Here is a 72,089-nt window from a genome sequence, read left to right as displayed (position 1 = left end):
AAGATAATTTGTATTTGCGTTTATCTTTTAGTGTGTCAGAAAATATAAAGGAAAACAAAGGAAAAAGAAGCATGATACATTAAAAAGTATAACATTCTATGTTTGTTTTGTTGTTTTTATTCTTTTCATGAAAAGTAAAAAAAGAGAGAGAAAGAGAGGTTTAAGCAAAAACAAAAAGAGTCACGGTTTGGTTGTCCTTTGTGTTTCTTCTCACATGAAAACTTTAGAGTTTCAGTTTCATGTTTTTAATAATAATTTATTATTGTTGGTGTTTTTGTTTGGTTGATTTTTTAAGTTACTGTTGTTGTTTTGTTAAATTGTGTGGATTTTCACACTATGGGAATTGAAAAGACATTTTGCAAGTTAGTCACTGTTTTGGTGAAAAGAATTTATTCTTGCATTCATCATTTTCTGACACTTCTAGTTTCACATGTCTTCCTCTTGAATCATGCTTACTTGCAAAAATGGTTTTAATTTTCTGGAAATATCATATATTTTCTGATTATTATTATAAACAACAATACAATTTAGATTCATTGAATAATTTATTTTAATTGATGATTTACTCTAATCATCCATGAACCTAAATTTATGTCATTTATATATTTGTGATTTCCTATATAAAATTTGGAGTTGACTAGCATAAAGTAAGTTGTAGTATTCCCAAATAAGTTTCATAATAGTGTTATTTTAAAATAAATGTTTTTTTTTTTCACTTTTTGATATTCATATCAATTACTATTTCCTAATCACTATTATAAATAAATTTTTTTTCTATATTATATATTTATCTGGTAGTGTATTTAGTTCATATATGGATCAGACGCATCAACAGTTAAATATAAAAAAAATATTTATATTAATGACCAGAAAATATATTAATTATTCTTATTAAGAATAATTAAAATTAATTTATATTAATAATGTTGATTACATTATCCTATATGCACAACCAAAATAAACATTTAGTTTAATCTCATTAAACACGTACCGAAAATATAATTCTAAACCTTTTTTAAATTTGAGAAACATACTACTAATTATCAATAATGTTAATTTAATAAAAATGTCATATTTTATATTTTATGTATATAAAATACTATAAAAAGTAATAAAAATTACATCCATTTACGTAAGTTTTTGAAAAAATATAAGAAATTATTACTGCAAAAAATAATAAAAAGTTGGAATCATGTACCAATATTTTATATTTATCTACTTCAATAACAAATATATTACTCATCAAATAATCTAAATAATGTTATGCAAGAGTTTATGTAAGTCATTAAAATATAATTTTTTTTAGAGAATATGATTAATAAAAAACATCAATTATTAAAATCTTTAAATTAGTTTCTCATTTTAGAAAAGCATGATCTATAAAACTTATATAGATATACTTACTTTATATATGTTGACACACATGGAGTTGATTAAGTCATTTCTCAATCCAACCATAAATTAACTTTATTACTAACCTACTTTTTCAACACTCACCGTCACGTACCTTTTATTAAATTCACTTTTTTGACTAGAAGAAAATAAAATCTATCAACAAAGTTTGGCATAATTATTTTCTGCAAATACAAACAATATTTAATTAGTATTATTTTCATTAAATTTTATCTTACAAATTATATTATTTTTATATACAGAGAAGGATCGTCAACTTCTATAGTCAAGTTGAATACAGATGACCAACAACAGGTGACAAAAACTAAATATTAAAATAAAATAATTGATTAATTATATTTCTTTTGTTTTGTCTGAATTTAGTGTTTGGTATTTTAGCTCTTAAGAAATATTCTTTGACTTTGAATTTTTGTTTTCAGTTGGTTGTTGACAATGGCATTGTTTCTGTGACTTTGTCAAGACCTGAGGGGTACATCCTTGGAATATCATATAATGGAGTTGACAACATTCTTGAGTCTGAAAATAAAGATGATAGAGGGTAATGTTACTTACTACTTCATTTCAATATTAATAGCAAAATTTGATTAATGCATATAAATTGTTTTTGTTGATAAAGTAGATGTTATGTTTAGGGGTGGCAAACGGGCATGCCCGCCCCGCAAAAGCCCGAAAAAAAACGGGGCGGGACGGGGTGGTCATAGTTGAGGATGTGAGCCTAAAACTTATTCGTCTCGCAAAAAAGTGAGGGCGAGACGGGGAAAGTCCGCGGGCACTGCACTCTTTAAGTCTAAAAATGCAAAAAATGTAAATACACGTGCCTTGCAAAAGCCCGCGAAAACAACGGGGCGGGGCGGGATAGACACATTTGAGGGTGAGGGCCTAAATCCTTGGCCCGCCCCACACAAAAGTGCGGGCAAAACGGGCATGCCCAGCGGGCCGAGCCCGTTTTGCCACCCCTAGCTATGTTACCGACAAAATAGTACGATTCTATTTAATTATGGTTTAAGAAATTCTATTTATCTATAATTTTATTCTAAAATATTTGAAATTTTGTGTTGTAGTTCAATTTTATCATGAATTTAACGTGTTATTTAATCTTATGTCGTAGGTACTTTGATGTTGTTTGGAATAAACCAGGGAAAACTGGTAATTTCTCGAGGTATAACATTTTAACATTTAATTTGTATTGAATATTTATTTTTTACTTATATATTTGTATAGATATTTTAAAACAAAACCATTATTTTTTAGAGTATAAATTTATTGATCAAAAGCATGAGATTAATTCTTAATTGTAACCATGCTGCAGAATCCATGGAACAAACTTTTCAATTATTGCAGCTGATGAGAATATGGTGGAGATTTCATTTTTAAGAATATGGACACCTTCTATGAATGAAACAGATGCCCCTATTAACATAGACAAAAGGTGGATTATTTAATGTCCTTTTACTATTTTAGAACAAATTTTGTTAGAAAAAAAATATAAGTTAATTAATGAAATAAATTTATATATGCAGATACATTTTCAGAAGTGGTGATTCTGGATTTTATTCGTACGTGATATTCGATCGACCCGAAGGAATGCCAGCAGTTGAGGTCGATCAAATCAGATATGTTTATAAACTCAATAAAGACATGTAAGTAAAATTGTTTTCAAGATATACTTTTCAAAACATTTTTTTTTTATTAAAATTAATATGGATCTCATTAAATTTATAAAATTGAGTTTATATAATATTTAGTAATGGAAAATGAATGAGACAGGTTTAAGTACATGGCATTATCTGATACGAGACAAAGAAGCATGCCAGCAATGAAAGATCGACTAACAGGTCAAAATTTAGCTTATCCAGAAGCTGTTTTATTAACTAAACCGATTGATCCACAATTTAGAGGAGAAGTAAGTGAAAAACAACTTTTTTTTTTTTAATTTGGCTTTTTATGTTGATGCAATGCACGTGAATAAATATGTTCGTGGATGGATGATCAGGTGGATGATAAATATCAGTACTCATGCGAGAACACAGATAACAATGTTCATGGATGGATTAGTTTTGATTCGGATGAGCCCATGGGCTTTTGGTTGATCACACCAAGTAATGAGTTTCGAAATGGTGGGCCTATTAAACAAGATCTTACTTCTCATGTTGGGCCCATCACTCTTTCCGTATGTCCCAACTTCTATTCTTTATCTTTTTTATCCATATCCGAAGTGGTAATAATCACTAGAACACACACAATAATGATAACGTCCAATTTAATAATATCGATTTTTGTCTGGGCTAAATTTGTATTGTATAGATGTTTGTGAGCACACACTATGCTGGAAAGGAAGTGACAATGGCATTTGAAGATGGTGAAAGTTATAAAAAGGTTTTTGGTCCTGTTTTTGTATATCTTAACACTGATTCAAGTGAAAATGACAATTCAACCCTTTGGTCAGATGCTGTGCAACAGGTTCAACTTGTTAAACCTACCGCATTGTTTAACTGCTTATGTTAATGACAAATCAATTTTAATTAGTTTCTTTAAACATTTAATTAGTTATCTAAAGAAGTTCAAAGTTGGCCTTATGATTTTCCTCAATCAAAAGATTATTTTCCACCAAATCAAAGGGGAATGGTGTTTGGAAGATTACTAGTTCAAGATAGGTACATTTTATTTATTTATTTATTTATTTGATTTCGTAGAAGAAAGAAATATAAAAATTCATTTAATGTTCCTTCTTTTCATTTCTTGAATAGGTACTTCAAAGGAGGGAGATTTCAATACACTAATGCTTATATTGGTCTTGCTTTGCCTGGAGATGCAGGATCATGGCAGAGAGAAAGCAAAGTATGTATTTATATAACATTTTTTCGAATTTATGTATGAGTTTTTATGAGAAGTTTTGAGTTCAATTTTGAATTTCACACTAAATATCTTCGATGAAACCATTAGGATGTAATAACGAGAGTAAAACCAAAGAACCTCGTGTTTCCTTGATTTTGGATTGTGATGCATCTTAAATTATTTTATGCAATTCAAAGGGTTATCAATTTTGGACTCGAGCTAACGCGAAAGGATACTTCAAAATAGATAATATCGTGCCGGGTGACTATAATTTGTATGGTTGGGTTCCTGGATTCATTGGTGATTACAAATATAATGCTACAATCACCATCACTTCAGGTAAATTTTTTTTTACTCTTTTGTAGATGAAGTTAGCACAAAATTTAGTCGATTAAACAATTACTTGTTTGAATTTATAGGTGGAGTCTTAAACTTAGATTCACTTATATATAATCCTCCGAGAAACGGACCAACTATTTGGGAAATCGGGATCCCAGATCGATTGGCTTCCGAATTTCATGTTCCAGACCCTTACCCGACTCTCTTGAACAAATTATACTCCGAACAACGCAAAGACAAGTTAGTTCAAAAAACATGAATTTTACCGAGACTAAAAACATATCTTAAACGTAAATTCTATATTTAATTCATTTCAAATGTGTTTACATTTTACAGGTTTAGACAATATGGATTGTGGGAACGTTACAGTGATATATATTCAGATGCTGATCTTGTTTACACTGTTGGTGTTGACAAGAATAAAGATTGGTTTTATGCTCAAGTTACAAGGTAACAATAATAATAATAGTAATGATTATGTTTTTGTTTTCAACTATGTTGTTACTAAATTGTTTTGTAAACAGAATAACAGAAAACAAAACATATGAACCAACAACATGGCAGATTGTCTTTGAACATCAAAATGACATTATCACAGGAAACTATACATTACAACTAGCCTTGGCTAGTGCTTCTGATGCAAACTTAGAGGTACATTATTTCATTTTTTTTTGGTTAATTTCATTGCCTTAATAACTCTATATGCACGAAGTTATTTTGATTGGACTAAATTTTCAGGTTCGGTTCAATGATGCTGGTGTAGATCCGCCTCATTTTGCGACGGGGCGCATTGGAGGAGATAATGCCATAGCAAGACATGGAATTCATGGATTGTATTGGTTGTTTAGCATTGATGTTCCAAGTAATGTTCTTGTGAAAGGACAAAATGTCATCTATTTGAAGCAGTCAAGAGCTATTAATCCTTTTCAAGGAGTTATGTATGATTATATTCGGTTAGAACGACCACCAATAACTTGATTGTGTTCAACTTTTTTCGCAATATAATTATAATATACGATATAGCATGATTAGGTAGAAACTAGAAAGGGTTGATTTATAGAATAAGTTCTATGGTTTTTCTAAATCCTTAACTCATGACAAGCAAGAAGTAAAATAGTTTTTCATGTTTCAAATTTGGTTGTGTCTTGAGAAGATTCAGGGGTGTTGGGGTAATTTGCCAAGCGATGTGACAAAGAAAGTCAAATATTGTTATTTGGCTTACTTCTATTTAAATGTAGGAGATATGAAAAACATCCTATTATATATGAAAAATATCATATTATAAATTCTAGTTAACAGACTTTCGATGTCACACTGGATGTGATGACATCCAATTCTGCGCAGACAGGAATGTATACAGCAGGTAAATGTAAAATGCAGTAAATAACACAAAGAATTGTTTATCCAGTTCGGTGACAAACACACCTACGTTTGGGGGCTACCAAGCCAGAGAGGAAATCCACTATCAGCAGTATTAATTCAGGCCTTAAACCAACTGTTTAATCCTATCACTTAATACCTACCCAATGCAATTTCAATCTAAACTAAGACCAGAGTTCCTACTCACTCCCCCTCAATCACCACAGTGATTACACCCTTTAATTGGATTAAAGTTAATGGCGAAGTTACACTTCAAACAACTCTTGATTGTGCTTAACAGCTTTAATCAAGAAACACAGCACTCACGCTTAAAAGCTTAGAGTGACACAACACTTACAACTCAATGAACACCCTAGTCCAATGCAATCATCTAGGTGATAATTGCTTGGCTCATAAGTTAAACCTAATACAAGACACAAATAAAATACAGCAGTGAAGTATGATGGTACAATGAATGCTTCACGCTTAAAACCCCTGAGTTGCTGAAAGTATGATTGCCATCCTTTTATATTGCAGCACTTGGGCCTTGTACTTGTATTTCCTAAAAATAAGGTTAAGCAAGTTAACCTAATTTCCACATATTAGGGTGCTAACAAATAGGCTATTTGTTAGGTCCATTAATTGTAGCTCAGTTGTTAGTTTCCTGGATTTTAGCTTAGCTGTTAGATTCCTGAAAAACAGCCTGAGAAAAATACTGAAACATAAACTAACCATCCTACACTTTAGCATATGCTGTCAGGAATGAATGTCATAACATTCAGTTTGACGTCCAGAACATAGACCATATGCTAGGTCTGTTATTCTCCTGAAAACAGACTGTACTAAATGCTGAACTGTAGCAGACAGACCAACCAGTCTATAATTCAGTATCAGCTGTCAGAGATAAATGTCATAACATTCAGTTTGACATTTAGATAATAGGCCATATGCCAGGTCTGTTATTCTCCTGAAAAACAGACTGAAATAAATACTGAACTGTAGCAGAAAAACCAATCTGCCTATTATTCAGTATATGCTGTCAAGGATGAATGTCATAACATTCAGTTTGACATTCAGACAATAGGCTATGTGTCAGGTCTGTTATTCTCCTGAAAAACAAACTGAAATAAATACTGAGCTATAACAGAAAGACCAACTATTCTATAGTTCAGTATCTGCTGTCAGGGATGAATGTCATAACATCCAGTTTGACATTCAGTAAATCATGTATTAGCCAAACCTGCAGCATACTACTCAAGCATGTCATGACATCAGTCAAGACATCAGAGTACAATTAGTGTTTTAACACAAAATGCATTCAATCAAACATCTACATATTATATAAGAGAACTTGTGATACTATTATATCAATGGGACTGGTGGTTTAATGCATGTCTAAGAAAACTCTGGTTAAAAAAGACTTGGTGTTTAAGTGTGATTATTGATCATCTAACTCACCATGGACAATTTTATCACTCCTAGTGGAGGCATTTTTAATTTAATTATCGACAATTACGCATACTTGAAGTCGATGATGGAAAACCACTTATACTACAACGATTTGCGCAAGCTAATTACTCAAGAATAAAATCATGAGGCCCTAAATCGAAAGACAACAATTGTGATTAAAAAATGCATTGATCGAAACTTATTCGAACATGAGACAACTTATACCAATGCACATGAATTGTGAAAGAAGTTTAAATCCCTGATTTAAAGGAAGTCACCTAGATGTTGAACCCACTTCGTTAGACGACTCATCAAAAGTTGGAGTACCTAGACGATCAAAACCTTATTGAATGTTTAAATACCTTCAAATGTATTGTTAATAAGGAGAAATTGAAATCAAGATGTATGACGAGTTGAAAACACTTATACTTCTCAGTTCCTTGCTTAAGAGTGTAACACTCAAAATTTCACTATAATCAACTATGGGTACCCTTATGTATACAATGGTCGACACAACTATATATTACATATTCTTTTGAAGTTGTGAGTTGATTCCTATCAAGCTCATGAAATGAACATTGAAATTGGAATATTGTGAAATGAATATTAAGGTATAAGAGAGGATATGCCAAAAATAACTTGTGTTTCGCCAATGAAAATTAAATGTTTCTCACGTATGTAAATTCATATATAGTGGGCGATATAGATTCAAAAAGCTCCACGTCAAAATATCTAATTACTTTTTACATGAGGATTTGTTTCATGACTATAAAAATTTCGAAAGTGTATTATATTGTCAACTATTGAAGTTGAATATATTGTAAAATCAGAAGTTTGCAAAGAAATATCATGGATGACAAACATCTTATATGAGTTAAGACATGTCCAGAATGAATAAAGAGTGATTTATGAAAATAAAAAAAGTATCCATATAGCCAATAATCCCATGTTTCATTCATGTTCCAAACACTTTGTCATAGGCTATCATTGAATACGCGAAGTGTTGGATAAGAAAAAAATTGAAGTTTAGAAAAAAATTCATACATATCTTAATTGGTATGATGTAATGACATAATCAATACCAAACAAAAAGCTTAACATTGTTGCAAAGGCACCGGTGTAACAGTCCCCCTAATTAAGTTACAATGGAGGAGTTTGTTGTTATTCTCTAGTTAATCTGTGGTAGACCAGAACCAAATAATCATAATAATTTCAACAATATAAAAGGAGGAAGAACATTCCAAGATATTTGAATTCCTTCTTTCAACCTTGATACTTTACATTCAAACTTAATCAATATGAAGATGAGAGTTGATGGGAAAATAGCAAGTGTACTATTTTTCTCACTGTAGTAATAAAAGGGAAATTCCCCGTTTGTCGATCTCAAGGACTGCTTGACGATACAAAGTTTATAGATTGTTTCAATTAGACAAAAGCCTTTGGTTTTTGTGTTGTGAGTAATTATATTACCAATTGCAAATAAATAAAATAAGTAAAAAGGTTGAACGAGAGACAAATGAGAGAAGATTGCTAGGGTTCGGTGAATGAAACTTCCTGTAACAGATATAATTTATGAAGGCTTAGACAATAATTCTGTCCAATTAATTCCGGTCCTCAATGGTATCTATTCCTAATTCCTTAGTGAAAAGACCTTTGATTATGTAACCTAATTACTATGTCCATAAATAATTAAGTTCATACTCAAGCATTCGAATATCAAGAATTACCGGTCAGATAGAAAATCCCTAGTCCTAGGTTATTTTTACTATCCAAACTTCTTATACATATCAATGAATAATTGCTGTCCAGCTTAAACTATTCATATTAATCATCATTCGTTGGTCCGACGAATAAAGCATAAAGAACGGTAATAAGAACAAATCAATGGAAAAGAAGAAATAGTCAATGCACTCATAAACATAAAATCTGTCACATTCAGAATCAGGGTCACCCCCCTAGCAATGGGGGGTTTAGCTACTCATAATCGAAATAAAAACAAAGATTAACATTGTTGTCATTACAGAATTTCGTGAGGAATCAATCTTCAATCGTCGGAAAACTCTTGAACATATGAATCCTCTGATAATCGTAGAGTCTCCAGGTCTCAAACGCGTCTCTTTTTCTCTAAAAATTGTCCAACCCCCGGAAAATTGTGTTCTCCCCTCTAAATAGCTATGTAGTTGGGCTTTTCCTGATTTTGGGGGCCATACGCGTATTGCCCAGTCTGGTACGCGTATTGCCCAGTCTCAAACGCGTACTGCACGTAAGACAGCCTCTGATACGCGTATTGCCTAGTCTGGTACGCGTATTGCCCAGTCTGGTACACGTATCACCAAAAGCTTGTCTTTTTGCTAGATTTTCCATCCCTCTGGTCATATACGTATGCTACGCATACTGGGAAGGTCCATACGCGTATCATGTAAGGCCATACGCGTATGGACAGTAGGTTCTCCAAGAATTTGGTTTTTTTCTTCCGTTTTCTTGCTCGGGCTTACTTTCGCATCTGACGTTTGATTCCCTGAGCTTCCAGACTACTTTTTGACCTGCTAACATACCCAAACGTGTAAAATATCCTCAAGAAATTCATAAGTAACAACACACTTCATATTATAGAATTGAGCTTATATCTAACTAAAAATGCTTTAGTTTACGCAGTTTACCTGACTTATTTACGGTTAAATAGTGAAATACCTAGCATAAATGGTGATTGATCACAACCCCAAACTTAGCTTGTTGCTTGTCCTCAAGTAACATTTTATTACCATAAGATCATGTCACCCCAAACTTACTGTAAAACAGTTCTTGCCACAATACTGCTGAAATCTTTCGCACTGGACCTCTTGATGTTTTTTCAGGTTTTTTGATTTTTCCACATAGCCAACGAGCTAGAAACTCTTTCCCTCAGAGATATGACTTTACCTGTCAGCTTATATCACACTCTCACCAAGTCTCTCTGGGTTAAAATGTTATCACTCTCAAATCACAATATGCAATATCAAATCAGAAGTTTGAATAAATTCTCTCATCCTATCAACATGTACAATCACACACACTTTTTGAGGTCTTTTGGGTTGTAACGGGGCTTTGGTTTAGGTAGGGTATGAAATTGGAACAACGATTTTTTTTGGTCTTTTTTGGTCCAGAGTACATGAAATCATTCTCTCACTACGTTTCTTTCCTATTATTCATGTAGGATTTTGTAATCCTCTTTTCCTTTTTTCTATAGTGAATGTAGCATTTTTCAAAAGCTATTCTTATTGTTTTTCGCTTTTCTCTTTCTTTCTTTTCATGTTGTTGTTATTTTTTTTTTTTTTTACTACATTCACTTACTATTCACTTACTGCAAAGCTACCCCAAACTTAAAGGTTGCTATTCCAACAACAACCCCAAATTTAGATAGAAACGTGGAGATAAAATCAATCCTCACATACTCTGAACAGGGTAGGATAGTTACAAGGTCATGGGTTGAGAAAAAAAACGGGTATAGCAAAAATAAATGATTAACAGGCTCAACAGGGTGAAACAATGGATAATAATAATAATGGGATGGCTAGAAAGGCTCTAGGTGATAAACAAAAACATGCCTCAGTATGTGTAGTCGTACAGCTAATAATAACAAAAGAACATACGCAAACCAAGATTGATAAAGACATACCTGATATCTCTCATATGATGATAAGTGTTTGGCTTTTTCGGATCTCACCAGGACGGGTTAAGTTGACTTGTTCTATCATACCTCTGAGTTCAAAGCTCATGCTCGTGGTTCTGATGTTAATCTTGACCAGTGTGTCCAATCATAAACAACAGTATCTACAGTCAGGGGACTGAAAGAGAGGACGCCCAAGTATTTGGTGTAAGTGATCAAGATAACCAATAGCCAGACATAGTCACATATCTAACGAAATAAACAGGAAACTGGAGGTAAACAAAATCAAATTCATTAGATTAAGACAACCCATAATAGGTGATTACATCAAAGCAAAAGAAAATAAAAACTGAATCAACCTAAAAAAACAAAAACAATACACAGAGAAAACCAAAAGTACAAAAAACATAATCAATCACCCAGTCCACCGTCCTGCATATGAGTGTCAAAATCAATCTCATCTGTCGGATCCAATATAGTGTGCCCTCGTGCGAAGGTAGAGATAGGCGTCAACGTGTTTCACCAGAGGAGCGCAATATTGTGGTCCAATACGCGTATCATGAGGTCCATACGCGTATTGGCAGTTTTCTCATTTTTCATTTTCATTTTTTTTCCTATTTTTTTTTCTTCTTTTCTTTTAAAAAAAAACTGACTCGGCAAAGATAAAATAACAAAACCAATCAAACCTCCCTTGGGTTGCCTCCCAAGCAGCGCTTCGTTTAACGTCGCATGGCTCGACGGGACATCTCATACTCAGATGAGTTTAACTGTTTCAATTGGTCCCCCTTCACCGGGATTGTATGGTTTCAACCTCTGACCATTAACTTTGAAGGTGTCGCCATTCTTCTCATTTTTAAGCTCTATTGCTCCATGAGGAAGTACTTTGTTAATGACGAACGGTCCAGACCATCTTGACCTCAATTTCCCTTGGAACAGCTTCAACCTGGAATTAAACAACAGTACGAGTTGTCCCTCCCGAAATTCCCTCTTCTGGATCTTTTGATCATGCCATTTTTTTGTTTGTTCTTTGTAAATTTTGGCATTTTCATAAGCTTGATTCCTGAACTCTTCCAACTCATGAAGTTGAAGAATCCGGGACTCACCAGCTTTGAAAAGATCACAGTTAAGGAATTTGGAGGCCCAGAAGGCTCTGTGCTCGAGTTCGAGTGGTAAATGACAAGCCTTACCGTAAACTAGTTGATAAGGGGACATACCTATAGGTGTTTTAAATGCAGTCCTGTATGCCCACAATGCATCATCCAGCTTTACTGACCAATCTTTCCGAGAAGCACTTACCGTCTTTTCTAAGATCTGCTTTATTTGACGGTTGGACACTTCCACTTGCCCACTCGTCTGGGGGTGATATGGTGTGGCTATCTTATGTTTGACATTATACTTTTTCAACAAATTCTCCATGAGTTTATTTATAAAATGCGTACCTTGGTCACTAATTAAAGCTCGTGGTACCCCAAACCTGGAGAAGATGTTATGCCTCAAGAACTTCACCACCACTTTAGCATCATTTGTTGGTAATGCCACAGCCTCTACCCACTTTGACACATAGTCGACCGCAACCAATATGTAATTCTTACCAGATGATGGCGGAAACGGTCCCATAAAATTAATACCCCAAACATCAAACAGCTCCACTTCTAGCATGGAGTTTTGCGGCATCTGATTCCGCTTCGTAATGTTACCTATTCGTTGGCACCTATCACATTCTCGGACTATAGAATTTGCATCCTTGAATAGCGACGACCAATACAAACCCGATTGGAGGACTTTTGCTGCAGTTCTATCTCCACTGAAGTGTCCACCATACTCCGAATTATGACAAGCTTTCAGAATGTCAGTTTGCTCTCTTTCTGGAACACATCTTCTGATCAAACCATCCACTCCCTTTTTATAGAGGAATGGATCATCCCATAAGTATAACCTGCAATCATAAAGAAACTTTTTCTTTTGGTGAGAATTAAAGTCATCAGGTATAACCCCACCTACCACATAGTTCGCATAGTCAGCAAACCATGGTATCTCCTGAACAACAAGTATTTTCTCATCAGCGAATGTGTCCTGAAGAGGATGTTCCTCCTCAGTTTCTTTGATTGGGGACATGCTAGATAAGTGGTCCGCGACCGTGTTCTCGCACCCCTTTTTGTCTTTGATTTCCAAATCAAACTCCTGAAGGAGGAGGATCCATCTCAAAAGTCTCGGCTTTGATTCCTGCTTAGCAAACAAATACTTTAAAGCAGCATGATCAGTATACACAATGACTTTTGAACCAAGCAAATATGATCTAAATTTGTCAAAAGCATAAACCACGGCCAACAACTCCTTTTCGGTAGTTGCATAATTCATTTGGGCCGGGTTAAGGACATGACTAGCATAATAAATCACATGCAATAATTTGTCCTTTCTCTGTCCTAGGACAGCCCCCACAGCAAGGTCACTTGCATCACACATTATTTCGAAAGGTAAGGATCAATCGGGGGCGATTACAACAGGTGCACTGATCAACTTACTCTTTAAAGTCTCGAACGTTACCATGTAGTTTTTATCAAAATTAAATTGCTTGTCCTTGACTAGTAAATCAGTCAATGGTTTGGCAACTTTTGAGAAGTCTCTGATAAACCTGCGATAAAAACCTGCATGACCCAAAAAACTCCTTATCCCTTTTTCATTCACCGGAGGTGGGAGGTTAGCTATCACCTCCACTTTGGCTTTGTCCACTTCAATTCCTTTGTGGGAAATTTTGTGTCCTAGCACAATTCCTTCCTGCACCATGAAATGACATTTCTCCCAATTGAGAATAAGGTTAGTTTCCTGACATCTTTGCAAAACAAGAGACAAGTTAGCTAAACAATTATCAAAAGAAGAACCAAACACAGAGAAATCATCCATAAACACCTCCATATACTTTTCAAGCATGTCGGAGAATATAGACGTCATACACCTCTGAAAAGTAGTTGGGGCATTACATAGCCCAAATGGCATCCGTCTGTAAGCGAAAATACCATAAGGACATGTAAATGCAGTTTTCTCCTGATCTTCCGGGGCTACAGCAATTTGATTGTATCCCGAATATCCATCCAGAAAGCAATAATACTTATGACCTGCAAGTCTTTCTAACATTTGATCAATAAAAGGGAGAGGAAAATGATCCTTTCTTGTTGCAGTGTTCAGTCTTCTGTAATCGATGCATACTCGCCACCCTGTCACTGTGCGAGTTGGGATCAGTTCATTCTTTTCATTTAAAATTACTGTGGTTCCTCCTTTCTTTGGTACCACATGCACAGGACTCACCCACGAGCTGTCAGAGATGGGGTAAATCATTCCCGAATATAACAACTTTACAACCTCTTTCCTTACCACTTCTTTCATTGCCGGGTTTAACCTCCTTTGTGGTTGTACTACTGGTTTCTGATTATCCTCCATCAGTATCTTATGCATGCATACTGTGGGGCTAATCCCTTTTAAATCCTCAATAGTCCAACCAATAGCACTTTTATGTTTCTTCAGTACCTGTATCAACTTTTCTTCATCTATGGCATTTAGCTCAGAACTGATAATAGCAGGACAATTTGTTCCCGATCCTAGAAATACATATTTGAGGTTTACCGGTAATTGTTTTAATTCAAAATTTATACCTGGTTTACTTACCTTTTCATCTTCTAATTCCGGTGAAGCTCTCAGATCCTCCCACCTGCGTGGTTTGGATTTCATCCAAAGGGGTTGTGTATCCAGCATGTCAAGCACTTCTTTTTCTTTTTCATCATCATTCTCTTCACTCTCTCTGACCGACAGACTAAGAACTCTTTCCAACGGTAATTCAGGAAACTTTCTTTGCATTGTGCTAGTTACCATTTGATCAATTACTTCCACAGAGTGGTTTGTACACATATCCTCTTTATGTTTCATAGTATCTCAGACATCAATTCTGAGCTCTTCATCATATACCTTTAGGGTCAAGGTACCTCCCTCAATGTCTATCATGCATCTACCTGTTTCTAAGAAAGGTCTGCCCAGAATCAGAGGTATCTCTTCATCTTCTGGCATTTCCAAAATTACAAAATCAACAGGAAAAACAAATTTATCCACTTTTACCAGAACATCCTCAACTACCCCAAAAGGTCTCTTCACTGAGTGGTCAGCAAATTGAAGTGTCATTCTGGTATCTTGAACATTTCCAATTCCTAGCTTCCTGTAAATAGACAAAGGCATAAGGCTAACACTAGCCCCCAAATCAATCAGCGCCCTTTTAAAGGACCTATCTCCAATGGTACACGGGATGGTCACAGAACCTCTATCTGGCTTCTTCACTGGAATCTTCATACCCTGCAAAATAGCACTACAAGTTTCAGTTAGTATAACAGGGCCAGTGTCAGTGGTGCGCTTCTTGGAGATGATGTCTTTCATGAATTTCGCATAGATAGGAATCTGCTCGAGTGCCTCAGAGAATGGAATATTGATTTCTAATTTCCTGAACAACTCCATGAATTTCTGAAAATTTTTCTCATCTTGCTTCTTCTTTTTGTTTCTTTGTGGGAATGGAAGCTTAATGATGGGTTTTGGTTCAGATAGCTTTTCTTGCACCACCGGCAGTATCACACTTTCTTCCTCAGGTGGTGTCTTGTTTTCTAAGATTTCCAGGTCCACTTCAAGCAATTTATCTTCTTCTTCATCCTTCTTCTTAAGATCCTCAACAGATTTTCCGCTTCTTGTTGTTACCGCACTCACATTATTGTGCTCCCTCGGATTTGTCACTGTTGCACTAGGTAATGCGCCTGGTGTTTGGGATTTTGTTATCTGTTGTGCTATCTGACCCAATTGAATCTCCAGATTTTTAATAGATGCATTGGTGTTCTTCTGATTATTCCTGGTTTCTTCCTGAAATTGCATGCTCTGAGTTGCCATCTTCTCTATAGCAATCTCCCAATCCGCTTTCTTTGGTACTTGTTGCTGATAATGTTGTTGTTGCGGCTGATATTGTGGTTGGTAAGGTGGTTGTTGTTGTGGAGGTCCTTGCTTCTGAACATTACCCTGCTGATCTTTCCAAGAGAAATTAGGATGATTTTTCCACCCCGGATTATATGTATTTGAGTAGGGATTATTCTGCCTCAGGTAATTTATAGCTTGCACTTGTTCTGCGGTTGCTACACAATGCATGGCAAAGTGTGGTCCACTACAAATCTCACAAATCATGGTCGGAACCTGTTGAACTTGAGCAACAGTCTAGGTACCTAAATTCATAGCTTTCAATCTTCTTTCAACCTCAGCTGCAATCTGGTCTTCCATCTTCACTACCTGATTTGCTAATTTCAAGTCAATTTTTCCCTCCGGCTGATTTACAGTACGGTCATATAATTCCAAATGCTCATTCGCTGCAATAGCTTCGATGATTTTTTTTGATACCGGTTGCTGTTGAAAAATTAGACGAGCCACCAACAGCTGTATCAATGAGTTGCTTAGTTCTCATCTTCAGCCCGTTTACAAAATTCTGCATTTGTTCAGTTTCATCCAGATTATGTGTAGGACATGCAACTAAACATCTCTTGAATCTTTTGTATGCATCTCCAAGTGTCTCTCCGTCTTTCTGTTTAAAATTCACAATGTTATACCTCTTACAAATATACACAGAAGCAGAAAAATACTCGTTCAAGAATGCTGTTTCCATTTGTTGCCAAGTAGTAATGCTTCCTGCGGGTAGGGAATAGAACCATTCCTCAGCGTCCTCAGATAACGTGAATGGGAACATGACCAATCTCTTTGCCTCTTCAGAATGCCCATCAATTTTTAATGATGTAGTCATAGTCAGAAATCTCTGCAGATGCTTGTTTGCATCCTCATTGATCTTTCCTGCAAAAGGTTTGCTTTCTAACTGGCGGATAGTTGAGGGGTGTAACTGGAAGTGAGCAACATTAACAGGTTGGTTAACAATGGTCAACCGCACTGCTGGGTTATTCTGTCTGCCATAGTCACCTAAAAGTCTTTCCGCTGGGGGTGGGTCTGCAGCCATGTTTACAGTGTCTGGATGTGAAGCTGTGTCTGACTCAGATTTTTCGGAGTGAACAGAGACTGGTGTGACAGGTGTGGCCGGTTCTTCGGTGTCAGAGTTTTCCAGTTTCTTTCTTCTAGCTTCTCTGAGCTTTGCGCGCAATGTTCTCTCTGGTTCTGCGTCAAAATGAAAATCAGCTGAGGCCTTACCTCGCATACACAGATTAGACAGAAATTAGTTATAATAACAATAAAAATTAAAATTAGCAGTAAATAAAATTTTGGATGCAGAGCAACAAAATTCTAATTGAAAATAAATTAATAAACTCTATTATCTTTGGCAGTCCCCGGCAACAGCGCCAAAAACTTGATGGGAAAATAGCAAGTGTACTATTTTTCTCACTGTAGTAATAAAAGGGAAATTCCCCGTTTGTCGATCTCAAGGACTGCTTGACGATACAAAGTTTATAGATTGTTTCAATTAGACAAAAGCCTTTGGTTTTTGTGTTGTGAGTAATTATATTACCAATTGCAAATAAATAAAATAAGTAAAAAGGTTGAACGAGAGACAAATGAGAGAAGATTGCTAAGGTTCGGTGAATGAAACTCCCTGTAACAGATATAATTTATGAAGGCTTAGACAATAATTATGTCCAATTAATTCCGGTCCTCAAGGGTATCTATTCCTAATTCCTTAGTGAAAAGACCTTTGATTATGTAACCTAATTACTATGTCCATAAATAACTAAGTTCATACTCAAGCATTCGAATATCAAGAATTACCGGTCAGATAGAAAATCCCTAGTCCTAGGTTATTTTTACTATCCAAACTTCTTATACATATCAATGAATAATTGCTGTCCAGCTTAAACTATTCATATTAATCATCATTCGTTGGTCCGACGAATAAAGCATAAAGAACGGTAATAAGAACAAATCAATGGAAAAGAAGAAATAGTCAATGCACTCATAAACATAAAATCTGTCACATTCAGAATCAGGGTCACCCCCCTAGCAATGGGGGGTTTAGCTACTCATAATCGAAATAAAAACAAAGATTAACATTGTTGTCATTACAGAATTTCGTGAGGAATCAATCTTCAATCGTCGGAAAACTCTTGAACATATGAATCCTCTGATAATCGTAGAGTCTCCAGGTCTCAAACGCGTCTCTTTTTCTCTAAAAATTGTCCAACCCCCGGAAAATCGTGTTCTCCCCTCTAAATAGCTATGCAGTTGGGCTTTTCCTGATTTTGGGGGCCATACGCGTATTGCCCAGTCTCAAACGCGTACTGCACGTAAGACAGCCTCTGATACGCGTATTGCCTAGTCTGGTACGCGTATTGCCCAGTCTGGTACGCGTATCACTAGAAGCTTGTCTTTTTGCTAGATTTTCCATCCCTCTGGTCATATACGTATGCTACGCGTACTGGGAAGGTCCATACGCGTATCATGTAAGGCCATACGCGTATGGACAGTAGGTTCTCCAAGAATTTGGTTTTTTTCTTCCGTTTTCTTGCTCGGGCTTACTTTCGCATCTGACGTTTGATTCCCTGAGCTTCCAGACTACTTTTTGACCTGCTAACATACCCAAACGTGTAAAATATCCTCAAGAAATTCATAAGTAACAACACACTTCATATTATAGAATTGAACTTATATCTAACTAAAAATGCTTCAGTTTACGCAGTTTACCTGACTTATTTACGTTTAAATAGTGAAATACCTAGCATAAATGGTGACTGATCAAGAGTTACAGAAGTCTGGTAAATCTAAGCATCGATTATCCATTAATTCTCTTGCCTTTTCTAAGAGTTTTAACACCCTATCTTAGAGAACAATTCTAGAGTAATAATGAAACTTAGAGTTCTAACATTTATCTTTAAAAGAAAAAAAATTTAATTTTATCATAAAATAATAAAAGTTGAGACGTATTATATATCAATTCGATAATAATTAGATAAGTGGTATGAGATTGGAGTGGTGGTCAAGAGTGATTAAATATTGGTTGGTAGTGATCATGTGTGTGATTTAGTAGTTTTAGGATTGATGATTGAATGTCGATGTAATGGTGATCGACTGCGGCCAAATTAATGTTCAATATTTGTTGGAGTGCTGATCACATTGGTGTTAGCGGCGTACTAGTCATAGGGATAATCAATGATAATAAGATTGACGATTTGAGGTGATCAAAATGGTGGTCAAGATGATGATTGGCGTTTGTCGAAGTGATAACCGATGATAATTAGAGTGATAGTCAGATGATTCTTAACGGTGATAGAAAAAGTGACTAATAACCATTGTTGTTGACATGTTAATATAAAAAACAAAAATTATAAAACTTACTTTTATGATTTTAAAATTTAAATGAAAATTGTTTAAGTATAAAATCAATTCAACACTTTTTTTTACTTTAATAGTCTAATAATAAGAATTTCACCAAAATGAGATATTGTATCGCAAGTTTAAATCTACGTACCAATTGAATTAAATTGATGAGCCAATGATATTTTGCTAGACATGTTTTATTCTCAAATTTTTAAAATCAAAAGTTTGCAACCATTCCAAACAGTTATGCTACAATGGCAGCAAAACACGCACTATCATTACGAATTCGAAGCAACGAATGTGTAAAATCATTGTTATCATCATGCAAAACCATGCAACAAGCTCTTCAAATCCACGCTCACATGGTAGTAACTGGTCGCCACAACAATCTCTTCCTCTCCACCACTCTCTTCTCCTTTTACGCCTCTTCTTTCTCCTCACAATCCTTACGCCATTCTTACACCCTCTTCTCCCAAATCACCAACCCCGATTTGTTTCTATGGAACGCCATCATCAAAGCTTACTCTCTCAACCTTCATTCTCCACCAAAACACCCGTTTTCTCTCTTCAAATCAATGCTTTCTTGTTCTGTATCCCCTGATTCATTCACCTTCCCCTTTCTCCTCAAATCATGTGCTAATTTGTTGATAAGTGCTAGTCCTAAAATGGGTCTTCAGGTTCATTGTCATGTTGTGAGAAATGGGTTTGATTCTGATGTTTATGTTAACAATGCTATGTTGAATTTCTATTGTGTTTTTGGGGGTGTTGATAGTGCATGTAAGGTGTTTGAAGAAAGTTCTGTTAGAGATTGTGTTTCGTTTAATACGATGATTAATGGGTTTGTGCATGCGGGTTTTGTAGGTGGTTGTTTCCGGGTTTTTGAGGAAATGAGGGTGTTTTGCGTTAAGCCGGATGAGTATACTTTTGTTGGTTTGTTGTCTGCTTGTTCTTTGTTGGAGAATTATAGGATTGGGAGGGAGGTGCATGGTTTGGTTTATAGAGAACTGGGTTATTTTGGTGATAGTGTTTTGTTGGTGAATAAACTTGTTGATATGTATGCAAAAGGTGGGTGTTTGGTTATGGCTGAGAGGGTTGTGAGTGGAATGAAAGATGGGAAGGGTGTTATTGCAGCTTGGACTTCTTTGGTGAGTGCATATGCTTTGCGAGGAGAAGTTGAGGTTGCTAGAAGATTGTTTGATCAAATGAGTGAAAGAGACGTGGTTTCTTGGACTGCCATGATTAGTGGTTACTCTCATGCTGGATATTTTCAAGAAGCATTGGAATTGTTTGTGAAGTTGGAAGGTTTGGGGATGAAACCGGATGAGGTTGCTGTGGTTGCTGCTCTTTCTGCGTGTGCGCGGCTAGGCGCCCTTGAGTTGGGAAGAAGGATTCACCGCCAATATGCTGGTGAGAATTGGATATGTGGTCTGAGTGGTGGGTTCACTTCTGCTGTTGTTGATATGTATGCGAAATGCGGGAGCATTGACACTGCTTTGGATGTGTTCTGTAAAATAAGTGATGATGTGAAAACAACTTTTCTGTATAATTCTATCATCTCTGGTCTTGCTCATCATGGCCTCGGCGAACATGCTTTAACTTTATTTGAAGAAATGGGGTTATTAGGATTAAAACCCGACAAAATCACTTTTGTAGCAGTTTTAAGTGCTTGTGGACATTGTGGTTTGGTCGATGCTGGCAAAAAGCTGTTTGAATCCATGTTAACTGTCTATGGTGTTAATCCTGAAATGGAGCATTATGGCTGTATAGTTGACCTTCTTGGAAGGGCCGGCCGTCTGGACGAAGCACATCGTTTAGTTCTAAAGATGCCATTTAAGGCCAATGCTGTCATTTGGAGAGCACTATTAAGTGCCTGTAAAGTACACGGAGATGTTGCATTAGCTAGACTTGCCAGCTATGAGCTTCTTGAGTTGGAGCACAATCACGGTGCTGGCTATGTGATTCTATCTAACATGCTAGCAGACATGGATCAGCATGATGAAGCTGCATGTTTGAGAAAAGCAATAGACAATGTTGTTATACAGAAGCCGTCCGGTTTGAGCTATGTGGAACTGAATGGAACTCTTCACAAGTTTGTGCCAGAAGCCAAAACCGCTGAGCTGGTGCTTGGGGACATTAATATAGGACTGAACTCTGGATAATAAAAGGAAGTTCTGGACATGGTGGCCTCTGATCTTCCTATGTGACTGTTAATCTTATTACAGACATTCAACATTGATAGCCTAAGTTCCATGCCAACAGAAATCATCTTTGAGACAGAGTGTCAGCTCGGGACACTTAAATGGGAAAATGGTTTGAGATATATCCTTTCCATTGGCACTTGGCAGTTCATTCCATGCGAAACCATTCCAAGATTTCATTTAATGATCCTGACCTTGACACTGGAGTCAAAGCTATCTAACATGCTACGGTGGGTTAGAAGATATAGATGTTCTCTGAACCTCTGAATTTTCTGAGAACAAAGTTGATTCAATTATTCATTCTGTAGACATCAGGGATATGATAAATCTTGAAACTTCAGCCAACTTATCTTTGGAAGAAAGGGTCCCAAATTTATTCTAATTGGAGATTTAGATTCAGATGAAGATGCAGTTTCATATCTTTGTGATGAATGCCACAATTATGCCTCTGACAACAGAAGCTTGTGATATGAGTTTCAGCATATTGGGTAAAAAGAAACGAATAAAAAGTGTGGAAAAAGAAGTGTTATCTTTTTAATACTTGCCTGTTCCATGTCTGTTTGATACCGTGATTGCCGTATTTCTCTATTGCTAAATTTTATAATGCTACGCAAGTGAGTAAAGAAATTGATATCTAGCTACCTTTCTTCAACTCAAATTTTCACTCTAAAGAAATATATATCTCTTAGAAATAGACACAGTAATGAATGCCCACCTTGCTATGTAGGTGTTTTGGTATATGGATGTTGAGGCCATCCATCTCCTAAATATCCATAAATTCTATCTTGACGGATTTATAGCTTCTTGAGACCTATACAGTTTTCTATTTTACTTGGTCTCATTATGCAGGCTCCAAATGTACAAAATCAAAGTGAGATAAATCATCTCAAGTTCATGTTGGTAGTAGTTATGAAGTTTCTTTTGTGATTTAGAAATTTACAAATTGTGGCTAGTTTTTATTTAGAATAGTTACAAATATAACCTGTTATCATTCTCTCTGTTTTTCTCTTTAGCAAATGCTATTTGATGCAAAATACAAGTAGTTGGAGTTGTCTCGGCTGAAGGAACAGACTGAGAAGGAAAAGGTAGATGACCAATTTCTGAAAATTGGCGTTACAAGACTGGCATATACATTTATTGTTATCCCAAATTTGCTGTATGGCGAAAGTGTTTGTTAGAATGACTTAGGCAACGTCCTATCTCAATTCTAATATATATTCTGATGCCACCCACCACCTAAATTGTTAGCATAAAAGAAACCTTTCTTAAAGGTAAAAGGGAAAACTTTTCTAAAATCATTATGACCTAAGATTAAAGATGCTACAAAGAGTGAAATAAGTAGGCTTGAGTCAATGAGCGAAAGAGGCGATGTCAAATATATAGTGGAGAAACAGATGAGTGTTACTTATTTTTCTTTCATGAGCAAAAACTTCTATATGCTAAATTTCAATTTCTTTACCTTTTAGAACTAATTTATTGGATGCCTGCTGTACCATTTTACTCTCCTTTAATGGAGGGGAAAACGGGCCAGAAATAAATTGTGATGCAGAATAATATTTGCTTAAATATATGATGCACTCCTTCACGACTGAGCTTTGTAAAGAGTCTATACTCTCTGTTATGACTAATGGTATCATTTGAACCTCAAATTTATTTATGTCATACGTGCAACTCATTTTTAAGGTTGACAATAATAGATAAACATGTGTGTAAGAAGTTGTATACGATTGTTTATAGTTTGTATGAAGCATGTTGTGTGGCCTTAATGTAGGAAGACTTTATACAATTATTGCATCGACACTAATAACGTTATACATATTTTGTTTTTATGTGTTGTGTTAACAAGATCTTAGCTTGCTAAAAAGCAGCAGAATTATTCGTGAATCTTGTTAGCACATGCTTGATAAAAATAATGTTTCTTACGATATGCTTTTTCTGTCTTGCAAACCGAGATGCAGGAAGAAATCAGCAAAGCCAGGAAACTTATATTGGAAAAAGATGCAAAGTTTCATGTTGCAGAAGAAAGCCATTCAGGACTCAAGGAGGTATTGCATTTGGGTTCTTGTGGACTTGGTCCATTAATGTATTCAGAGGATCTTGCATTTTCTTGTCCTAGTTAGCTTTTGTTGCATTTTAAAGCAGATTATAGATGTCTACTATTGGATGTGAACCTAAAATATCACTAGACTCATTTACAAGTGACAATCAAATTCATATTTGCATTATGAAAATCTATCTTTAGCCGTATTCAAATTTTAATCTAGTTATTTGATCATAATCTTCGATTACTGCATTGTGATATAAGTATGCATTTATGAGTGAACGTTAAAATATTTCGGAGATGCATCTCCATTTATTTTACAGAATTACATCTCCGTAACATATCAGAACAACATGTTTCATGTTATGTTTTATTTACGCTTTCAGATGAAGATTTATAAGAACAACATGTTTCATGTTATGTTTTATTTACGCGTATTCAGATGAAGATTTATAAGCGTTATGTACCATGTTATATAACAAGATTTAAATCATACAATCAATATACAAACAATGACAAACATAAATCCAAATGGTCCAAAAATGTAATATATAAATAAAAGATCAATAAATGGAAAAAAAGTCGAGAACAACGATAAAGTAGCATGATGTCAAAATATAATACAATCTATAATACTACTACTAAATACTAATGCACTACTGTGTATGTCGGACTACATCGCCTCTGCCTCCACTGGCTCCTCGGCCTCCTTGGCCATCGAACCCCCCGCCCTCTGACGCTGTCTCCGGTACATCAATGTCCCCCGTGCCTCCGTCATGATGGCATCTAGGACCTGCATCACATCAGACGAATCAGGGAAGATACCTCTATCAATGCTTGTCTGCGTAATCTCCACAATGCGAGACATCTAGGCAAGACATCCTCAGCATGATCCAACTATGCCTGCTCCTCCTCTAGTATCTCTTAATGAGCTGGCCTAGGTGGGTCTCTTGGAGCAGTCTGCACCATATGCATATGTGACACCCTGAAGAACCACCTGATGTACCCATCCACGTAGCTCTAGTCGCTCGGGGCTATGGTACTTTGTGCCTCCTCCGGTACCAGATGACTCTCATAATCATCAAACATGTCATCCATCTATCTACGTGTCAAAACAGAAGGAGCAGATACAACAAGGTGTCTGAGAATGGTTTGAGTGTAGCCGAACTGTCGTATGACGCGCTCAGGCAGATGAGGAGTAGTGAGACGTGATCCGTAGGCCAACCATCCAAAGTATAACACTATCTCGTCAAATGGCCGCGTCTTACGGTGGTCGACATAGCTGTTGAAATGCATGTCCTCGGCAACCAAGCGGTCAAGATACACTCTGAACGACTCTATCGTTTGGTTCCCTATGAGCAGGAAAAATGCAGTAGACGCGTTATATCCTCAGTGTAAGTCGGTACTTTCGCCCAACCAGAGATGCACGTGAAGTGCTGGAGGATCCAAGCCTAAAATGTTTGGAGCATACGAGTCATAAGTAATGGCGTTGTAAACATGAAATAAAAATGACACACAAAGATTAAAAGACCAATAAATATTACTGTCAGTAGTATGATGCTGCATGTGACCTACTTCGTCTTCACCCTACACCCCTTTGATAAATTCGAGTACATGTAAACCAAACAAGCGGCCCCTAATTGTACTCATGGATCTGTTCGAAATCCTCGAAATACCGTAGGTATATGACATGTATAAGTGGCACTCTTGTCCACAAATATCGGAGTGCCAACCAAATATAGCATGTATGCTCTCATAGCATGCTCTCTATGGAGCCCCACCTGCTCGTCATCAGCTATAGCCTGATGGGCTATCTGAAGCTCCTCTTTAGATATCTACCTCAGATATTCAAACCTAGCATGAGCCCCCTGGTCCTATCCAACTCCTCATTCGCCTCTACTGGGTCATTCCCCAGATAGTCTACCATCATCACGAGTGCCTCGTCTTTGGTAATCCTCCTATGATCTAGGAGTCGCCCCTAATCAGAAGATGTAGCAAACACGACACATCATTGAGTGTGATAGATATCTCAACAAACGAGAGGTGAAATGACGAGGTCTCGGAGTGCCATTTCTCCACGAATGCATTAAGCATCCCGTGGTTCACCGTAGTATAACCGACCATGCACAAGTCCTTCAAGCCAGATAAGGACAAAACAACCTGAAACCATTCCTCATTCGGCTTAAGCAAGCCAATAATCTTCCGCCCGTGGTTAATAAACTTCAGCCGATCACGGTCCTGAAAAAAATAAAAAACAATGTCATAAATTTGTCAATTAAAATAAACATAAATTGAAAACAATGAAGACAACTAATGCTACCTCTCCGACCCAGATATGTTTGGCAGTATGGTCTGGATACAGAGGTAGTAATGACAAACAAACAAGGCCTATTCCAAATGCCTCTGGCTTAGCATCCGCAACAGCCTCACCCTCTAGAGGTGGCACTAACTCAGCAACATCAACAGTAGGAGGTGGCAGTTGTGCCTCTGGCACAATTGGTGACTCGGGTATCTCAGGCGCTTGAATAGGTGAAACCTGGCGCCTGCGGGAGGATGGAGGGGAAAATGTGTCGGTAGGTGAAACCTGTCTCCTACGGGAAAGAAGAAGATAGAGAAACTCGCTGACTCTTCTCCCGCCGCACTGATGCATGTTGTTCAATCCTCCTGTGCCTCAGTCTATTGTGTCTATCAGCCATTATACCTATAAGTTAAAGTAAAGCAAATAATTAGTGGAAGCATACAACACCACAAACAACAAGTTTGGTTTTTAACATTTTTCAAAAATGGATTTGAACCAAATTAATTGGTTTGGTTCGGTTGATCGGTTTAGTTTGGTTCAGTTGATCGGTTTACAATGTTTTTTTCAAATATTATATTCATCGGTATATTCTCCACTATCGTGTTTTTCGGCATATTTTATGCTATTAGTTTTTAAAATAATACATTTCATGTAATTTTTTTCAAGCTCTATGTTTTCAAATAAATTTCAAGTTTCTCTTAATCCATACGAAATAGTGACAAGATTTTCATTACATCATGCAATAAATTCATTGTCATAAAAGTTGACACGACATCAAAAAGTTGGAAAGAAATTTGAAAGCTTAACAAATAGAACACAACAAAACACACATCAATTAACATGCTTCCCACCTCAAATACGCATCAAAACTATTTTGTAGCAAGACTAGAAGGAATTTTGTTGAAGAAGAAGAAACAAAAAAGATAAAAAAAAAATGAAAATTAACCAAGAGAACTTAAACATGAAGAAGGCGACCATAACATATTAGAACGACGATAGAGAGAGAAACACTTATGGCGGGCAACGAGAGCAGCAATTCAGTGAAAAAAAATTTGACTATGATTTCTACTTTCTATGTTTTGGAGTTTGGTTCTAGATGTGTATTTTGCTGAAAGGAAGGAAGTGTATAAACAAAGATGAAGAATGATTGGACTGATACAAAATTTGGGCTTAATGATAGGTGGAATAAAAGATTTAGAGCATAATTATATTCATTGGTTCGGTTCATTGGTTTGGCGGTTCTTAAAAATTTAAACCGAAAATCGAACGAAATCACATCGGTTTTCATTGGTTCGGTTTGGTTTTAGAACTGAACCAAAAACAATTGGTTTTATTTCGGTTTGGTTTTATTTCGATTGTCAGTTTAATTGATTTTTTCAGATCCGTTTACACCCCTACTTATACATCAATTTCTACTCATTTACACAAAATCTCAAAAACTATTTAAAATCTAAAAAAAACTTACAATTTTTCATTTTACTTTAGTGTTGGATGATGCTTCTGATGTTGATTGAAGTTCCTTTGACCTTGGTTGCTTGATTTTGGACTTGTTGATGAGAAAATTTTTTGAGAGTTTAGAGTATTTTTTGAGAAATGTGAGAAATGAGGAAGATGAAGGGTTTTCTGACGCGATTTAAGCTCCAAATCGTTCCGGAGATGCATCTTCGACATTATTCCGTAGATGCATCTCCGAAATATTTTAATGTTAATTTGGACTTAGATATGTCAGAAGATGTATCTCCGAAATCTAGAAACATTTAAGTATTTTCGCATGGTGGTTAAGAAACATATATGGTACATTATGAAATCTCCATTGAAAGATCTATGGACCTCGACCCATATATCTAGCTCTAGGCTAAACTCCTTAAGCTGTCTTATGTTCTTATAGCACCTTAAATGGTGCAACCTAAGTTAAAATTTTTTGTGAAAATCATTGTCATATTATTTGAAACAATTCATTCAATTTTAATTTTAATATTACAACTCTAAAAAATTTATATTGAATCGCACAACTTTACCTCATAATAATATTTTTTTATTTAATTTTATTTTACTTAAAATATTAATTTAAATTATTTGAATTAATATTAATAAAATAAAATTATTGAATATTATCAAATGAAGAGATAAAATTACTAAATTAATATTTATAAGATTAAATTGAGTGTAAAATTAAGAGAAAAATATGAAATTATGAGAAAAGAAATCAAAATAAAATTGTAAAATTAAAATTATAAAATAAAGTTGAATGTACAATGAAGGATAAAGTTAAAACTGTAACATTTTTAAATGAAAATTTAAAGGAAAAAATAATTTATATAAAAAAATAGAACTTTTTAGTTAATTAATTAAAACAAATAGTATTTATTTTATGTTGCTTCATCATGTGCCACTTGATAAAATTATTTTACCTCCAATGTTGAAAGCATGCATTTTTCTATTACATGCTGACGATGGAGCAAAATACTTCCTCCTAGTGTGTTGAAATGCATAATTCAAGAAACTAAGTCAAAGGAATATTAAAGAAAAAAAAAGGATTGGTGTGTTAAATAATATTGAATTATTGATGAACTTTATTTGACTAGCAAATTATAAAAACAAAGTAAAGTAGGTGAGGATTTCAAAGCAACCAAATTTCTATGCTCTTTCCTACATAGACTTATGTCTTTGTTCATACTTGTGTAGTCAACTTTATAATTTATTTATTTAAAAAAAAGTTGAATTGCATTGACATCAAAAAGCAGTATCATTGCAAGGATAATTCAGAATTGAATGGCATCTAACACCACGAAAGATGAAGCCTCTTCATCTTCACCTTCCATCCTAACATCAAAATGGACTAACCATGTTTTCTTGAGTTTCAGAGGTGAAGACACTCGCCAAGGTTTCACTGACCATCTTTTTGCTTCACTGGAAAGAAGAGGGATCAAAACATTCAAGGATGATCATGATCTTAAGAGAGGTGAAGTGATATCAATAGAACTAAATAAAGCAATTGAAGAGTCTATGTTTGCTATCATCATTCTCTCACCAAACTATGCTTCCTCAACATGGTGTTTGGATGAGCTACAAAAGATTGTTGAATGCAACAAGAGTTTTGGTCAAGCTGTTTTTCCGATCTTCCACGGCGTAGATCCCTCTGATGTCAGGCATCAGAGAGGAAGCTTTGCTAAAGCTTTTAGAAAACATGAAGAAAAATTCAGAAAAGATAGAAACAAAATTGAAAGGTGGATAGATGCTTTAAGAGAAGTTGCTAGTTATTCTGGTTGGGACTCCAAGGGCTGGTTAGCTGCCTCATCATTTAGTTTTTCACTTACTGTTTTTATTTTTGTTGATTTAGATGATAGAACATTGTATAAAATGTTATTAAATGTTGTAATGTTTTCTCAATCTGTTGCTAAATTTACTTATGGTTTAACACAAGTCTCCTTTTCCTCCCTCTCTATGCAGGCATGAGGCATCATTGGTGGAAACAATAGTTGACCATATTCAGAAAAAAATAATTCCTACATTGCAGGTTTGCACAGATAACTTTGTTGGAATTGATTCACGAATAAAGGAAGTATATGCACTGCTAGGAATGAGGTTAAACGACGTTCGCTTCATAGGCATATGGGGCATGGGCGGCATAGGAAAGACAACTATTGCTAGATTAGTTTATGAAGATATCAGAAAAAAATTCGAGGTTAGTTGTTTTCTTGCAGACATTAGAGAAACAGTTTCCAAGACAAGTGAAGTTCACTTTCAAATGGAACTTGTTTCTCATCTTAATATAAGAAGCAATGGTTTTTATAATGTTCATGATGGCAAAAAGATATTAGCAAACTCCTTTAGCAACAAAAGGGTTCTCCTTGTTCTTGACGATGTAAGTGAATTAAGCCAACTGGAGAATTTAGCTGGGAAGCAAGAATGGTTTGGTCCAGGAAGTAGAGTAATAATCACAAGTAGAGATAAGCATTTGTTAATGACACATGGAGTCAAAGAAACTTATGAGGCTAAAGGGTTAGTAAAAAATGAAGCTCTTGAGCTCTTTTGTTTGAAAGCCTTTAAACAGAATGAACCTAAAGAAGAGTATTTGAGTTTCTGTGAAGAAGTGGTTGAATATACAAAAGGTCTTCCATTAGCACTTGATGTATTGGGTTCACATTTTCATGGAAGAAGTGTTGAGGTTTGGCGTAGTGCTTTAGAACAAATAAGAAATGTTCCTCACTTTAAAATCCACGATACGTTGAAAATAAGCTATGACAGTTTACAATCTATGGAGAAAAATATGTTTCTAGATATTGCTTGTTTCTTCAAAGGAATGGAGATAGATGAGGTAATAGAAATATTAGAAGATTGTGGTGACTATCCTAAAATTGGAATTGACATTTTGATTGAAAGATCTTTGGTAACTTATGATAGGGGGGGCAGAAAGTTGTGGATGCATGATTTGCTTGAAGAAATGGGAAGAAATATTGTGTTTCAGGAATCTCCAAATGATCCTGGAAAACGTACTAGGTTATGGTCTAAAAAAGATATTGATCAAGTATTGACAAAAAATAAGGTATGTTCCAAATTATCAATATCTCTGTTGAATGTTTGGTGTTACTGAGATGCAAATAAAATCATGCACAGAAAATTGAATTTTTGTTTAGTTTTTTTTTCAGCCTATAATGGTTGCAGAAATGATATTGGTATGTGATGAATAAAATAACAATGTGTCACAACTCACTACCCACCACAACTTAAGAACAGAAACTAAATCATTGTTGAATCTTGTTGCACATTTTATAATGTCAATATAACACAGGTCTATGTTATGGTTGGGAAATTTGATTACTCTACTTCGAGGGTAGAGAAGCCTCCTAAGAAGAAAAGACTAATTTCTCATTTCATAATCCTAAATCTCTCATTGAGAGTACATATATAGAGCTAGTAATGGATAATAGGGCAAAATGCCTAAAGGCTAAAAAGCCCAATTAAACAATAAAAGTCTAAGATAAATTCAACTTCTAACTTAAATATTTAAATTAGCTCAAATTAATTCCATGATCCTATCATTACCTACCCCTTCAAAAACATCTTGTCCTCGAGGTTGTAAAATTTGCTCATAGAACCTTACTGCTTGTATGGTGACCATAGATGCTATAGAGGTACTCAAATATCCACCAGGATCCCATTGTTTCCCTTTTTCAATTCTCACTGATGTAATGTAGTCATAAGGTCCTACAGTAAAAAACTTGAATTTTGCTCTTTCGGTTACTGAGGTCACAATTTTGGTAACTCCAAAAGCGGCTACCTTTGATACAAGCTCTTCAGCCAACCATATGCAACAAGACCATAACCTTCCCATCTTTTTGTGCCTAATTATATTTATTCTTTCAAATTTAACAACCTTGATATAAGCTATCCCTCATTCTAAAGCATTGCCAGCAAACATTGAACCCAAATATGACATGTATCATTAGCCACCCCATGAAGACCAACCTTGTCCTCAAGGTTGTGGAAGCTATTCCAACCTTTCCAAATTTTAATACACCCTCTAAAAGGGTTGTATAGCATAACTTTGGAGTAATTAGAGTTAGCTTCAGTGAAAGAGGCCAACCTAGCAGTCCTAGCAGCAAGAGGAATCACATGTTCCTTATACACACCCTTAATAAAAACTTCAATCAAGTCCATATTAATGAGAAACTTGTTAAGGGTAAAAGTCTCTGTCTTTCCACTGTCAAGAATGGCTACACCAACCATTTCCTCAATGGCAGTCATTCTTTTTTTAATAGCACCTTGTTCAGAAAATTTATGAGAACCAATAGCGATTGACACAAACAGAATTGTTGTCATAACAATAAGAATTCTACCAATCAAAATGACTAAAATGTTGTCAATTTCATCGCAATATTTGTGATGTTGAATAAGACACATGATTAGAATCTTAGCTAACATACCAACTGCAATGGAACAGATACGAAAGTTTTCAATTGATTGGAGAACCATTTGGAATTGTCCAACATTGTTTGTATTGTCAACAGAATGTGTTGACACCGGTTGCAATAACAACGACTTTGATTTCTCCTTGTTTGCATGTTGAGCCTGAAAAAACTTCTTGTTCTGGATGTCGAGTGACCGACTGTGAGTGACTTTCCTGTTAATGCTGCTTGGTTAACCCTTAAAGAATCATCTTCTAGAAGACGAGCATCGACTGGTATGATGTCACCAAGTTTGATGCTAGTGATATCACTTGGAACTAGGATTGGAGCTTCTTTCTCACTCCATTTACCATCACTAAGAACCTTTGTCTTAGGAGCAAGGTCTGCCATAAGAGCAACAATCACATTTCCAACATTGTTTTCTTTGGTGGAGAGGTGTGATGCTTGATGTCTTGTTTGAGTATCTTGTAAGTCAATGAAAGTTTGAAGAGAACCCTTAGCATGTGAAAACGTAATAGTGCTCATGAGCTCCACATTAGGACAAGCTTGGTGATTTTGAAAAGTGAATGCTAGGCAAGCAAAATGCAAAGAAACTAACCCATCTACATTCCTACACTCCAATTGGACACCTTGTTACACACTTGTTAGCCATCTAAAACATTGTTGAATTTTGTTGCTCATTTTATAATGTCAATATAACACAGTTCTATCGGTAAGTTTATGGTTTTTTTTATGATTATTATTTTATAGGGAACTGATAAAATTGAAGGCATAGCTATGAACTTAGTTCAACCATATGAAGCAAGGTGGAACGTTGAAGCCTTTTCCAAACTAAGTCAGCTAAGATTACTCAAATTATGTGAAATAAAACTTCCCCAGGGCTTCAATTGCTTCCCTAGTTCACTAAAAGTTCTTGAGTGGAGAGGATGTCCTTTGAAAACCCTGCCACTTAGTAATCATTTGGATGAAATTGTTGACCTCAAATTGCAGCATAGCAAAATAGAACAACTTTGGCATGGAACACAGGTAAACTTATGCTTTTTAAATTAGTTCATTATCATCATAGTAACACTTAAATTAAATCTAATAGGAATCTTAATCTTAATCAGTTCTTTGAAAATCTAAAGTCCATCAATTTGAGCTTTTCGGAGTCTCTAAAGCAATCGCCGGACGTTGCTGGTGTTCCAAATCTTGAACTATTGGTCCTTGAAAGCTGTACAAACTTAACTGAGATTCATCCCTCCCTTTTAAGCCACAAGAAACTCATTCTATTGAATTTGAAAGACTGCAAAAGGCTGAAAGCTCTTCCATGCAAAATAGAGATGAGTTCCTTGAAGGTTTTATGTCTTTCCGGTTGCAGTGAGTTTGAACATCTTCCAGAGTTTGAGGAAAACATGGAAAACTTAAATGTGCTTTCTTTAGACGAGACTTGTATAAAACAACTACCATCTTCACTTGGATTTCTTGTGTCCCTTTTTCTTTTGGATTTAGAAAATTGCCAGAGTCTTGTCTCTCTTCCGGATACAATAGGTGAATTGAAAACTCCCGCTATTCTCAATGTTATTGGCTGCACAGAACTCCGTAGTTTTCCAGAAGATTTTGTAGGTTTTCTAAGGGAGGGAAGGATTTTGTTCTCATTTGGTTATTGGGAAAATGAGACAACTTATTAATTGTATATGTTTTTCATTCCTAGTTTGGACTAAGAAATTAGACTCGTAATAATAGTTGTAAATGCTCATACTTATTAGCTTATTCTCATCCATAAATTCTCACAAGTTTAAGTTTTCCATTTTTTTTGTGAATCCCTCTCAGATTCCTTGCTCCTGGTCGTGACCTAGGTCAGAGTTTCATTCCTTGGTCTACCTCGTTCTTGCTCGTGTTTATGTTTTAATTCACGATTCCGAAACTCATGTTCATGAAACTTAAATATGATTCATGTTCGTATTTCTAAGACTTGTTGGGTGATGGAACAAGATTCAATCGCTTTTTTTTATTGATTCACGATTTTTGTGCTTCACTCGAGTGATTCAACCGCACATTAGTTGTAAGAGGATTCTATCGCACAAAGATTTGAAGAGAGGAAGAGAGAAAAATTGGATTTTGGAGAAAGGAACAAGAAAGTATTATTGAATGAAAAATTATGTGTTGTTACAAGTGTAGGGTACCTCCCTGTTTATAATAAGATTGTTTACCTATCAAGCAATCTCAAACAGATTAACTAACTTCAACAAGTTGTTATCCAACTTTGTCGAATACTAGTTACTCTGACTTCGACTAGTTGTATTCGATTCTTTGTCGAATACGAGCACCTCTATTTTCATGATCATTGCTCAATGACTTTCATTTGCAATCTCTTTGATAAGATTTACCATCCATGTTGTTTGGCATGCACAAAGATAGACAACTATGTACTCAGTCTCACATGATGACAACGCTACAACTGACTCTTTTTATGAGCTTCAAGCAACTGGTGCACCACCTAGCATAAACAAATAACCAACAATGGATTTTCTATCCTTAACATCACAACACTAACTTTAGTCGGTGTATCCCACTAGTTTGCATTTCTTTCCTTCATCTACTACAGGAAATAAAATGCCATAGTCAAGGGTCCCTTTGAGATACCTTAGTATCGTCTTTGTGGCTAAAAGGTGGGATACCTTTGGCCTTTGCATAAATCTACTCACCATACCTACACTGTATGCTAGATCAGGCCTTTTATGACAATGTATCTTAATGATCCAATGAGTCTTTTATACTGAGTTGGATCGACATCATCTTCGTCTAGATCCTTTGTCAGTTGCAATCTTGTTTCAACTAGTGTCGAAGTTGCACTGCATTTCTCCATCTCAAATCTTTTGAGTATCTCTCTTGCATATCTTCTTTGGTGCAACATTAATCCTCTACTACTCTTGTGGAATTCAATTCCAAGGAAATATTAAATGTTTCTCGGGTCATACATTTTGAATTCCTTGCTCATGTCACTTTTTTGATCTCCTTCTTGCAGCTACTTGTTATCAACATGCCATTGACATAGAGGCATAATATAAGTAGTTCATTCATGCTTCTCATAACATATACTCCATGCTCAATTGTGCACTTTATAAACTCTCTTTCTCTTAGAAATCCATCTATCTTCTTGTTCCAAACTCTTGGATCTTGTTTGAGTCCATACAAGGCTTTATGCAATATGTATACCTGGGTTTCTTGGCCTTGTTTTACAAAACCAATTGGTTGTGCTACATAAACTTCTTCATATAAGAGGCAATTCAGAAATGCACATTTCACATCTATCTGACACATATACCAATTTTTCATGTTTGTTAGACCAATAACCAACTAATTGTTTCAACGCTAGAAATTGGTGCAAAAACTTCATCAAAGTCTATTCCTTCTCTCTGAATGAATCCTTTGGCTACAAGTATTTGTTTGTGTCTGGTTCTTTTTCTTTTGGATTTAGCTTCACTTTTTAAACCCACTTCACATCAATTGTCTTTTTACCTTGTGGTAATTTAACTAGAAACTAGGTTTTATTTACTTATATGGACTTCAGTTCCTCTAACATGACTTGCATCCACTTTGAGTCCTTTAATGCCTCAATTACATCGATTGGCTAGTATATGAATAGAAAGCACTATGTATCAGCTCACCTTCATCATTTACCATATCACCCTTTGGTCAAATTCCACTATCAGCTTCACTAGATGGTTCATCACATAAAATTCTCATTGAATCCTTCTTGACAGTGTCATTCCAATCACACTCCTTCAACTCATATATGATCATATCTCTGTTGATCACAACTTGCTTGTTCAAGGGATCGAACAATTTGTATCCACCAGTCGAGTGATATTCTATCAGGATCATCTGGGTCAACTTATCATCAAGTTTCCTTCTCAAATGATCATGCACATGTCTATGTGTTATGGATCCAAACACTTTCAGATGACTTAAGCTAGGTTGGACACCAAACCAACATTCTTCTGGTGTGATTCCTTCTATATTTTTCGTTTGACATCTATTTAAGATGTATGTTGCAATCGACACAACTTTACCTCATAACTAATTTGGTAAATGATTTCCTTTTAACATACTTTTTACCATATTCATGATGATCTTGTTCTTCCTTTCTACAATACCATTTTATTGTGGAGTGTAGGATGACACCACCTCATGCATAATCTTTTCTCTTTCACATAATGCATCAAAGTCTTTCGACACATATTATCTACTCCCATCAGTCCTCAAAGTCTTGATCTCAAGATGTGTAACTCCAATTGCATATTCTTATGAGGAACTCCCAAATCATCATCCTGATGTGTACTCTCTCAAGAGAAAGAGGAAGTCTAAATCTTCTGGTGATGGACCTTCTGGAACTACCAGACCCCCCACCAAGGTTGCTAGGACTTTTGAGATTCTGAGAGACACAATGAGACCAGAAGTAGAAACTGTCATATCTGAGACTTCTAGGCTTTCTAACATGACCACCCCTCAGACTAGACCACATGGTAAGTCTCCTATAACTAAGACTCCATTTAATTCTGTTAGTTTTGATCTTACTATTTCATCTATTTCTCTTAAACCAATTCCTCCACCATCACCTTTCATTCCTTTTGGAACCATTACTACACCCATTTCAAAATAACCAACTATTTCTATAACAATCCCAAATCCAAACAATAGTTGAATTAACCATTACTACGACTGTTCCAATCATTTCTAAATAATTCCGTTGCTCAATTTATTTGAATGATATATTCTATGCTACTGCACAAATGAACAATGGACTATATGTCCTTGATCTTGAAATGCCTATTAATAACATTAATACAAAAGGGTGAAACCTAACGAGTTAAAACCAACTAGGTAAGAATATTAAAACTCTTCGATCAGATCGAAGTGGTGAGTATTTAATCATAGAGTTTGATGACCATCTGAAAGAGTGTGGGATCCTATCCCAACTTACTCCTCCTGGCACATCCCAATGGAAGGGTGTATCTGAGAGAAGAAATCGAACCCTGTTGGACATGGTCCGATCCATGATGAGTCACACCAATCTTCCAAACTCCTTTTGAGGACATACACCATTGACATCAGCTTACACACTTAACCGTGTTCCATCCAAAAGGGTGAAAAGACACCATATGAGATATGGAGTGGTAAGAGACCACATATGTCTTACATGAAGATTTGGGGTTGCGAAGTTTATGTGAAACGACAAATTTCAACTAAGCTTGAGCCCAAATCTGACAAATGCTTATTTGTGGGGTATCCTAAAGAAACAAGAGGATATTATTTCTACAATCCTTATGAGGGCAAAGTGTTTGTCGATCGAACTTGAGTTTTCCTAGAAAGGGATTTTATTTCCAAAGGAATCAGTGGGAGGAAAGTAGAACTTGAAGAAATTCAAGAATCACAAAGTATCGATACACCTATGGAGGAATTAGAGCAGGAAACACAAGTAGTTGTGTAAGAGCAACCTGCTCAAATAGAACAAGACCAGCGTAGGTCAGGCAGGATATGTCACCTACCTGAGATATATGGATATCTGATCAAGATGATGTATTACTCATGGATCAAGATGAGCCTGTGACCTACTCATGGAATCTTCGTTTTGATAAAACAGTAAAACTGTATGGATTCATCAAGAACGAAGATGAGACTTGTGTCTACAAGAAGGTTAGTGGGAGCATGATCGTATTCCTGGTATTATATGTAGATGACATATTACTCATTGGAATCGATATCCCTACCCTGCAACAAGTAAAGTCTTGGTTGGGGAAATGCTTTTCTATGAAGGACCTAGGTGAAACAACCTATATATTAGGAATCAGAATCTATAGAGATAGATCACAAAACTGCTTGGCCTAAGTCAGAGTACATACATAGACAAAGTGCTGAGACGCTTTAATATGAATGATTCCAATCTGAATATGTGTTTTGCTTAAATGGTGGCACTGTGAGCTTGAAAAGTTCAACGCAAGATGCAGTTGCTGATTCTACAACTGAGGCCGAGTATATTGCTACCTTAAGTGCAACAAAGGAAGCTGTTTGGATCAATAAACTTGGCATAGTCCCTAGCATTGTGGATCCCATTGGTCTCTATTATGATAACAATGGTGTTATCGCACAAGCTAAGGAGCCTAGATCTCACCAACGATCCAAACACATACTTAGGCGTTGTGCGAAAATATGTAAAGTACCTACACTTGACAATATAGCTGACCCACTGACAAAGCCTCTTGCGCGGCAGAAGCATGATGGCCATACTAGATCAATGGGCATACGGGGTATGCTTGATTGGCTCTAGTGCTAGTGGGAGATTGTTGGTGTAAGCCCTAGAGGCCAATACTTTTGGTACTTGTATCGAATTATTTAGGGTTAAATACACTTTTCCCCCCTGTAATGTTAGCGAGTTTAGGATTACCCCCCTGTAAAAATATTTTTTGTAAACCCCCCCTTATGTTATGTAGATTCCTTCATAGAACCCCCTAATATCCAGGTGGCATGGAATCTAATAAGAGGTCCTACACCTGGCATATTTTTAATTTTGTTAAAGTGATTATGTGTCATTTTACACTTTTTAATTTCAAATACCCCCTTAGAAAATTAGGGTTCTGAACATAGCAGGGAAGACGAAGACGAAATTTCCAGGGGAAGACGAAGACGAAGAAGAAGAATGCAGGGAACGAAGCAAACGAGAAAGACGACCGCAGTGAAGACGAAGATGAAGACAACCTCAGCGAATACGAAGAAGCGATCCAGCTCAGTGAAGACGAGCTCAGTGAAGTGTCCAAAGTCCGAGGTTAGTAAAAATTTGAAGTTCATCAATGTCGTAGGGTAAAATTTTGAAATCAACAATCTTTGACATGTGGGTATAATATATTGACAGGATTCACAACACTTTAGTGTTACACTCCACCATGGGGGTGAATTTTACAGGGTTTTTGAAGAAGAAATTATATACAGAGGGGGTACGGATACGACAGTTAATGGGATACATGTTTCAAATTGGAACATGGATAACATTGAGAAGTTGTTGAGTAGGTTAGGGTATAAGGCTGATTGTGTTAGGGTATGGACAAAAGTTTTAGAAATTCAAGATGGTTTTTTTCTGATTAGGAAAGATGATGATGTTGTTGATGATTTTGCTCTATACTTTAGTGCAATGAATGTGAAAGGAGATTTGTATGTTGAACATAGTACTGGGAACATGGACCCGGCTGATAGGGAACCTAAATGTGTGAATGATGATGACCACCCCCCTGATAATGGAATTGATGGGTTAGATAAGGAGAAGGTAGAGGGGTTAGATGACAGTGAAGATGAAAGAGCTACTGCTTACTTTGATGGTTTTGAAGGAATAGATGTTACTAAGCCTATTAGGGAGGAGCCCAATAACAGTATGGAGGAGCCCAATAAGAGTATGGATTCAGATGATGTATACTATAGTGATGAGTTGAATAGTTCTGACCCAGATGATTCTTGTGATGAAGAAAGGCCCAAGTATGCTAGGTTTAGGAAAGAGCATCTAAACAAAGACTTTATATTCAAGTGGGGTATGGAATTCAACACACTTGATGACTTTAGGGCAGCTATCCGTGAGTGGTCAGTGCTTAATGGGAGGGAAATTTCTTTTGTGAAAAATGAGGGAGATAGGGTAAGGGTGGTGTGTAAGCATAAATGTGGGTTTTTAGTCTTATGCTCTAAGGTGGGCCACAAGGAGACTTTTGCTATAAAAACACTTGTACATAAGCACACATGTGCTAGGGTTTTGAACAACAAGTCTGCTAGCTCAAAGTGGGTGGCCAAGCATGTGGTAAAGAGGATGCAAACTTCTGATACAGTCAGGATAAGAGACATCATCCAAGATATGAGGCAAACATATTCTGTGGGTATTACTGTTGCAAAAGCATGGAGGGCTAAGCTAATTGCCAAGAAGATAATTGAAGGTGATGCTGACAATCAGTATGCTTCCATATGGAGGTATGCAGAAGAACTAAGAAGGGTAAACCATGGCAACACTGTGAAGATAAATGTAGAAAGACCTAGTCCATCCATACAACCAAGGTTTGGGTCATTTTATTTCTGTTTTGATGGCTGTAAGAAAGGCTTTAGTGTGGCTGCCTCAATCACAAAACAATCCAGAAAAAGGGTTGAAAAAAAACCTATCATCAAAAGAAGGCAAAGTGAGAGGATCAAGTTGAGTTGGTTTAAAAGACCCATAACAGGTGAAGGAATATCTAGTGACAAACCAATTACCCTACCAGAAAATGAAGACATACCCACTTCAAAATGAGGGACTGATTATTATGTTTCTGCTATGTATTTTGTAATCCTTTTGGAAAACTCTTTTGTAATGCCAACTGATCTTTGAAGACATGTATTTTGTAATCCTTTTGTAACAAACATATGCACTTACTGTGATGATCAATTCTAATGTATCAGTTTAACATTATTGGTGTGTATTGTCTATAAAACACAATGGCTAGTCTGTCACATTTTTTTCTTGTTTTTCATAAACCATGAATTCTGCAGAGAGCCATGGCTAGTCTGTGCACTAATCTTACAACAAAACCATGAATTCTGCAGGACCTAAAGAAAAAGCCAAAGTATTTAATTACATTCACCTTGAATTCTGCACTGAAAAAGTTTAAGAGATAGACTACATTAATATATTTCAATTTATTTATATGTTTACTATGTCATATTTTCTTTAGAATTACTGACTATAAAATTGTTCTGTAGTTTTCTGATGATTTTGCAATTTTGCTCTTTCATTATGATATAACTTTTTTCTGTCATTATTGGTAGATTGAATGCTGAAAGTTTAATCAAATAATGATGCTGCACTGACAGTTTAAGATTGATGAACAGATTACATTTCATTGATGAACACATTACAAGTTCAACATTACATTGCTGAAAAACACTAATGACATAACAATTACATGACAGACTCATTAGACTAACTTAACCATAGCTGCTATCAACATCCATGACAGACCAATTACAAACATTAACCATAAATTTTTCCTCTTTTCCATTGCAATCTTTTTCTTCAGTTTTTCTAACTTGTTAAGCTTTCCGACTCTGCAATCTATCTCCTCAACAATCTCTTTAGCAAATTCAATCAAATAAGCCTTGTTGACTTCACATTGGCGGCATCCGGACGGATTGGTTTCTTTCACTGCAAACTCACTGACCAAATCATCCCACAAAAATAAACCGCACCCATTCTGCAATTTGAGACAAACACCACCAACAATTAATTTCGAAATCAAACTCAAAATAATAAAATGCTTCAAAATTGCTCACCATATAATTCCTGCATTTCCAAAATTTGCGACCGGGGTTTTCAATTGACTTGGAGACCAACAACTTCATGGTTTCATTGCATCCACATCTTGGTAAGCCGTTTCCAACTTCACTCGTGGAAGATGCCTTGCTGCCACCCATAACCCAGATGAAGGGGACACGGACGAAGATGAAGAGAGGGATGGATTTGGGGTAGGGATGGATTTCACGAAGAGAGAGAGGGATGGATTTGGGATAGGGATGGATTTCACGAAGAGAGAGAGGGATGGATTTGGAACCCTAATTTCTAGTTTATGCCATGCTGGAGACCTAATGAAGATTCACATGTGAAAATAAAAAAATTAAAAAGCCACGTCTGAAATAAAAAACCAAGATTCCATGCCACCTGGATATTAGGGGGTTCTATGAAGGAATCTACATAACATAAGGGGGGTATTGAAAAAATAACTTTACCAGGGGGTAACCCTAAACTCGCTAACATTACAGGGGTCTCTATTATGATAACAATGGTGTTATCGCACAAGCTAAGGAGCCTAGATCTCACCAACGATCCAAACACATACTTAGGCGTTGTGCGAAAATATGTAAAGTACCTACACTTGACAATATAGCTGACCCACTGACAAAGCCTCTTGCGCGGCAGAAGCATGATGGTCATACTAGATCAATGGGCATACGGGGTATGCCTGATTGGCTCTAGTGCTAGTGGGAGATTGTTGGTGTAAGCCCTAGAGGCCAATACTTTTGGTACTTGTATCGAATTATTTATAATAAAAGGCATTTTCTTTATTATGGTTGATTAATAAAGTCCCTAGAATAGATAGTCCGTTTAATGTATTAAGTGTGACTTAATCATGAGAACACATTAAACATAAGGGCACTATTTTTAAAGTATCCGTAGTCGAGCTTTAATGTGAAGTGGGATAACATTAAAGCATTAAGACTATTATGTTTGTAGACTGATGATCACATCTCATGGATCATGGATAAAGAGTTATCAAGTCTTAAACATAGGTATGAATATTAGGAGTAATATTTATACCGGATTGACCCGCTATGAGAATACTATATAGAAAGTTATGCAAAGTGTCATAAGTTATTCTCATGGTGATAATAGTGTATACCACTCTTCGACCTGAAACCACTATGGATCCTAGATGTAGAGTCGAGTGCTTTGTTGCTGATCTAACGTTGTCCGTAACTGGATAACCATAAAGACAGTTGATGGGTACTCCACGAAGCATGCTGAGGGACATGAGTGTCCTAGATGGAATTTGCCAATCATGCGTAACAGGATAAATGTCTATGGGCCCAATATTGAACTGGACAAGGGTGACACGGTCTATACCTTGTGTTCAATATAGACATAAGGGCAAAGGGGTAATTATACACATAATTATTATCACAGGAGGTTTTGTCAGATCACATGACATTTTCGTGACTTGGGTAGCAGTGATGTGTTGCTAGATACCGCTCACTGTTTATTATGTTAAATGCGTGATTTAATATAATTGCCAACGCCGCGAAAACCTATAGGGTCACACACAAAGGACGGATTGATGAGAGATAGAATAATTAAGGAACATCGTAAGGTACGGTGTACTGAAGTAGAATACGAAATATGGTAAGGTACCAAATACTTAAGTGATTTTGGCATTTTGTGAGATATGGGCCAAAATGCACTTAAGTGGGCTTTTTGGCTTGAAGCCCACACAAGTGGTTCTATAAATAGAACCCCTTGGGTAGAAGCATTGTAACTCTCACTGAGACAGAAAACAAAACTGAAGAGTTGGAATTTCGTATCTCTCTCTCACTCAAAGCCTTCATTCATAACAGCTAGCACTGCGATTGAAGGAATCCGTTCGTGTGGACTGAGTAGAGACGTTGTCATCGTTCAACGTTCGTGATCGCCCCGTGGATTTGTATCCAAGGTTTTGGTCGTTTAAAGAGATCTGCACCAAAGGTTTGAATCGCCGCAAGAGGTAACGATTCTATCACTGATCATGCCCATTCGTAAGGATCACTAAATGGAGAAATTTTTAAATTCCGCTGCGCCTTGGATGACAATTCTCCTACAGTGGTATCAGAGCCACTTACGAAACCATGAATCTGATAACTGTTTTTGTTTTGTAATAATATGATTAAAGACAAAATGAATCAAAGGTTAAATTGAGATCGATCAAGTTACATATATGTGATATATGTAATCCTGATGCAAAATACATTATATATGATATAGTGTTCTCGTTTCGTTCATTCAAACCCTCAGTGATTGTTTTCCTTTGAGCGATCAATGGTCGTTTGCTTCTTGATCCGACATTAGTATGGTGAAGCAATGACGTGTTGATCAATCATACTGAATTAACAATCGAGATGTGTTTGACGGTCTGAAATTGGTGCATCAGGGTTAGTGACGACACAAGGGTTGTGTTGTCAGAGAGTTATGCGATTGGGGTTTGACTGCACAAGAGTTGTGCTTTTTAAACACTTTTTGGAATAGTGTTAACCGGTTAACGCATATGGTTAACCGGTTAACGCAATGCTAAATAAATAATTTTTGAGTTTTTAACAGTGTTAACCGGTTAACGCATATGGTTAACCGGTTAACGCAAGGCGGAAAACAGTTTTCCAAGACATTTTCAAACAGTGTTAACCGGTTAACGCAAGGCAGAAAACATTTTTTTTCCAGATTTCAAACAGTGTTAACCGGTTAACGCATATGGTTAACCGGTTAACGCAAGGAAATTTTCACCCGTTCGGCTAACTCAGTGCTTTAAAAGTGTCAAGTGTTGATACGAAAAGCGACATCGATTTTAAATGAATTGTTCATTAAAATGTGATGATCGGTCGTCGAAATTTAATTTGATTTTAATTAATTAAAGGAATTAATAATAATAATAATAAAGTGTTTATTATTGTCTTGTGGTGATCGATTATGGCCTTAGTTTTCCTTTGTTTTGTTTTGGGTTTTTAAAATACGACCTGCGTGTCGTGCCTCTCTCTTAATCTCCCAAATGTAACTTCTTTTCTCATCTCACTCCCTCGTATGTAAAACGAGTTTCTTTCATGTAATGTAATGATATGAAGAAAGCAAAGAAGTCAGTGCCAAAGGAGGACAACCTTGAAGATCTTGCTTGGAGAAGCTTAGATCGTTGTAGGTTAGCTTAGGTTCTCTCATTGGCTTGGGAGTACTATTGCGCTAGGGGCCATAACTGTTTCATTTTGTTTGTATGTATGTTGATGCATGTGAATGTATGTTGATGCATGTGAGAGACAGTTTATATGATAAACAAGCCGGTGAGATCAGAAAAATTGCAATTCCCTCAAAATAAATATTAAGTTTTAAGCTTTCCAAGTGTAATACCCCAAAATTTACCCTTCATTTTTCCTGAAAGCATACGCTTTACACCTCATGCATGCATTCATTTTTAGGTCATTTAACATTAGATACATTGCATTTCATCATGTCAATCAGAATTAGATCCAAGAAACTTTATTTAAAAATAAAAATAAAAATAAAAAATAAAATAAAATAAAATAAAACGAAAAATAAAATAAAATAAAATGAAAAATAAAATAAAATAAAAATAAATAAATAAATAATAATAATAATAAATAAATAAATAAATAAATAAAAGAAAAAATCTCAGACTTGAACCTCTCTCAAAAGCCCACTAAGCTACCAATATTAGGCTATAAATACTAGAGTTTCAGTGAAACAAAGATTGATTCTATTCCTATTACCCTGAGGAAAAAGATAGTGAGAGAAGAGCTAACAGAGTCACCTCTGCCTCACATAAACCCTAAAGATTGTTTTGTAAACCTCACGGGTGCAACTCAATTTCAATCAAGCTCTCCAATTAGGTTTGCTCTATATCCATCATCTTTATGCCTTTAATTTGAATGCTCTAAATGTATGAGGTATTATGGGTGAATTTGATACCCTGTTGATGCATGTCTTTTTTTGTGAATTTTAATGGCATGATTCATGTGGTTACATTTTGATTTGGGGGCAACCCTTGATTACCCTATTTTTTTGTCTCTAACCTGTTTGTTGAGTTTTTGTGAGGGCTCACATGACTTTTGCAGGGATAACTAGCGTGGTTTTCCACTTTATTTGTGGGATACCCCCTGATGGTTTCATTCCGATTACCTGTACTGACTCACTTTCTTTGATGGTGATTAGCTTGGAAGGATCCCTGAGTTTCCCATTCCTCTAACTGCTGTTACTTCGGATCTTTATCCGCGTGGTACTTTTACATTTTTCCCGCATTTTACTGCTTTCCTAGCTGGAAGACCTCGATAGGAGGCAATGTTTTTGTGTGTTTTTTTTACAGGTTCCTTCGTCAAGGACTGCCTTTTTGCATGAGTTCACCAAACCCTAACCCTTCATTGACTTTTCTTCTCCTAAACACACGTTTACTCCTTCTACTACAGGTGAGTAAGTCTCCAAAGGCCGAGCATCCGGTAGATTGCGTAGTAACGTCGTTCGTCCAAAACCCACTCCATAACCCCGTAGTTAGCCGAACTACGGCTTGCTCTGATTCTCATTCCAGTTGAGATACGTAGGCATAAGACGCGATGTCTTAGCGAGCACACATCCCCCTAACCCATAGGTCAGCTGAGCTACGAAGACTCTAATTCTCATATTCAGATGAGATACGTATGCAGTGGATGCGACATCCGCGCGAGTCATTCTCATTTAACCCTTTTTTTGGTAAACAGCACAAGATAAACTCACACCCTTAATATGATGGAAGGAAAAGCCAAGTCCATTAAGGATGTGTTGAAGTTGAAGACTCCATTGTTGGATATCAAAGGATGCTTGTTGAAGGCCGATGTTTTCCCCGGTTGTGGGAAGGATTGTTTGGATTGTGCCACTCAGAGTGGAGGTTGTTTGAAGCTACAGCAGGGTATCCAGGCCTTGCTCGACAAAGGTATCCTCCAGGTTGAAGATTTGTCTGTCCAAGAGTCTGTGGAAGAGGTTGAGGAAGAAGTGTTTGAAGATGCTACTGATGAATTCGCAGATGTTGTTCCTACTGATTCTGTGATCCATGATGATGTTGTCGCTGATATTCCAAACATGGCGTTTGATTCTGATGTACTTGCTGAACTTGATTCCGATGTTTCGGATGTGTGTACTTCAACGCCTCAGACTCGTCAGGGACCGATTACTTTCTCCAGTGCGGGTGTCATCCAATATGGCCAGGTCTCTACGGTCAATGATGAAGATGGGGATAGTGATCGCGACATCGACAACTGGGTGCGTCCGAGGATCCCGGGTGAAGTCATCAACAATTGGTCTTCTGAGGAGATTGTCCAAGTCACTTTTCTGAAGGAGTAATTTTCTTTGTTTATTCATGCATGTCCAAGTCTTACGTTCCGCCCAGGGCGTAATGACTCATTGTAGAGCTCATCTATGTTTCACTTGCATTTTTTATCATAAATAAAGGACGTCTTTTTGCATTCAAATATTCCGTTCCCTGTCTTTCTATTTTTGCAGTTTTTCAAAATAAAAAAAATGGCAATGTTTTGTTTAGTTTCCACTCTTTTTTCTTTCACACTCATAAGCACATACCATCGCTCATGCAGATGCACGTCACCGAATCCTATTGATAACGGTTCTGCTATGGCTCGCTTCGACTTTGAAAATCCAATCTTTCAAGCTGAAAAAGAGGGTGATGAAGACTGTGAACTCCCTGAAGAACTTGCCAGTTTCTTAAAACAGGAAGAAAGGGTCATTCAACCGTATCAAGAGCCTACTGAAGTGATTAATCTCGGCACCGAGGACGCCAAGAGAGAAATCAAGATAGGGGCTGCTTTGGGAGATGATGTGAAGAAAGGGATGATTGAATTGCCACAAGAATACGTTGACATCTTCGCCTGGTCTTATCAGGACATGCCCGGGCTGGACACAGACATCGTGGTACACCGCTTGCCTCTCAAAGAAGGTTGTCCTCCGGTCAAGCAGAAGCTCAGAAGAACAAGGCCAGAGATGGCTGTCAAGATAAAGGAAGAAGTGCAAAAGCAGTTGGATGCAGGGTTTCTAGCAGTCACCAATTATCCGCCATGGGTTGCAAACATCGTCCCAGTACCTAAGAAGGATGGAAAGGTACAGATGTGTGTCGACTACCGGGATCTGAACAGAGCTAGTCCTAAAGATGATTTCCCATTACCTCACATCGACGTTTTGGTGGATAATACAGCTCAGTTCTCGGTATTCTCCTTCCTGGATGGCTTTTCTGGCTATAACCAAATCAAGATGGCACCAGAGGACATGGAAAAGACAACTTTCATAACCCCATGGGGCACCTTCTGCTACAAGGTGATGCCGTTTGGTCTGAAAAATGCCGGAGCAACATATCAACGAGCTATGGTGACTCTGTTCCATGATATGATTCATCATGAAATCGAGGTTTATGTGGACGATATGATTGCCAAATCTCAGACAGAAGAAGAACATTTGGTGAATCTGCAGAAATTATTTGAACGGTTAAGGAAATTCAAACTGAGACTTAATCCGAACAAGTGCACTTTCGGGGTGAGATCGGGAAAATTGTTGGGTTTTATTGTTAGCGGAAAAGGGATTGAGGTGGATCCTGACAAAGTAAAAGCAATACAGGAAATGCCTGAGCCAAGAACAGAGAAGCAAGTCCGTAGTTTCTTAGGGAGGTTGAACTACATTGCAAGGTTCATCTCTCACCTAACAACCACGTGTGAGCCAATTTTCAAATTGCTGAGGAAAGATCAGGCTATCAGATGGAATGAAGATTGTCAAAGGGCTTTCGAGAAGATAAAAGAGTATTTGCAGAATCCTCCTATCCTTATGCCTCCAGTCCCAGGGAGACCGCTGATTATGTACTTGACAGTACTTGACAATTCTATGGGTTGTGTTCTCGGTCAACACGACGAGACAGGTAGGAAAGAACATGCCATCTACTACTTGAGTAAGAAGTTCACAGATTGCGAGTCGAGATACTCAATGCTTGAGAAGACATGTTGTGCACTTGCATGGGCTGCTAAGCGATTGAGACAATACATGCTGTCTCACACAACCCTACTGATCTCCAAGATGGATCCAATCAAATACATATTCGAGAAGCCAACTCTCACCGGAAGGGTGGCTCGTTGGCAAATGGTACTGACAGAGTACGATATCCAGTATACATCCCAGAAAGCCATCAAAGGGAGTATTCTGTCAGACTATCTTGCTCAGTAGCCGATTGATGATTATGAGCCGATGAAGTTTGATTTTCCAGATGAAGACATCATGTTCCTCAAGATGAAAGACTGTGAAGAGCCAGTTGTTGAGGAGGGACCTGATCCAAACGAAAAGTGGACTTTGTTGTTTGATGGGGCTGTCAATGCTAGAGGAAGTGGAATTGGCGCTGTCATTACTACTCCGAAAGGTGCCCACATGCCTTTCACCGCTCGTTTGACTTTTGAGTGCACAAATAATGAAGCTGAGTACGAGGCCTGTATCCTGGGTATTGAGCAAGCCATTGATCTGAGAATCAAGACTCTGGACATCTTCAGAGATTCAGCTCTGGTGATCAATCAAGTAAATGGTGATTGGAATACTCTCCAGCCCACTCTGGTCCCCTACAGAGATTACACGAGAAGACTGTTGACTTTCTTCACAACAGTAAAATTGTATCATATACCTCGTGATGAGAACCAGATGGCAGACGCACTTGCTACTCTATCCTCCATGATCAAGGTAATTCGTTGGAACCATGCTCCCAGGATCGATGTGATGCGCCTTGACAGGGCCGCGTACGTGTTTGCTGCTGAACTGGTAGTCGATGACAAGCCCTGGTATCACGATATCAAGTGCTTTCTGAAGAATCAAGAGTACCCTGTAGGGGCATCCAACAATGACAGAAAGACTTTGAGAAGATTGGCAGGCAGTTTCTTCTTGAACAAAGACGATGTGCTGTATAAGAGGAACTTCGACATGGTTTTGCTCAGATGCGTGGACAGACACGAGGCGGACATGTTAATGCAGGAAGTTCATGAAGGTTCCTTCGGTACTCATGCCGGCGGACATGCAATGGCTAAGAAATTGTTGAGAGCGGGTTATTATTGGATGACCATGGAATCAGATTGCTTCAAATATGCTCGGAAGTGTCATAAATGCCAGATTTATGCTGATAAGGTGCATGTGCCGCCAAATCCTCTGAATGTGATGACTTCGCCGTGGCCATTTTCTATGTGGGGCATTGACATGATTGGAAAGATTGAGCCGACTGCTTCCAATGGGAATCGCTTCATCCTTGTTGCCATCGACTATTTCACCAAGTGGGTCGAAGCAGCGTCGTTCGCGAATGTCACCAGACATATGGTTGCCCGTTTCATCAAGAAAGAAATCATTTGTCGCTATGGGATTCCCGAAAGAATCATTACTGATAATGGTTCTAATCTCAACAACAAAATGATGAAGGAGTTGTGTCAGAACTTCAACATTCAGCATCACAATTCTTCCCCTTACCGCCCTAAGATGAACGGCGCTGTTGAGGCGGCAAATAAGAACATAAAGAAGATTGTCCAGAAGATGGTCGTCACGTACAGAGATTGGCATGAGATGCTACCCTTCGCCTTGCATGGGTACCGTACTTCAGTACGTACGTCGATTGGGGCAACCCCTTACTCCCTGGTGTATGGTATGGAAGCAGTCCTACCTGTTGAAGTGGAGATTCCTTCTCTAAGAGTCCTGTTGGATGTCAAGTTAGACGAAGCCGAATGGATTCGGACAAGGTTCAATGAGTTGAGTCTTATCGAAGAGAAGAGAATGGCAGCCATTTGTCATGGGCAGTTGTATCAGAGTCGGATGAAGAGAGCCTTTGATCAGAAAGTGCGTCCTCGTTGTTTCCAAGTCGGAGATTTAGTGTTGAAAAGGATCCTTCCTCCTCAGACAGATCACAGGGGCAAGTGGACTCCTAACTATGATGGACCGTATATCGTCACCAAGGTTTTTGATGGTGGGGCCTTAATGCTTGCAACTATGGATGGTGAAAACTTCACTTCCCCTGTGAACTCAGACGCAGTTAAAAAATACTTCGCATAAAATAGACCCGCTGGACAGTAAAAAGAATAGTCCAGGCAAAAATGGGCATCCCGACGAACCAAGAAAATGAAAAGGTTCGGGCAAAAATTAGGGATTAAAAATGAAAAGATCGTACACCCGGTAAGTTGAAAACCTGAAAAGGCAACTTAGGCAAAAATGGGTATCCCGGTGGATTGAAAACCCGAAAAGGGCGATCCAGGCAAAAGTTAGGGATTAAGCGAATGACTGCGTTCTGAGTTAGTTCTGAATCTCATCTCATGTCGATGATGGGAAATTTTCGAAAGGTAGGAAACAGTCCAATCACCTTTTCAGAAGGCTGATCATCTGGAGGATCTTGAAGACGGGCAAGTCATAGCAGAATTGGAACCCAATAGAAATCCATTTCACATTGCCATTAGATTAATTTCTGTTTTTATCTTTTGTGCGATTACCTCTTTCCAGGGATTGCTTCCTGATGTAAATGCCTATTCAGAGGTCATTCAATCAATAAAATCATGTTATTCAGTATATCTCTGTTTTCATTTTCATTTTACTGTTTTGTTTGCAAAAATAACGTCCGAATTTTTGATAAACATTGCATCATGACACATAAGGGCTTTACAGGTACATGTTTAATAAACATTTAAAATTGCTGTAAATTTTAAGTGCTTTGGATCGTCTATTCAAAACAGATACCCTCAGGGCATTTCCTTAAAATCCCCTGCAGATGATCGTGAATATCTTCCCCAGTGAAGTCGCCAACAGACGAATCCGGTGTCTTATCCCTGCAGAGCTGATCAGAGTGTTGGATTCTTCAATCCCCAGCAGGTTCTCACCACTGTACTTCCCCAAGCGTTTGTTTCAGGACATACACTCCCCAGTAGAGTTGACAGTGCCAAACTATATATCCCCAGCGGAGTTGACAGTGTTATACTGTATCTTCCCAGCAGAAGTGACGGCTCCTTAGAGTTCGATGCCAGATCGATAATTCCAATGCCAGATCCATGGTTTCTTTCCTTGAAGCAGAACCTCGGTACCGTATCAGTGTTTGCTTCCCCTGCTGAGTCATCTCTCGCAGATCGTGGTTGCCAGAACCACTATCGCTTTCCCCAACAGCAGGTTTTCAGTGTCGTTCTCTCCCCAGTCTGAATCTCGGCATTTCGTCATTGCTAGAACACCGTGTGGCGGGTCATTTCCCCACATAATTCTTTGTGCTGTGCATCTCCAGCAGCCTTGCCAGGGTCCAAAAGATGGTGATCATTTCCCCAGCAGATCCCCTTGCCTCAGCTTGGCATTCTACCCAGCATTTCGCATCCCTGCATGTAGAATCATATTGCATTGCATCCTTCCAAATCGCGTAGCATTTCCATTTTCATGGAGCATTACGCCATTGAAAAATTCAAATATATGCATGTAAGCATAAAACATTCTCGGTATCCCAAGTGATAAGCTAGAAGTTGTTTCCAGTACTCAGACTGAAGATTGTTCATGACTTACCTTTGTTATCCCCAGCAAGTGTCATTGGCCCATGCGCCGCCTCTATTATCTTTCCCTATTTCTGCCGATGCTGACAGGCATGAAGTCTTTTCGGTATTCAGACCGAAGTGGCATTCAGGACAATTTTCCGGTATTCAGACCGAAGTGGCATTCATGCCAATTTCCGATATTCAGATCGAAGTGGCGTTCATGCCAGTTTCCGGTATTCAGACCGAAGTGGCGTTCAGGCCAGTTTTCCGATGTTCAGATCGAAGAAGTTTCCGACGTTCAGGTCGATGCAACTTGTGGCATTCAGGCCAATTTTCCGGTATTCAGACCGAAGTGGCGTTCAGGCCAATTTCCGATATTCAGATCGAAGTGGCGTTCAGGCCAGTTTCCGGTATTCGGACCGAAGTGGCGTTCAGGCCAGTTTTCCGATGTTCAGATCGAAGAAGTTTCCGACGTTCAGGTCGATGCAACTTCTGGCATTCAGTTCAATTTTCCGATGTTCAGATCGAAGAAGTTTCCGACGTTCAGGTCGATGCAACTTGTGGCATTCAGGCCAATTTTCCGATGTTCAGATCGAAGAAGTTTCCGACGTTCAAGTCGACGCAACTTATGACATTCAGGTCAGACTCTCGGTGTTCAGACCGATATTAATAATCTTATATCTCCCGATGTTCAGATCGAAGTCATTTCCAGTATTCAGACTGATGAGCGGCATTCAGGCCATGGTTATTTCTGTGTTACCATTTATTTTGGTATCCAAGTTAACATTCTTTTTCGGTATTCAGACTGACTCTCACCGTACCAGACGGATTCTTCTTTCAAGACCATCTCTTTGCCGATTCTGACCGACATTGTTACTTCACTTCACTTCAGTGCAAATTTTTGGGCTTTTATTGTATTCAATCCCTTGATACCTCGAAAGCACGAAAGCCGCTGCTATCTTCTTTCCAGGTCTCCAGTTGATTGAATAGGGGCAGCTGTAATACCCCAAAATTTACCCTTTATTTTTCCTGGAAGCATACGCTTTACACCTCATGCATGCATTCATTTTTAGGTCATTTAACATTAGATACATTGCATTTCATCATGTCAATCAGAATTAGATCCAAGAAACTTTATTTAATAAAAAAATAAATAAATAAATAAATAAAATAAAACAAAAAAAAATAAAAATAAAATAATAATAATAATAAATAAATAAATAAATAAATAAATAAAAGAAAAAATCTCAGACTTGGACCTCTCTCAAAAGCCCATTAAGCTACCAATATTAGGCTATAAATACTAGAGTTTCAGTGAAACAAAGATTGATTCTATTCCTATTACCCTGAGGAAAAAGACAGTGAGAGAAGAGCTAACAGAGTTCAGAGCAGCCTCCAAACCCTGAAGGTAACTCAACTGCACAGAATCACCTCTGCCTCACATAAACCCTAAAGATTGTTTTGTAAACCTCACGGGTGCAACTCATTTTCAATCAAGCTCTCCAATTAGGTTTGCCCTATATCCATCATCTTTATGCCTTTAATTTGAATGCTCTAAATGTATGAGGTATTATGGGTGAATTTGATACCCTGTTGATGCATGTCTTTTTTTGTGAATTTTAATGGCATGATTCATGTGGTTACATTTTGATTTGGGGGCAACCCTTGATTACCCTATTTTTTTGTCTCTAACCTGTTTGTTGAGTTTTTGTGAGGGCTCACATGACTTTTGCAGGGATAACTAGCGTGGTTTTCCACTTTATTTGTGGGATACCCCCTGGAGGTTTCATTCCGATTACCTGTACTGACTCACTTTCTTTGATGGTGTTTAGCTTGGAAGGATCCCTGGGTTTCCCATTCCTCTAACTGTTGTTACTTCGGATCTTTATCCGCGTGGTACTTTTACATTTTTCCCGCATTTTACTGCTTTCCTAGCTAGAAGACCTCGATAGGAGGCAATGTTTTTGTGTGTTTTTTTTACAGGTTCCTTCGTCAAGGACTGCCTTTTTGCATGAGTTCACCAAACCCTAACCCTTCATTGATTTTTCTTCTCCTAAACACATGTTTACTCCTTCTACTACAGGTGAGTAAGTCTCCAAAGGTCGAGCATCCGGTAGATTGCGTAGTAACATCGTTCGTCCAAAACCCACTCCATAACCCCGTAGTTAGCCGAACTACGGCTTGCTCTGATTCTCTTTCCAGATGAGATACGTAGGCATAAGACGCGATGTCTTAGCGAGCACACATCCCCCCAACCCATAGGTCAGCCGAGCTACGAAGACTCTGATTCTCATATTCAGATGAGATACGTATGCAGTGGATGCGACATCCGCGCGAGTCATTCTCATTTAACCCTTTTTTTGGTAAACAGCACAAGATAAACTCACACCCTTTAGACAAAAACTACAAAAGTGGACCCCGTAGAGTACTACAGATGCGTAGGGGTGTTATACCTTCCCTTCGCATAACCGACTCCCGAACCCAAGATTTGGTTGCGAGACCCCGTCTTGTCATTTCCTTTTTCAGGTTTACTTCGAGCGTTTCCTTTCCCTCCTTTGGGATGAATAACGCACGGTGGCGATTCTTCTGTCATTTTCTTTCGCCGGTTGTTTTTTCGCGCACTGTATTTTTCAGGTTGCAACACCAAGTTTTAACACTCATCAAGACTAGTATCGAATAATGTAGGTTTCGCCTACGCGAGGTGCATGTTCTATATTAGTAAGGTGCGATGGGATAATTGTAATATCCAACTGTTAAAACAATGGGTCAAACTTAACTAAACAAATTATAATAAGATTATATATATGTTTAGAAGCAAGAGTTGGGCATGATCCATATGATGGATTGGAATAAGGAGTTATTCACCCAACTGAAATTTTCGAGAGTTGTATGAGATACAATTGGAAGGAGTTCCTACCTAAATAACCTAGTTTTGTGTAATCCGCCTACGCGGACTTAGAACAAAGTGAAATATGGATCTCGACCCACTAGAAAATCTTCCAACGGGATTTTCCAAATCAGATGATGAAGGTCATTTGTTTTGAATAAAATAGTGGGAGCATATTTAATTAAAGGCATAATTGAATATGTCAATGATACTTATATTTTCATTAATCCTTATGTAGATTACCATGACCGCAAACACCTCTAACAACATCCTGCGATCAATCCTTAATAAGGAAAAATTGTTTGGGACAAATTTCCTGGATTGGCACCGAAACCTGAGGATTGTCCTCAAACATGATAAAAAGTTGTATGTCTTGGAGACACCTGTTCCTGAAGAGGAACCTCCTAGTTCTGCACCTAAGGCAGAAAGAGATTCTTATAAGAAGCATGTCGATGATGCCAATGAAACTGCTTGTCTCATGCTGGCTACCATGAACTTAGAATTGCAAAAGCAACATGAGAACATGTCAGCGTTCGATATGATCGAACACCTGAAGTTGCTCTATCAAGAGCAAGCAAGGCATGAGAGGTTTGAAGTTTCAAAAGCCCTTTTTCAAAGCAAGTTAGCTGAGGGAGCCCCTGTAGGTCCCCATGTACTCAAGATGATTGGGTATGTGGAAAACCTTGAGAGATTGGGTTTTCCCCTCGAAAAGGAACTTGCAACTGATTTGATCTTGCAATCCTTGCCAGATAGTTTCAGTCAATTTGTCCTAAATTTCAATATGATTGATATGGACAAATCTCTTCCTGAACTGCTCGCCATGTTAAGAACTGCCGAGCAGAATCTGAAGTCAAAAGGGAAGTCCATTCTGATGATCGGAAATGGAAAGAGACAGAACAAAAGGCCCACTAAGCAGAGTGATAAGGGGAAGGGGAAGGAAGTTGTCAATCCCAGACCCACTGCTGCTTTGAAGCCTAGTGGAGGCATAGCAAAAGAAGGCACCTGCTTCCATTGCGGTAAGACCGGACACTGGAAGAGGAACTGCCCAAAGTACCTGGAAGATAAGAAGAATGGAGTAGAGACTTCAACTTCAGGTATTTTTGTTATTAATTTATCTACTTCTGCATCATGGGTATTAGATACTGGATGCAGTTCTCACATTTGTACAAATGTGCAGGAACTAAAAGGGAGTAGAGATTTGGCAAAAGGTAAAGTCGACCTACGAGTTGGCTATGGAGCAAAGGTTGCTGCTTTAGCCGTAGGAACTTTTGTATTGACTTTACCTAGTGGTTTAATAATTCAGTTAGAGAACTGTTATTATGTACCTGCAATTAGCAGGAATATTATTTCCATTGCTTGTTTGGACAAGTTTGGTTTTTCATTTATAATAAAGAACAATTGTTACTCAATTTATTTGAATGATATATTCTATGCTACTGCACAAATGAACAATGGACTATATGTCCTTGATCTTGAAATTCCTATTAATAACATTAATACAAAAGGGTGAAACCTAACGAGTTAAAACCAACTAGGTAAGAATATTAAAACTCTTCGATCAGATCGAAGTGGTGAGTATTTAATCATAGAGTTTGATGACCATCTGAAAGAGTGTGGGATCCTATCCCAACTTACTCCTCCTGGCACATCCCAATGGAAGGGTGTATCTGAGAGAAGAAATCGAACCCTGTTGGACATGGTCCGATCCATGATGAGTCACACCAATCTTCCAAACTCCTTTTGAGGACATACACTATTGACATCAGCTTACACACTTAACCGTGTTCCATCCAAAAGGGTGAAAAGACACCATATGAGATATGGAGTGGTAAGAGACCACATATGTCTTACATGAAGATTTGGGGTTGCGAAGTTTATGTGAAACGACAAATTTCAACTAAGCTTGAGCCCAAATCTGACAAATGCTTATTTGTGGGGTATCCTAAAGAAACAAGAGGATATTATTTCTACAATCCTTCTGAGGGCAAAGTGTTTGTCGCTCGAACTTGAGTTTTCCTAGAAAGGGATTTTATTTCCAAAGGAATCAGTGGGAGGAAAGTAGAACTTGAAGAAATTCAAGAATCACAAAGTACCGATACACCTATGGAGGAATTAGAGCAGGAAACACAAGTAGTTGTGTAAGAGCAACCTGCTCAAATAGAACAAGACCAGTGTAGGTCAGGCAGGATACGTCACCTACCTGAGATATATGGATATCTGATCAAGGTGATGTATTACTCATGGATCAAGATGAGCCTGTGACCTACTCATGGAATCTTCGTTTTGATGAAACAGTAAAATTGTATGGATTCATCAAGAACGAAGATGAGACTTGTGTCTACAAGAAGGTTAGTGGGAGCATGATCGTATTCCTCGTATTATATGTAGATGACATATTACTCATTGGAATCGATATCCCTACCCTGCAACAAGTAAAGTCTTGGTTGGGGAAATGCTTTTCTATGAAGGACCTAGGTGAAGCAGCCTATATATTAGGAATCAGAATCTATAGAGATAGATCACAAAACTGCTTGGCCTAAGTCAGAGTACATACATAGACAAAGTGCTGAGACGCTTTAATATGAATGATTCCAATCTGGTTATGTGTTTTGCTTAAATGGTGGCACTGTGAGCTTGAAAAGTTCAACGCAAGATGCAATTGCTGATTCTACAACTGAGGCCGAGTATATTGCTGCCTTAAGTGCAGTAAAGGAAGCTGTTTGGATCAATAAACTTGGCATAATCCCTAGCATTGTGGATCCCATTGGTCTCTATTATGATAACAATGGTGTTATCGCACAAGCTAAGGAGCCTAGATCTCACCAACGATCCAAACACATACTTAGGCGTTGTGCGAAAATATGTAAAGTACCTACACTTGACAATATAGCTGACCCACTGACAAAGCCTCTTGCGCAGCAGAAGCATGATGGCCATACTAGATCAATGGGCATACGGGGTATGCCTGATTGGCTCTAGTGCTAGTGGGAGATTGTTGGTGTAAGCCCTAGAGGCCAATACTTTTGGTACTTGTATCGAATTATTTATAATAAAAGGCATTTTCTTTATTATGGTTGATTAATAAACTCCCTAGAATAGATAGTCCGTTTAATGTATTAAGTGTGACTTAATCATGAGAACACATTAAACATAAGGGCACTATTCTTAAAGTATCCGTAGTCGAGCTTTAATGTGAAGTGGGATAACATTAAAGCATTGAGACTATTATGTTTGTAGACTGATGATCACATCTCATGCATCATGGATAAAGAGTTATCAAGTCTTAAACATAGGTATGAATATTAGGAGTAATATTTATACCGGATTGACCTGCTATGAGAATACTATATAGAAATTTATGCAAAGTGTCATAAGTTATTCTCATGGTGATAATAGTGTATACCACTCTTCGACCTGAAACCACTATGGGTCCTAGATGTAGAGTCGAGTGTTTTGTTGCTGATCTAACGTTGTCCGTAACTGGATAACCACAAAGACAGTTGATGGGTACTCCACGAAGCATGCTGAGGGACATGAGTGTCCTAGATGGAATTTGCCAATCCTGCGTAACAGGATAAATGTCTATGGGCCCAATATTGAACTGGACAAGGGTGACACGGTCTATACCTTGTGTTCAATATAGACATAAGGGCAAAGGGGTAATTTTACACATAATTATTATCACAGGAGGTTTTGTCAGATCACATGACATTTTCGTGACTTGGGTAGCAGTGATGTGTTGCTAGATACCGCTCACTGTTTATTATGTTAAATGCGTGATTTAATATAATTGCCAACGCCGCGAAAACCTATAGGGTCACACACAAAGGACGGATTGATGAGAGATAGAATAATTAAGGAACATCGTAAGGTTCGGTGTACTTAAGTAGAATACGAAATATGGTAAGGTACCAAATACTTAAGTGATTTTGGCATTTTATGAGATATGGGCCAAAATGCACTTAAGTGGGCTTTTTGGCTTGAAGCCCACACAAGTGGTTCTATAAATAGAACCCCTTGGGTAGAAGCATTGTAACTCTCACTGAGACAGAAAACACAACTGAAGAGTTGGAATTTCGTATCTCTCTCTCACTCAAAGCCTTCATTCATAACAGCTAGCACTGCGATTGAAGGAATCCGTTCGTGTGGACTGAGTAGAGACGTTGCCATCGTTCAACGTTCGTGATCGCCCCGTGGATTTGTATCCAAGGTTTTGGTCGTTTCAAGAGATCTGCACCAAAGGTTTGAATCGCCGGAAGAGGTAACGATTCTATCACTGATCATGCCCATTCGTAAGGATCACTAAATGGAGAAATTTTTAAATTCCGCTGCGCCTTGGATGGCAACTCTCCTACAGCTAGGACTTTTGAGATTCTGAGAGACACAATGAGACCAGAAGTAGAAACTGTCATATCTGAGACTTCTAGGCCTTCTGACATGACCACCCCTCAGACTAGACCACATGGTAAGTCTCCTATAACTAAGACTCCATTTAATTATGTTAGTTTTGATCTTACTATTTCATCTATTTCTCTTAAACCAATTCCTCCACCATCACCTTTCATTCCTTTTGGAACCATTACTACACCCATTTCAAAATAACCAACTATTTCTATAACAATCCCAAATCCAAACAATAGTTGAATTAACCATTACTACGACTGTTCCAATCATTTCTAAATCAACAACAACAACCACTGCCCCAATAACTAGAACAATTAATCCATCATAAATACCACCAATATTACTCTCCAAAATCCTCAATACAAATGAAAACACCACACCTGAACCAACCCCCACGATCACGATTGGACAACCATCTGAACCAACACCACCACCAACTTCTGAACCAACCCTCACTGAACCTCAACCTAATCAACCAGAAGACTACTCTTCTGATTCTATCTTTTCCACATCATTTTCTATCACACTCACATTACCTGAAGCCCGTTCCTTTCTATAAGACACACCAACTCCACCAATTTCATCCCCAACCTAACATCATATATGAACCTGCCATTGAAACTTTGACGAAAAAATTAAGAAACAACGTACCTTCTACTCCTGATTCTTTCGACCAAACCATATACATCTCTTATGACACTGAGATAGAATATGAATCTAAACCTCACCCTATCACAGAACCCGAGGAAGTTGATGATTTAGTTAGACAATTCAAATCAGAGGAAAATGAGCATCTCCATCATGTAGTACAAGATTGCACAAACTGTGTCAATCCTGCTCAGAGTGATGCTTCCTGGGTTGACCTCAGAAGATGGATGAACTCACGTTCTAAGGAGCTTAAGAAAACATGAGCTCAAAGAATATTCTGTGACAAGTTGTTTGAATATTTAGAGCCTTTTGTGGACTTATTCTCTCCAAGAAATCCTATAAGAGCTCTTCCTCCTCCAGGAACTACAATCCCAAAAATTATGACTACTGAAGCTGAAGCTAATGCTATAGTTACTCCTCCTCCCATAACTGATATTGCAACCACTTCTGGGACCAAACCAATTGTGGAAGCTGGAGAATTTAGTTCTGAACCCATTCCTCGATTTCTGAAGACTTTGCAAGAACTGAAACAAGAAAATGAAGTTGTAAGGACTCGCCTGGATAAACAAGATGAAATGTTCAAGGAACTGACTGAAACCAACATCAAGATTGAAGGGATGCTTCATACCATTCTGTCCAGATTGCCACCCCTTCTTAAAAACCTTAATTTAAAACTTGTTATTTTTCTAGTTTTTATGTTTAAGTATTTTATCTTTTCTGTTTTTGATTTTGTACCTTCTGCATTTTCAATGAAATTATGTTATGTGCTTTTACTTTTCCTATCTCTTTCTATCTTTTTGATTGATGGCAAAAGGGGAAAAGAGTGGATACGATTTTGATATACCTATTTCCCTTCTGACACCCAAACATTTTTCTTTGATTTCTTGTTTCTGACTCTGGGAATTTTAATAAGTTCACCATGTTTTTGCTAGCCTGTTCAAATAAGTTAACCAAGTTTTTCAGGAGTTAAGACTTTTTCATAAGGAATTAACCAAGCTTATTTGAGTTAACCAAGCGTATATAAGTTCTGACAAATCAAGCTCTGATGCATGGATGATAACCATACTTTCTATTTCTAACACTTAAAGTCAAGTCAATTATGAGTACTTCTATAACCAGGCTTTTGTGTTCTGGGAAGTTATTTCTTTTATGCTGATTGATATATTTTATGTGTGAAGATTATTTTAAGTCTTAAATTAAGGGGGAGCTTACAAACTTAACTCCTAAGTTCTAAGTTGAAAAATAATTTTATAGTATAAAATTCAGGGGGGGCTTACAAAACTCACTCTAATGTTTTTATGTGATTAAACCAAGTAAAAATTGTTCATCAAATTTATGGTTTTGTCAACATCAAAAATGGGGAGATTGTAAGAACAAGATTTGATTCTGCATCTAGCCGTATTTTTTGATTGATAACAATTTATAGTCTCTTAGAGAATAATTTTGTACCCTAATCAATTTGTTTAGTATGAAGATACTAGATTCAAGTTCTGACTTTGAATGAATGACATGTGATGTCATCAGATTCTGAACCTAGTGCACTCTGACTCTGAGATACGTGGTTTACAAGATAATCAAGCTCTGGATTATGTACTTCAATGCTTCTGACGTATGCTAATCCAAAGCTTTGCAACTCTGATGCTTCTGACGTTGATATGATCTAAAGCCCTACTCTCTCAACAACTCTGAACTGTGTCACCAGACTCTAAAGACCAGGTTCTGATGAACTTGATTAAGACTATAAAGACCAAGGTTCTGAAGTTTCTCTCAACCAACCTCTTAATCTTCTCTTATGCATGTTTCATCCCCTAGCTATCAGAAGCCCCTGAATATTTAAGATAAGATCAAAAGGTTTTACGTAAGGAAAATAGTACACAATACAAGATCAAATAGTCCTTCCACTATACTGATTTTGTGGGATAAAGAATATACTATTGTACCATTTTGTCTCCCATTTTTGTAATACGTTATGCAAGGATACAACTGCATTTTGGTATTCCAACTCCACCCTCCAGCGGATCTATTCATTGCCAATATAAAGGAGACTTGGAAGAATGAAACAGTGCTACACATTCGAAGAATTCATCATTTACATCAATAGTGCACTTTGTGAAATATTTAATAAAAAAAAGAGAACACGCATACTAGAACTTTTGTTCATACTCTTCATAGAATATATTTTGTGTGATAAACTTGTATTCATTTGTGTATTATTCTTTCTTAGATGCATTTTGTAAACACATCTTTGTATCTCAATCTGTTTGATTGTATTTTTCTTGAGTGACTAAGGTTTAGTCAGAATACTCAAGAAGACATTGACTGTAGGTCTTTGTGTTGTAATCAATTTGGTTATAGTGGATTAAGTCCTTGTTGATAAGGAGAAATCACCTTGGCGGGTGGACTGGAGGTATCTTTGTTAACAATGAACCAGGATAAAGATAATTGTTTCATTATTTTTGTTCATTGTTTTCTCTTTGTTGTGTTGGGTTAAAAAGATCTTTTTTTTAGAAATCCAATTCAAACTCTCATTTCTTGTGTTTCTCGTCACCTTCTGTAAGACCCTAATTTTGACCCTAAGATCCCTCATGGCATCATAACATTGCTAATTTGCATTTGCCTTAAGGATCATAGCCTCTTGGCTCCTTAACCCTATGTTGGGACTTGTGTGAGTTGGTTTGAGACCACCAAATATGCTTGAATTGTATATTATTGCTTTTCTCATTTTGTTTACTAACCAAAAGCACAAAAATATGTCACTAACTTGTTTTGTTTTGAAGCTTGAGCAATCATGTGATCCAAGGCTCCTAGGAGGCCCCTATACCCATTGAAGTGGCCAGATGAAAGAGAAAGCAAGCATGACAATGGTTCCCAAAGCTCTCCATCATCATATATGTCTCCCAAGTATCTCAATTTGTCAATTTGATCAAGATAAACCAAAGGGCTTGAGGATTGTTTCCCAAGGAAGCCCAAATTCAACTATGCATTGATTGTGCCTTGCTCATGAAGCAACCTCAAACCATGATCAAATACAATCAAGGGAAGCTCTTTCATTCATCATTTTATGCATATTTTAGCTCATGTGAGTGTCCTCAAACATTCATTCATCAAGATTTGAAGTTTGGACTTGAGAAGTTGATTAGTCAATTCATCTAACTATTTTGAAATCCACTGAGACCTAACTTTTGATGTGTTTGTCAAATGAGGATGACCCCAAGAGCAAAGTTGTTCTTAAGAACCATATGAACAACTTTCATGTTCATAAAAAATCCATTTGAAACTTGGAAGGTCATCATTCATTTCAAAACATTATAGGTCATTTTGACTGAAACCCTAATTTTGGGTCAACTTCCCAAGGACCTAACTCCTTCATTTTTCATGATTTTGAGATGGGACCAAGTGAATTGGAAATTTTAAGATGTATAATTCAATTGTTATGTTGGACAAAAATTCATAATCCTAAAAGAAACACATGTGATAATACAAAACATTATAGGTCACTTTGGACCAAAGTCATTGAAATGTGAAAAAGTCCAACTTCAAGTGCCCATTACTTTCTCATCAAAAATCCAAATGATGAAAAATTTAAGTCCAAATTGATTTTCTTGAAAATATCTACAACTTTGATGTTGGAGGTTTTGTCATTTGAGGCTCGCATCATTGAAACAGAAGGGCTTGAAGTTGGTCCATTTTGGCAAAATTTCCATATACATGTTTTGTACCTTGAACTTCATGACTAGTTTTCAATATTTTCCCAACTCCAAATGGATTTTTGTTCAACATAACATTTGTTCCTCATGTCGAGACCTTTCCAACCATTACCCACATGCCTATGTTTCAATTTTGCAAAGGGCATTTTCGAAGAGGTGAAGTTTTATGATCATTTATGAAAACCATGTTGAATCTGTGTGCACAAGCTAATACAATGAAATATGCACGTCCAAACCATCTCACATTCATCTCAGCTTGCATTTGCAATTGCATTTGGGTCTCCCATGCGCCTGTACAGGCCTATGCATGGAGGACCCAACTTCACATGCACACGAGTATTTCCTTGCTTGCATCAGCCTTGCCTATAAATAGAAGGCTCCATTCACTTCAAACCTCAACCTAAAGGCGCCTGAAATTCTGCAGAAGTAAAATCCAAACCCTCACTCAAAGGAATTTTGATTTTTCTCTCAATTTTTCAAGTTCAATTTTCAACTTCATTGGTTGATCTTTGAACTTCAATTCCTTAGCCTAGCTTCTTTGTTACCTCAAGAGCAAGCTGCATCAAAGAATTGGAGTAGATCAAGCATTGAAAAGTTGCACTTCAAAGATTGTTATTCAAACTGTTTTCATTCGAATCTCCTTGGATATTGATCATTTTTTGTATTGCTTGGTACCTCTGAAGTCCTCATGTGAGAGACAATTGATTTGTGCTTTTAATTTTATGAATTGAGTAAGTTCAGTTTGAACACCACAATTTTCCATCTCAGATTTCTCTCTCTATAGAGATCTTGAGTGGAAATCAAGGGTACAGGGGTGATGTACATCACCCCAACTTTCTAATGATGTATAAATCGTGCATTTTTGTTAAGGTTTAAAAACCTGCAATTCTGGATGGAACAATGAAGCTCTCCAGAGAAGACGGTGGTTTCCACCATCGTCCCCACGTGGCTGAGTTCCTGGCCCTTGGATTCACATCCTCAGATCTAATCTTGGCCATGCATTGTTATGACTTATTTTAATACCACATGTGATGCTGTTGACTGGAGCCTACCATGAGCGCGCGCTATACAACCTTCTGGTCAGCCACGTCATTTAATGAGCCTTGACTAGACGCTCCATGTTTTTTTTCTAATTTCTGAATTTCCATTTTAATTTCTTTATTTCCATTTTATTTTAAAAATTCATAACTTCTTTATTTGGAATCACAAAAATATGGGACCAATTGGAAAAATTTTCTCTTAAATTCTAGTTTCTAAAAATGATTTTTAATTATTTTTTTGATTCCATTTAATATTTTTTGTGAATTTTCTCCTTTTTGGTTATTTTTAATTCATTTAAAATACTTTCCAATATTCAAAAATGCCAAAAATATTTTTTTAACATCTTTGAATGATGATGAATCTATGAAAAATATTCTCATCAATTTCTTAATTGATTTGAGATTTTAATTCAATTATGTTATTTTTCTTCATTTTTTAATTGTTTAAAATTAGTTTTTGGTTTCAAAAAATGATGAAATTTTTTGTCAAACCTTGTTTGACCATGTTGGACTTATGATGATCCAATTGGATTTTTCCAAGTTGATTTGCATTGGATTTGAAGTTTGACCTTTATTTGTTTATTTTAATTCAAGTATTATTTTAATTACAAAAAAAAAATACCAAAAATATTTTTATTGTTTCTTGACTTCTAAGCATCATCTCACTTCTGTTTACCATTGATTGATGTTGATTCTATTCATGTTTGATCAATGTGTGTTGGTTATGTCATTTGAATTTCAATTATGTACATTCCATTTCTTCTTCTTCTTCTTTTTTTCTTTTTGATCAATGAGTTAATGATTGGTGGTTAGCCTTGACATATGAGGGGATTAACCTTCTTTGATCCAAATCAAATTCATCTTGATCAAAGATCAAGTGAATTGCTTTGCATTAGAGATATGTTTCTTCTTGGTCAAACAAAAAAACCTAAATCCATACAAGATCATTCTTCTTCTCTTTTGGCATGGCAAGTTGTAGGAGCTTGGCTTACTAGTCATGGTCTCTAACTCGTGTTTGTTTGCCTATAGTTTTATTGATCGGCCTCAGATAGGTGTGGCTACTACATTAGTCCACTTACGATTGCTTAACATAACGCTAAATTGCCTTATGGCACACTAACACTAACTACTAATTACTAACTTTTAATTCAAGCATTTAATTCTTTCAATTTACTTTAATGCAATTTAATTTCTTGCTCATTAATTCATTTGTCTTTGCCCTTTTCTCACTTGAGCTCATGTTTATGTTTATGCCATTTGCCTTTTGCTCACTTGAGCATATTATTGTGTATATACTATTGTCGTGTGCTTTGTTTTGTTTGTGTGAACCCAATGCAAAATGGAGAAAGGACTTAGATTTAGGACCTTACATATGCTAAATGGAGTTTGAAGAGCAACTAGGCCTCATGCCTTTAAAATGCTAAAACTGTCAAAGAGCAACTAGGCCTCATGCCTTTAGAATGCTTAATCTTGAAGATGACATTGAAAGGACTCATAATTCTAAACTCACTCTTGTCCATTCTTTCTATTGCATTGTGGAACTTTTTGATTTGTGTGTTCTTGTGATAGGGATCCTAAACTTGAGCCAATTAGAAGAACCATTGTCATGGACATCCAAGATAAAAGAGACAAAAGCCAATTGGAAGATTCCTAGGAGCTTGATTGAATGTTTGCTTGATTGCTTGAGTTAATTGCTTATTGCTTGATAAATCCAAAGGAAAGGAGCAACTTGGATCATCTTTATGATCTCAAGAAGGGAACTCCAAGTGGTTTTATTTCTCTTCCCTCATATTTGCATGTTTAAGACCTAGCCCTTCTCTTCTTCTCTCCACTCTAACCCAAGCCAAACTTTTGTGCAAACATTAACATTGCTTTTCAAAATTAGAAACCTAGGCATTATGCCTTTGATTTTTCCAAACTCTTTTCATAACACTTATTTTGAATTGAATCTTAAGTCAACTTCGACTTTATTTTGTGAATACTTTTCATTTGTAAATACAACTCACTCAAATGTTTTTGTGGTTCCAATGGCCACTTTTGCCAAAGCTTTTCATAAACATTAGCTATTAGGTTTGAGTTATCCTAGAGGTTGATATAATACTCACCTATATCCTTAGTGATGAACTATAAGTCTTCCATGCTTATTATAGGGTTAACCCCTCACTAGCATGTTGAAGCTCTCCTCACATGGTGGATTTGTGGTTCTAGGTGGAGTTTTCTCCCTTTGATAACAAAAGACCTTAAGGCTTTTGACCAATCAATTCACCAACTTATTTTGATATTTTTACCCCGAACTACGAGGTTTTGATCCTACCTTTGTGATGATACGTAGGAAATGGGTTTATCCATTCAAACACAAAAATTGTAAATAATTTGTATATTCTTCTCCCATCTCCCCAATCATGTTTGCACAAATATTTTCACAAATACCAACCTACCTTACAATATTTGTAAAAAGGGCTCCCTTAGAGTACTAAGGATGTTTTGGATGCTTAAAATCTTCCCATTGTGTAACCAACCCCCTTACCCAGATCTCTGACATTTTTATTAGTTTTTGATTCGATAAAACTTCTCGGTTTTTGTTCGCTTTCTAACCTTTCCTTTGGATAAATAGAAGTGCGGTGGCGACTCGAATTGTATGATTTACTTTTGATTTAGTCAATAAATCTAAAGGTAACGAATACCCCGCTACACCTTCATCTACACCCTCCTCATTTTTCTTCCTTTTATTATGAAAATTTGCCTTGATTTGTATTGCACTAAAGTCTATGAATGGAGGAGGTGAATACTTTGAATAACTGAGTCATTCGTCCCGTATCCAAAGATATTCAAAATGAGGATAATAGTACACCCTCTCACTTTTCTCCATTTCTTAAGGCTCATGGCGCATAATTCACATAATATTTTTTAGGTTTTTTATGGTTTATTTTCAAAAGGATCTTTTAGTCTTATATGGATAAGAAAATGACATAGTGAAATTATGGTATCAAATGAGAATGCTTCATAATGTTGTCATGCAAGTGTTTTACCTATTTTCTAGAGTTTTGATCATATAATCAAATGAGTTGCCATCAATTAAAGTCAATTAACTAGACTAACTAAAATTGATTATCAAAATTATTTGAAAAGAAATAGTATGGTCAAATAATTCAATTAACCAAATTAAAATGGTCAAATATAATCAAATTAGTTGAATGCAATTAATCAAATCAATTAACAAAGACACTTAATTAATTGATATTATTAATAATATGATTAATAACTAAAATGGTTTTTATTAATAAAAATAGTTAATTAAAAAAGAAAAAAGAAAAAAGAATTATGAACATAAAAAAGGAGGAAAAGAAGAAACAAAAGCTTTATTCTCGCCTTTCTCTCTCGCTTATCCTTGCAGGCTATCGCCTTCTACTGAGTCAGAAATCTCCCCCGACGGCGGTGGAGTCCTTAAGGTCAAACTAAACTCACCATTCAACTCCTCTTTTTGTCTCCTTCTAACCTCTACCCTCGTTCCCTCTAACACCCAACAAAATACCCAAAATATCAACCTAAATTAAACCCTAATTTCATGGAAAACCCAAATTAAACACTACTGGATTTTTGAATCTAGCAATAGTCATGGGGAGCGAATCAGAGAAATAAGAAGAGAAAGATTTTATGAAGAAATTGGTGAACATAAGGATGGAGACCCTACCAACGGGGTCATGATTTCCAATGATAATTATTGCAATTGAAGCTGATGAAGAATAGTACAAGAAACCCAGGTCCAAGCTATGAATTCCTCAGGTACATATCATTATCCCTTTGCTTTTTATTCTTATTGATGCGTATATAGCTTATTCATCTTCTTCTCTTAAAGTTTCTTGATTTTTCTTCTGATGTTGAGATATTGTTGTCGTTGATAGAAAATTGGGAGAAAGATTATAGTGTAGAGAGAGATTGAGTAATCATGGATTGAGTGTGTAGAGAGGTTGAGAGAATGAAGATGATGAGTGTGGCTTGAGCCTTACTCCTTCACAACTTCGGCGTGAAGCTCAAATAAGTGATGTCAAAAAGGCTTTGGTGAGGGTGAGAAGAGATTTTGGCAGAGTGATTGTGGATAGAGAAATTGTCGATTCTCACTGATGAAGAAATGTTAGGTTTATATAGTTGAAGAAGAAGGTGAATCACATGGAAAAGTAGTTAGGCAGTTATGGATGAATGATTTCAGGCCCTTGGATGAGGATCCGAGGCTATGATTTAGCAAGGACTGAGGTTCAATCTCAATTGTGTTAGTTTAGTGAGTGATAATTCAAGTGAAAATATGGGAATTTGTGTTTCTTTTACATTGATTTTAGTTGGAAAAAAGGGATGAGAGTGTGTTTATTTAGAGTCCTTGGAGTTAGTTAGAGTTCAAAATTGGTTTTGGAGGGAATTTAGGACTAAGGAAATTTTGGTCTTTTTACATAGGGACATGTGACATGGTTGTTATAAGGCAGTTAGGGATAGTTAGTTTTTTACAAGGTTAGTTATGCATTTAGTTGAGTTGTTTCATTGCAACTGTTTTGACAATTATGGGTTGTATGGTTGAAGTTAGTTTTTGTTTTGTTTTGAAGTTGTGATGATAAGGAGCTAACATTAGTTTGTAATTTCACTGGTTTTCGGTTTTGTTTGGAGTTGTTTATAAGAAAGGGTGTTATGATGTGTATAGAAGTTGGTGCATTAATAACAACATGATTATTTCTGTTGCCCTTGACGTAATCAAAATGAGAATGCGGCTATCCGTTTGTTGCATTTGAGCTTCTTATCATGTGCATCATTCCTTACCCTCCTCTGAGTTATTTGATTCTTTAAGACATTCCAAGTCTTCATTGTATCCATTGATTAAGAAATTAGGATAATTCTTCTTAATTCCATCATCATATGGGTTTCTGAATCTACCACCTGAACTCTGAGGTATCTATACCGCATTGCATTTGTCATTTTGTTTGTTGTAATTTTGTGAGATATCTAACAAGTTTGAACAACTGTCAAGGCAAACACTCCAAATAAGAGAAAAAAATCGGTAGTAAGAAATGGTATTACACCGATGTGATTTTTGACCAACATAATTAATCCATAACCCAACTGAGGAAGTAACAAGTGGATCAATTAGTATTCTTGTAAGACAAACTCCACCAATAACCGACATTGTTGAAAATTAAAGAACAATAAAAGCAAAGAAATCCCATTTACTTTTCTTGCTAATACAATTAGATACCCAAGGACAATGATGGTCAAATTTCTATACACAATGACCACCTGTAGAAAAAAGTTTTGCATGCAGAGGCTTGACAGTTTTACATGTTGCATAAAGTTGGGACCAATTTCCAGCTATTTCATGCAAATTCTGCTGAGAATTCAAGCATTCCCAAAATAATTCTAACACCGTGAACACAGTTTTTTTTGTCTTCCTCAGTTGGTGAAATTTCAAATAACCATTTTATTTGAGAAGCAGCAAGTTAAGAAGAAGTCCTATATGTTATTAGATTTTGTCAAACTTTGGTGCTCCTTCAAGTAGACGTCGATGGCTCAGTATAAACCACCATGATTTGGTCGAGCAAACTTTGGAATTGACTGTGATAAATCAACAAAACTAGACAGGTTGAGATTAGAATCATGTGCAATTTCTCCAAGATAACCATCAACCAAATTGTCGACATTCAGTCTTGACCTATTCCCTAAAATCGATTCACCAAATACTTTACCATTCTCGTCTATAATATCCACACCATAATTTTTTATTTTCATTCGTCATATACCGGTTCAAAAGATCTTGCACCAAATCAATATCCTAAGTAGTAATCTGGTGGAGACCTTGCTGGAATCAATATATCTTTGCCGAAAGCTTCGTTCAATTTTAGGCTAATGTTCTTCATCAACTATGCTCAAGACAATTCATAGGCTTCAACGAGTATGGCCCCTTTCAATAGATTTAACACAAAACTACAAGAACAACCAACACAGGGCAATAAACACATAATTGATTCAACCAGAGACTTGTTCCTCCGGGTATGAGCATCGAAAACCAATGCATCAACGAAATCAACTAACCATCTAACTGCATACGTTTCCAGCGCTTGCTGATCACAATGTCGTTCATTCTTTGTGAACTTCATAGATGTATCTAGGTTCTTAGGATGTATCGTACTAGAACCGAATATGGTTATTATATTTCCTTGCTTTACCGTTGTTGTAGGTTTGACGAACTGTTTCGAGGATATGCGTGAGTTGAGCAAGTTGTGATTTTCTATTCTAAAGTTCAAGCTCGTTGAGATGCGGACGTTATGAACCTGCATGCGGTATGTTTTCCCATGTTTCCGTTGTTAATATTTTCGGCATGGTCGTGCATTAATATCAATGCAGCAACACATAAATCTTGTCTATGCTGAGGGAAACTATTGCTGATATAGGTCATGACTGTTGGAATTAAACCCAAAACTTTGAGAAATTTTGAGTCAATCTTGATGAACAAGATTTAATAACCGATCTAATTCCCACTTGTTCTTCACTCTTAACTCGAGTGAATCAGCCAACCTTAGTTGAAAGACTGTATCGCCGCACAATGATGATAAAAAAAAGAAAAGAAAGTTGAATAAGAAGGAAGATTGGGGTTTGACGGAAATTGGGGAAGAAAATGATTTATGCAGAGTCTCTCTCTGCCCACAGCCTGTGGAAAATCTCGTTAATTTTGAGACTGCAAGTGATTATAAGATTGTTATGAAAATAGGGGTTACTCCCTCTATTTATAATTGAGCTAGCTTACTCTTTAAGCTAAAGCCTAAAAATTAGAAAGGCCTAAAATACCTATTTTGGTCTAAGTCGAAATCCCGTGTCAAGCAACCTGCTTCGACACTTCGACATCCAATACAACTCGACGCACACTACATGTTTCGACACATCTTTGTTTCTGTCGAGCACTACCTACTTTGACACAAGAAATTACATTTCAACACACCACCTAACTCATTGTGTATAAGCTATCTACATTCATCATAGATCTTAACTTCTTAAACACTTTGATTCGCACTCCTTTCGTCATGATATCTGCAGTCTGATTCTCAGTTCTGGAGTGTTCCAAGTTCAGCTTCGCTTTTGCTACATGTTCTCGAAGATAATGGAACCTCATTTCGATGTGCTTGTTTCGTTCGCATGCTATCGAATTCTTCACTAGATTGATAACAAAAATGCTGTCGATCTTCATGGTAATTGCTCCATGATTCTTCCGTGTAATCTCTTAGACCATATTCACCATCCACGTTTCTTGACATGGATAGAGAGAAGAAACTATGTACTCTTCTTCACACGACGACAATGCTACTATTGGTTCCTTTCTTAAACTCCAAGAAACTGGTGCACCACCTAGCATAAACACGTAGCCAACTGTGGATTTTCTATCCTCAGAATCACTACACCAACTTGATTCGGTGTATCTCACTAGCTTGCGTTCTTTTCCTTTATCAGTTGCAGGAAAGAAAATGCCATAGTCGAGAGTTCCTTTTAGATACCTTAGATTCCTCTTCGTCACAACTAGGTGTGATACCTTTGGCTTCTGCATGAATCTACTCATCATACCTGAGCTGTATGCTAGACCAGGCCTTGTGTGACAAAGGTATCGAAGTGATCCAACGAGTCTTTTGTACTGCGTTGGATCGACATCATCTTCATTCGTTTCTTTCGAAAGTTACAATCTGGGCTCAGCTGGAGTCGAAGTTGGATTGCAATCTTGAATCTTAAATCTCTTGAGT

The 72,089-nt window shown here is 36.9% G+C and overlaps 5 protein-coding genes across 8 annotated transcripts in view; 4 read left to right on the top strand and 1 right to left on the bottom strand.

The window, feature by feature from the left end:
- Nucleotides 1–5,791, top strand: part of LOC127074985 (probable rhamnogalacturonate lyase B) — a 6,190-nt gene extending 399 nt beyond the window's left edge. The window contains exons 3-17 of the mRNA XM_051016415.1: nucleotides 1,656–1,707; nucleotides 1,833–1,951; nucleotides 2,522–2,572; nucleotides 2,723–2,842; nucleotides 2,934–3,053; nucleotides 3,181–3,316; nucleotides 3,407–3,583; nucleotides 3,718–3,873; nucleotides 3,961–4,067; nucleotides 4,161–4,251; nucleotides 4,446–4,587; nucleotides 4,668–4,827; nucleotides 4,924–5,037; nucleotides 5,112–5,238; nucleotides 5,326–5,791. Coding sequence (XP_050872372.1) covers nucleotides 1,656–1,707; nucleotides 1,833–1,951; nucleotides 2,522–2,572; nucleotides 2,723–2,842; nucleotides 2,934–3,053; nucleotides 3,181–3,316; nucleotides 3,407–3,583; nucleotides 3,718–3,873; nucleotides 3,961–4,067; nucleotides 4,161–4,251; nucleotides 4,446–4,587; nucleotides 4,668–4,827; nucleotides 4,924–5,037; nucleotides 5,112–5,238; nucleotides 5,326–5,565 — 1,912 coding nt within the window. The 3' untranslated portion in view covers nucleotides 5,566–5,791. The remainder of the gene's footprint in view (nucleotides 1–1,655; nucleotides 1,708–1,832; nucleotides 1,952–2,521; nucleotides 2,573–2,722; nucleotides 2,843–2,933; nucleotides 3,054–3,180; nucleotides 3,317–3,406; nucleotides 3,584–3,717; nucleotides 3,874–3,960; nucleotides 4,068–4,160; nucleotides 4,252–4,445; nucleotides 4,588–4,667; nucleotides 4,828–4,923; nucleotides 5,038–5,111; nucleotides 5,239–5,325) is intronic.
- Nucleotides 5,792–19,549: 13,758 nt separating this feature from the next.
- On the top strand, nucleotides 19,550–23,767 carry LOC127074984 (pentatricopeptide repeat-containing protein At2g22410, mitochondrial). 3 transcript variants are annotated; one of them, XR_007786155.1, is made up of 3 exons: nucleotides 19,550–22,049; nucleotides 22,575–22,646; nucleotides 23,520–23,767. XR_007786155.1 is itself a non-coding variant. In XM_051016414.1 (2 exons), the coding sequence occupies exons 1-2, from the start codon at nucleotides 19,618–19,620 to the stop codon at nucleotides 21,520–21,522; spliced, it is 1,821 nt and encodes a 606-aa protein (XP_050872371.1). In that variant the 5' UTR covers nucleotides 19,550–19,617; the 3' UTR covers nucleotides 21,523–22,198. The 3 variants fall into 3 exon arrangements, 2 of the variants coding, with proteins under 2 accessions (XP_050872371.1, XP_050872370.1); XM_051016414.1 differs by lacking the exons at nucleotides 22,575–22,646; nucleotides 23,520–23,767 and having other exon boundaries at nucleotides 19,550–20,140; nucleotides 20,225–22,198; XM_051016413.1 differs by lacking the exons at nucleotides 22,575–22,646; nucleotides 23,520–23,767 and having other exon boundaries at nucleotides 19,550–22,198.
- Nucleotides 23,768–28,541: 4,774 nt separating this feature from the next.
- LOC127074983 (disease resistance protein RPV1) lies at nucleotides 28,542–38,881 on the top strand. Of its 2 annotated transcripts, XM_051016412.1 has the most exons (5): nucleotides 28,542–29,185; nucleotides 29,352–30,447; nucleotides 32,561–32,836; nucleotides 38,441–38,615; nucleotides 38,703–38,881. In XM_051016412.1, exons 1-5 carry the CDS (start codon nucleotides 28,674–28,676, stop codon nucleotides 38,717–38,719), a joined length of 2,076 nt encoding a protein of 691 aa, XP_050872369.1. In that variant the 5' UTR covers nucleotides 28,542–28,673; the 3' UTR covers nucleotides 38,720–38,881. The 2 variants fall into 2 exon arrangements, with proteins under 2 accessions (XP_050872369.1, XP_050872368.1); XM_051016411.1 differs by lacking the exons at nucleotides 38,441–38,615; nucleotides 38,703–38,881 and adding an exon at nucleotides 32,920–33,599 and having other exon boundaries at nucleotides 28,547–29,185.
- On the top strand, nucleotides 38,829–40,109 carry LOC127136977 (uncharacterized). The gene has a single exon (XM_051063478.1). It carries the CDS (start codon nucleotides 38,829–38,831, stop codon nucleotides 40,107–40,109), a length of 1,281 nt encoding a protein of 426 aa, XP_050919435.1.
- Nucleotides 40,110–40,773: 664 nt separating this feature from the next.
- LOC127136976 (uncharacterized) lies at nucleotides 40,774–41,788 on the bottom strand. Its single transcript, XM_051063477.1, has 2 exons — nucleotides 41,129–41,788; nucleotides 40,774–41,049 (listed from the first exon to the last, which is right to left on the bottom strand). The coding sequence occupies exons 1-2, from the start codon at nucleotides 41,267–41,269 to the stop codon at nucleotides 40,774–40,776; spliced, it is 417 nt and encodes a 138-aa protein (XP_050919434.1). The 5' UTR covers nucleotides 41,270–41,788.
- Nucleotides 41,789–72,089: the final 30,301 nt, after the last annotated feature.

The sequence above is a fragment of the Lathyrus oleraceus genome, chromosome 4 (assembly GCF_024323335.1).
Source record: "Lathyrus oleraceus cultivar Zhongwan6 chromosome 4, CAAS_Psat_ZW6_1.0, whole genome shotgun sequence".
In the NCBI taxonomy this organism is placed as follows: Eukaryota; Viridiplantae; Streptophyta; class Magnoliopsida; order Fabales; family Fabaceae; genus Lathyrus; species Lathyrus oleraceus.
Note: the sequence above shows the minus strand (reverse complement) of the source record. Positions and strands in the feature narration are given on the sequence as shown.

Coding starts and splice junctions, on each gene's coding strand:
- LOC127136976 (XM_051063477.1), bottom strand. CDS start 41,269: ATGGGTGGCAGCAAGGCATCTTCCACGAGTGAAGTTGGAAACGGCTTA. Junction 41,050..41,128: donor GGAAATGCAGGAATTATATG/GTGAGCAATTTT, acceptor CTCAAATTGCAG/AATGGGTGCGGTTTATTTTT.
- LOC127136977 (XM_051063478.1), top strand. CDS start 38,829: ATGGATAACATTGAGAAGTTGTTGAGTAGGTTAGGGTATAAGGCTGAT.
- LOC127074984 (XM_051016413.1), top strand. CDS start 19,618: ATGGCAGCAAAACACGCACTATCATTACGAATTCGAAGCAACGAATGT.
- LOC127074983 (XM_051016411.1), top strand. CDS start 28,674: ATGGCATCTAACACCACGAAAGATGAAGCCTCTTCATCTTCACCTTCC. Junction 29,186..29,351: donor GGTTGGGACTCCAAGGGCTG/GTTAGCTGCCTC, acceptor CTCTCTATGCAG/GCATGAGGCATCATTGGTGG. Junction 32,837..32,919: donor AACTTTGGCATGGAACACAG/GTAAACTTATGC, acceptor AATCTTAATCAG/TTCTTTGAAAATCTAAAGTC.